Here is a 72,089-nt window from a genome sequence, read left to right on the forward strand (position 1 = left end):
GTGGAGTGCCTCAAGGTTCAATATTAGGACCTAAATTATTCATTTTATATATAAATGATATAAGCACAGTTTCAAATATCCTGAAATGCGTTATTTTTGCCGATGATACTAATATATTTTGTTCGGGGGAGAATATACAAAAGCTACTAGAAGATTTGTCAGTTGAGTTGGGGAAGCTGAAATTGTGGTTTGATAAAAATAAACTATCACTAAATATAAGTAAAACCAAATTTATTCTGTTTGGCAAGAGGTTGGTACCCTCAGATATAATGATTGAAGTAAGTATTGATAATGTAAAGCTTGAAAGAGTCTATGATGTTTCTTTTTTAGGAGTAATAATAGACCACAATCTTAACTGGAAGCCCCACATGAAATATATTAGATCAAAGTTGGCTAAAAGTATCGGCATTCTAGGAAAAACTAGATACATATTAAACCTAAAAACATTATACATACTTTATAATTCATTAATTTTACCGTATCTGACGTACTGTGTGGAGATTTGGGGAAATACTTTTAAAACCAATCTTCAACCCATTTATGTAATGCAAAAAAAAGCAATAAGAATCGTAAATAATGTAGGATTTTATCATCACACAAATGTTTTGTTCTGAAAATTAAACGCACTAAAATTGACTGACCTAGTTGAATTTAAAACGGCACAGATAATATACAAAGCAAAGAATAATTCACTCCCTTGCAACATACAAAAACTGTTTAAGGATAGAGATGGGCAATATGAGTTAAGGGGGGAACATAATCTCAAACAACCAACGGTTAAAACAACACTTAAAAGTATGTGTATTTCAGTTACAGGGGTTAAGTTGTGGAATAGCTTGCCAGATAATCTGAAACAAAGTAAAAACATCATACAGTTCAAAAATAGTTTAAAACACATCATGATTAGTAAATACCAACAAGATTAAAGGATAAGACGCAAGAGAGAGAATTATGGAATTATGCAGGTAATATTTACTGATCTTTTTGTCCTTGTTTTAATCAGGACTATTTACTATTTATTTTTCCTTCTTTTTCTTTTCTTACTCGTTCTTTGTTGTTACATATATTTTTCTTTCGTGTTTGCTTCTTTTTTGGGTGGAAATGCTAGAAAGCATTTGCTATAGAAAGTTTAAATAATAATAATGTGAAGGTTAAAGGGTAGGCATTTATAAGCTCAGAGCTTCAGCCTACTCCTTTTCGATCCAAATGATTACACGATATGCTATGAATGAGTGTACTATATTGAGCATGTGATCGAAATAAATAAATTGAATTGAAGGCTAACTTTGAGTTTTCTATTTGGATATTTTTAACACTTAAAGTGGCAAAAAAAGGAATTCACTGGTTTTCGGAATTTGATGTCAAATATGATCATCGTATTGTATCATTGTACTAAACAGAATGAGCTTAAGCTGATGACACCCACAAAATTATTATTAGAATTTGTTGTCTCATTGAATAAACCAACTGAATTTGTACTGTGATGAAGAATATAATAAGTGAATCAGTAATTTGCTCAGTTAATGATGTGTGGTTTGAAGCGTAGAACTGCCACCATCTTTAAAACTAAATTAGAGCCATAACATGTTATTATGTGAAATGTTAATGTTCTAACAATATATTTTTTTACATTTGTACAATAACTTTACACGTTATTGCAATATATCTTTCATGTTTGAATAATATATCAGTATGTAATTACAATATATTCAAACATGTTCATGTATATTTGTTCAAACATGAAAAGGTTTTCGTTATGACTTGATAAACATGTACAGTATATTTTGATAACCTGAAAAATCATATTGTTCAAACAATAAAAATAAAACAATATTATAAAAACATATTGTACAAACTTGAAAAAGATATTGTTTATAAAATTCATTTTCACTTTATATCGTGATAATGACTATTTTTCATTCACTGAGGTGGCAGCTCTACGTTTCTGTAGTTAAGAGCTACTCTGATAAAAGACACTTGATAATAATACGTTTGCTCTCCAGAGGAAGCATCCACTGATATAAACCATTCCTTGCTGAAGGAAGGTGTCTGAAGACGGATGAGCGTGACTACATCTGCATAAAGGTGGAAAGGCATAGAGAGTTATCTCTGGGTGTTTAGGCATCCCTCAGTCCACAGTTAGACAAATTATCTATTAAAGGAGACATTTTAGTTCCAGGGCAACTCTTCCTAGAAATGGGCGGCCTGCCAGGATGACTTCAAAGACAACACAGAATCCTTAATGAGGAAAAAAAGAACCCATCGGTAACAGCTGAAGGCTTGAAGATGTCACTGGAGCTGACAAACGTCTCTGCTCAGGAGCCACCCAAACGTAAGTCATTGAATAGACAGGTTGACGAAGCAGAATGCTGCTGTATGGCTCAAAATAGGAACAGCTAACCAACATGAAACATTATCCTAATAATGAAATACAGTATGGTGGGGGGAGCATTAGAATGTGGACTTTGGTCGCTGCGTCAGGGAAAACAAAATTTATTTTTTTAAGCCTCAAGTACAAAACTATCCTTCAAGAAAATGTCAGGGTGGATGATGTCCGCCAGCTGAAGCTTTTGGTTTACAGATAAAGAAGAGTAACGAAACTGAAGATCAAAGTAAGAATGCTAAAGAAATAAAAATGGAAAACATCAGAGATGATACAAACGCATCTGAGCTGAAGCAGTTCTGCAAAGAGAAATTCTGAAAAGCTTGAATCAAGGGAACAGGACTTCCTTTTCAAATTTAGTTGCAGTGGAAGAAATTTGCAAAACTTGGCTTAACAAACGGGCTATGATTGACAACCCATATTACAGACAATTGATCTGAGAACAATACTTTTCAGCGTGCCCAACTTTTGCATCCAGCTCTTATCCCTATTTCCATATAAAACTGCTCAAAACAAAAATACTACATTTGTGCTTGAAATGTTGGAAATAACCTTTCAACAAGGATTTACCTTCTGCTCAGCTCATTTTTCACAACAGAACATTTGACTTGGGGGTCCCCAATTATTTGCATGCATTCTGCAGCACCTGCTGAAAGACAAACGCCAGTGGGTGGAGAGGAAAAGAGAGGCTCTGGAAAAATAATAGCATTTTGTATATGTGTAAAATAAATAAATAAATCAAATACAAGCAGCAGCATCCCCAAATCCCTGCTTCAGTTGGTCTACTTTTGCTGGGAGGTTGATCGATGGAGAAGAAATTCAATGTTTTTACAGATTTATTACAGTGCATCGTAACCAGTAGCATTAAGTACAAAAAAAAAAAAAAAAAATCAGTTAATCCAAGTGGGGGCAATCTGAAAGTTGAATGTTCAGCAGTTTATGTGAAGTAAAGGTTAATACCTCCATTTGGCAAAGCGAAAGAAACGCCTTTGCACAGCCTGTGCAGTACCAAAGGGAACAAAATGTTACTTCTATCTGAGAAAATATTACACTTTGACTGTATATCTCTTTAGATTCATCTAGTGAAAATCTAAACACTCTAGAAAGCTACATTTCACACTTTAATGTACCAAGAGTGATGCTCCTCTTACGTAACAGTTTTTAGACTGCTTTTTGAAGAGGAATGTTGAGATTGACTTTTCATATTCGCCATTTTGTGACATCAATAGCAAACCAAACTTAACAAACAAAAATAAACTAAGAAAACCCCTAGTAATGCTCTTTAGTCAATGCTTTAATGTCACAGTTTTGTTATTTAGTTACTGTTTTATTTTGAAACCTGTGTCTTTGTTTGTTGTTGGTCATCGTAAATTAAACAAAGTCTGCCTGCATTGGGCAGTTAAACAGAACCGCACCTAAATTAAATGACAAAACGACAAAAGACAAGCAGCTCCTTGTCTTTCAGAACTGTGGCATGGAACTCCGAACAGGTCTGCTCAAAGTTCAGTGATGAGGAGCTTACTTCGTGAGCTCCACTGAGCATAGCACGATATTTTAAGCCTTTATTTGTTATAATTTTGATTATTTAATTCTTTATCGATTTCATAAAATATTCAAATTTTTTGAGATTTTTTATTTGGGGTTTTCATTAGCTGTGAGCCATAGTCATCAAAATTATAACAAATAAAGGCTTGAAATATCTCACTTTGCATGTAGTGGGAAATAATATATTTGTTTAACCTTTAGTTGAATTTACTGAAACAAATTAAGTTTAGCAATATATTCTAATTTTCCGACCTTCACTTGTATATTATGACCAATAAATAAGAGCATAATATATGTCCCATATCACACCATATCAAGCTCAGGGGATGTTTCAGGTATGAAGAACTGTCCAACAGATGCCTCGCTCCTCTGGGATGTTATATTACGTTTGTGGAGGTTCCTGCAGCTTGCTGTCTGACACACCTCTGGGAGACCTCTGTTTCCTCTTTTAGGACGAGGTGGGGTGTCTGGAGCCTCCGGAGACATATTGACTTGACTTTTTTTTTTAAAGCTGCGCGTGGTGGCAGTGAGAGGTAAAGGCTGGTTTATGGTTCCGCGTTAGACCAACGCAGAGCCTACGCCGTAGGGTACGTGGCAACGCACACCGTACGGTTGCGTTGCGGTTGCGGAACCATAATTTAGGCTTAACTAGGCAACGGAGCGCAAAGGGGCGGGCCGTCTGCAGGGCACGCAGAGAGCCGACAACACATGTTGCTGTCTTTAATATATCCTGTCCTTTATTTTGTTCATTATGGTTAGTTCGTTGTTCATGTGTGTGCGAGTGTGTGCGCGTGTGTGACAGACGTGCATGGGACAATTGTGAAATACGGAATAAACTGTGTTCCGTATTGGTTCAATACGGAATATTTTATTTATAAATACAGGTTAAATGGTCAGTGAATGGGGGTAGGACTAAATAAGACTTTACACTTCTTCCTACTCCTTGTTTGGCACATGTAAATCAAGATGGCAAGTTTTAAAAGGATGAAATTCTGTTTTGTTATTTTGTTTTGTTAAACTTCTCATGAAGTGTTTTCTTTTTTTTTTTACATGCACAAAAATAAAAAATAAATCATTTGTGAATATTCAATTAAAGCAATCTTTACTAGAAAACAACATCCTAAGTGAGGTCCAATCAGGCCAATCAGTCGGAGCACAGTACCATAACTGCAGCCATGCTAGTGACTAATGACATAATCAATACACTTGACAAGAAACAACATTGTGCAGCAGTTTATTGATTTGGCAAAAGCCTTTGACTCTGTAGATCATGAAGTATTACTGTATAGACTGGGCAGGATTGGTCTTGGACAGGAAGTGGTTAACTGGTTCAGAAATTATCTGTCAGAGAGAACACAATGGCACAGTGGCAGATAATTAAAATCAAAGTTCTTAGAAATTAACAAAGGTGTTCCCCAAGGGTCCATTTTAGCACCAGTTTTATTTTCTGCCTTTATAAATGATCTAGAAAATGGAATCCATACAGCCAAACTGCATCTTTATACGGACGATACACTCTTATACTCGTGTGCATCCTCCCCTACACAGGTGATGGAGGATCTCCAAGCTGCTTTTAAATGCTCACAGACCTCCTTTCTTGATCTAAAACCTGTCCTAAATGATAAGAAAACCAAACTTATGACATTCACAAGGGCTCGTTCAACACCAATGGACTATATGCATATTGTTACCTTAAAGCAGCTACAATACCAGATCCACTAGATGGCTACTTTTAAAAACTCCCAGAGCTCTTATCACTGAATTAGGTAAGACTGCATTTTCTCCCTTTGCTCCATTGCCATGGAATGGTTTACAAGGCCTCACCCACTTAAGCACCCTGGTTTCGCTTGGCAAATTTAAATCTTTGTTACGAAACAATTTACTTGAATAATGTAGTTGTTGTCTGTAGAATGGATATACTGTTTAATGTTGGTTTTTGAGTGATGTATGTTGTATTGTGTATTTTATTGCTGCTGTTGTCTTGGCCAGGTGTCCCTTGCAAAAGAGATCTCGTATCTCAATGGGACTTCTTGGTTAAACAAAGGTTAAATAAAGAAAAATATTGTACAAATTAGAATCTTTAAAAAAAAAAAATCCTCTCATCACTTTCTGCCTTTTTCTTGGGGTAATTTAGTCAATTGTGGTACATAGTGTGATATTACCGTATATTATAACATAACATTTGATTAACATACAGTCGTCACTGAAATCTAACTATAGCGTGTCTGATCAGATGATTTTAACTCAATATTCAAAGTAATTGTTAAATAAAATGCTTCGATGTCAGGGTGTATTTTCAGAATTAGTGCAGGTCCAGAGGTTTGAATAATACGTAAAGTCTTGTTTGAAAACAGAGATGGTTTTAGAAGTAATGGCAATAAAAATAAAAATGTAACTGAGAAAGATGATTGCTGTATGGGTGAAATGTTTTTCTTTTCTTGGTTACAGATTCTGGGTTTTGGTTCTCCTATCTTGGATTTTGAGCTTGAAAAATGCATTGACTTGTGCTTGAATTGCATTTTGTTTGGCTAAAAATGATCTTCATAGGCTTAAAACTGAGCATGTGTATACTTCATCATGTTTGAAATGTGAGTGCAACATCAGTTGACGGCTGTCACCATTAGCCATTAATGCAAATGGGCAGAAATGAAAATAAAAGCTTAACAGCAACAGGCTGATTGGCATTCACTGGCACTCCTCAATTTAGCCATGACAAGAGTGTTGAAAGCAAGCAGGAGAAGCGCATGATGTATAATAGAAGTGGCTTCTGTTTTGTTTTTGTTTTTGGGGGGATTGTTAGTGTGTGCCCACATCAGCTTGGCTGTCACTGAGCATTTGCATCAGGTCAGCTTGACAGCCTAAAACAAATACGAGCAGTCAAGCAGACGGGGAGATCGGTGTGTGGAGCTGTGCCTGTGGTGTGAACGCAGCATATGTGATGCTTTCTTCGTAGCAGCATTTCTGTGCAGAAGCTTTACATAGAGGCCTAAACGCACGTCCTGCTTTATAATCACTGTTCAGCGGACACAGTTAAGCCAAATTAGATTGTTTTGCTATTCATTCTCTTGCACCATCACTTAGAGGTGTAATCTTATTAGAATGACTATGCATGGCCAGTAGGAAACAGTTCGACAATTCAAATGCTTATTTGTTGTTGTGTGCTTAGTTTATGAGACAAAAGTAGGACAATTAAGCCTGTAAGGGCAGCTTATTCTGACTGTGCAGGAAGTGTGGTGTTCGTGCTACTCAGCCATGTCAAATCTGATCATTTTAAATTGATAAATTACAGTTGTTTTTTATGTTGATTAGAAAATTATGACCTGTTGTTGATTTGCCTGCGTGAAAGCCTTCCCTGCGAACCAATTATTTTATATTACAGCTGCTTATTTTGACAGAAAATACAGAGCACAGTTAAAACACTGGAGGCTAGTTTTGCAGATTCTGGAGACATGCCAGGACTCCCCAGCTGTGCCAAGACCTTTAAGCTCAGGGGGAAATCAAGCAAGGTTGGGAGGGCTCAAAAGAGAGAGGGAAAAAAAAGTGGTGAATGGAGGATCAGAAGGGGGACATTGAAATGATCCTCTTTCCTATATTAAATTATGTAAAATTAACAATGCAGTTCTCACCCTTAAGAATGCTGCTCTGCTGAATATCATTACAGTGCATATGATTAAAATTCACAGAATTATTACAATATACATTTTATTTTAGATCCTAGCTTTACCTGAAATGGCTGAATGGCTGAAATAACAGATTTAATTGTCCTCTGTATCCACTTATGTGCTGCTAATAATTTACTTTGCACTGGATCCAGATTTAAGTCAAAGAAGTTAGGCCTGACTGAAAATTAATCTATCTCCATTAACTGATCATAACTGGCATAACTGTGAAGTTGCACCAGTATAAATACTGGCTCTTCATACTACAATACTTAAAAGAACTAATACCTACAGCAGAAAATTATTGAGTGCAAAGTAAGCTCTGAAAGACAAAAAAGGAATATCAAATCAGCTGTAAAGGCTTAATGCATTAACAACCAGATATAAGACATTCATTCAGTCTTTGAGGCACTTTAGATGAAACGTGTGAACCTCTTGCAAAATGGTTACCACTCAGGCTAAATTTAGTTTTAGAGTAATTCAAGGCTGCAGAATTCAAGGGAAAGCACCTATGCTGCAAAAAACTAATCTCCAAGTAAGTAAAAAATCTTTGTTTCAAGAAAATTAAAGACTACTTTGCCAATGGGGTAAGAAATAAGTTCTTGATAAGAATTCTTAAAACTAACAAATATATTTTTGCTTAAAATTAGACAATTTTGACTAAATGTATTAATATTAGACACATTTTTTAATGGCTTTCTTTGCAGTGTAGTCTGTAGTCTCTCACCAAGTTTGCTAATATTGTCAATAATCCCCACAATTTAGTGAAAGCACTAAAATACAAGTGTAGCACATAGGCTGTATTACAGACACCACGTAGTTTTGAAGTCAGGTTTGCTTGGGCTCTGGGGCCTCATGTACAAAGGGTGCGTACACACAAAAACATGGCGTACGCCCTTTTCCACGCAAACATTCAGATGTATCAAGAGTGAAATGGCCGTGGAAATGTGCGGTGCTCGACGCCAACTTCATGGCTGGCGTACGCACGTTTCCACAGCTATTGGTCCGTTGGCGACACTTAGTGGTGATGCTGGGAAACTGTTAATAATGTGAAAACAATTAGCCCTCAGAGTGATGTGCACATCAGAGACACACTGATGAACAATTAACACATTTACCTGTCTGCAATTACACGAGTGGATATAAAAGCAAAGTGGTGCAGAAAATACCATTAACAACAATGGCAGCTTTGGCAGTGTTAGAAGATATCACAAATGGAGCAGTAAGAAGAGAAAGAATATTTAGCCGGTTTTCCTAATGTAATCGGAGCTATCGACTGCACACACATTGCTATAAAAGCACCATCACTGGATGAATATGTGTACGTTAACAGGAAGCATTTTCATTCCATTAATGTACAGATTATATGATTAATTTATGTTATTTGTGAAGTTATTTCTTGGAAAAAGGGGCAGATCAGATAAGATTCTTCTTCTTTCTGCTTGTTTTTGGTTCACGAGTTAAGAACATTTGTATTTGTATTGAATTCTTTTATTTTTTTGAATGAAATAAAGAATATTTAAAAAAAATAAAAAATATGTCACAGGTGTCAAACTGAATCCCAGAAGGGCCGGTGTCCTGCATGTTTTAGATGTTTCACTGCTTTAACACACCTGATCCTAATTAATGATCGTCACCAGCTTGTCATCAAAGTCTGGATAGTTCTGTTGATGACACAGCTCCTTGTATCATGGTGCAATTAAACAGGGAAACTGGCCCTCGAGGGCCTATTTAAATACATTTGCATATTTAAATGGAGCCGTGGACAGGGAGGAGTCTGGTACTCCTACATGTGTGCTCAATTCCACGTTGATTGGGATGTACAAAGGAAATGTGCTTGGATTCATGCCTACGCACAGTTTCATACATCTGGATTTTTTTGTGCGTAGGACGTTTTCTGGATTTAAGCGTAAGCCATGTTTCAGTAGGAAATCCACGCAAGTCTTTGTACATTTAAAAATCATGTTCATTTCAAATACTTATGTCACTGACAACAGCACTCAAGCCAGGATATTCCAGTTTAAAAAGAGGAGTTGCAGCCCTCAACTGATGTTTATGTTGTCATTTTTTGTTTTGGCCTGAAGCTCCACCCTCCACCTATCTCCCAATCACCAAGTCAGTATTGTTTCTGAAGCTCCACCCTCCACCTATCTCCCAATCACCAAGTCAGTATTGTTTCGGCATCCGGGTTGCCAGCTCGGCTCTAATTATGGCAGCCATGGCAGCCTACGTTCCTGCTGCATTCTGCAGCCTACCTGGCAACCTCTGGTCGGGGGGAGGAGGGGGAGGGTACACGCCGCTCAACAATATTTTGAAAGTGACTGCAGTACCAGTTTTGGCCATTTCTTACAGACGGCTCCTTTAAGTCTGCGATATCAGTTATTACCTCAGTAATTCAGCTCGGAATATCACATTTGGACCAAGTGCAGCAACAGATGCATCGTCAAATCGTTACATTAGTCTGACATCAATTCAGCCTCTGAAACCAACGGTCCTTAATCCTGTGTGTTTTCGATTTTTCTCTTGTCCTTAACAGCTGATTGGAAATCAATGATTCAACATCAGCCTTTAATCAAACTCTGCAGAAATATTTTGATTGCCCGTTCATGTGAGTCAGATGTGTTAGAACATAGAAACATCAAAAACAGGCTTCTAAGTAAAAGTTTGCGAGCCTGAAGAAGGAGAGGGGAGGAAAGAAAGCAACAGAAAAAAGGTTAATGAGGAGCACTAAACGGAGGTAAGGTTCTGTTGCAGTTACTTTCACTGTAGTGTAGGGATGTCAGGGATCCAGCCCGCAAGCAGGCTTCATCCGGCCCCGGGTGGAAAGGGAAAAATAATAAAGTAAAAAAAATAAAAAATAAAAATAAAAAAAATCAAATCTCCTGAAAAGAGGGCAGCTGGACTAACCATCTCAACACACTATTCTGGACAATGGATTGCCTTTCATAACTACCAATAGAAAATGTAGCTTATTGTTGTGTTGATCTGCCGAGAGGTGCGTCTGCGAGCGGGTGCACGTGCATGTGTATGCGCGTGTCCGAGCGAGGCGCTGCAGCTCAGCGCAACAGGTGAGCGCAATTGGACTAATAACAGCTCGAGCCAGAGACAATGAGATGACACAAGTTGTTCATGGAGTGCTGACAGAAAGGCAAGATTATACAAGAATCACGGGAGAAAACGCGTAAAAAACCGATAGCCTCTTTGGTGTTTTTTACTCTTTCCCACGTGTTTTATGCGCAGTGATTCCTGTATAATCTTGCCTTTCTGTCAGCACTCGTGTCATCTCATGACTACGTTTACATGCAGTCAAAATTCGGGTTATTGCTAATATTCCGGTTACTGAAACATTCAGAATATTCCGTTTACATGCGTAAGCAAACAGGGTTATCCCTGTATACATGCGGCGCCTCGCTCGGACACGCGCATACACATGCACGTGCACCCGCTCGCAGACGCACCTCTCGGCAGATCAACACAACACTTATAATTAATGAGTGACTCAGATTCAAACACCATCTATAATTGTTTGATGGGAAAAAAGTTTTCTTTAGGAGACTATTTTTGTTAAAAGGAGCTTGAGGCCGGATTGTGGCAAGATTTATGAAAAAAATCCGTATACATTTTAAGTTTTCTAGTAATAATGTCAGATGAAGCGTTCCAAACCCAAAAGAATGAGCCCTCTAGTGTATCTCTCCTTTGCCTTGAACAGGCTGTGTGCTGCAAAATGTGCTGCAATTCGGTCCCGAATTTCCCGCGCTGTCCTGCGGATGTGACGTCACATGACGCTGCATGTGCGTTCTCCCCGTTCTCCCGTGCCGGCTTCACTGTTGGCTGCAGTACCCCCTACGGCCGCCGTGGTGAAGGGTGGCGCTAGAGAGTCTCATTTCTTAAAAGGAGCCTCAAGCTCCTTTAACTGTAAGTGACTCATTTAAATTTTAAAAAGTGTTTTATGAATAATAAAAAAAAAATGTTTTCTTTGGTAGATTATTATTTTTTTATAGTAGAGTAGTAGAGTAGAGTAGTATGATTAGGGAAAAAAAAATTATTTGGTAGGGTATTTTTTTTCTCTACTACATTTGTAATTTTACATTGTGTTACCGGTGTTTTCATGTACCAACATGCAATTATGTTGACTTGAGTTATATTGATATTTGATTGATGTTAAAAAAAATATATCCGGCCCCCTTAAGGTCTCATTTGAAGGAATGCAGCCCTCTACCTAATGAGTCTGACATCCCTGCTGTAGTGAATTCTTACAGATCCATTACCCCTGGGTCTTACCAGACACCAACTTCACAATCCACCAAGGCCAGATCAGAAAGGGAGCACTTCCAAGTTCCACTTCATTTTTATTTATGAGAATATGAGTTGCAGAGACTCCGCGGCTCATGAAGATAGAGGATGGGACTTCACACAAGATGACCATACTTACAAATCCACAAACAAATACACTGACTATGTTTCCATGCATCAATAACCCCTTTCTAACCGGAATATTAGCAATAACCCGGTTTCGCATGGCCATGTAAACACCAATAACCCCTTTGAATAACTGGAATTTGCTCATATTCTGGTTGTTAAAAACCCGAAAATGACCCCTGGGTTACTCCTTTTCGGGATATCCCGATCAAAAGGAACAGGAATTTGTTTTCTGCGCATGTTCTTTTCGCAAGGAATCCTGGTCTTTTGAGTCCAGGAAGTTCTTATAAACACGGAGAAACGCAAGACCAGGAGGAGACTAATCACTTCATAAATGTAATGAATGATATGAACATTTTGTAATTTGTAGACGGTAGAAAGTACCGGCATAGCGAGATTTACAAAAAGGTGAGCGAAAAGTTGCGCGAAGCAGGATTTGTACGAACGCCAGACCAGATCAAGCACCGCTGGAAGACGCTGAAAAAGGCGAATTACAGGGCGAAGAAACAAAACGACTTCTACTGGGCTGTTCATTATCCTCCGTGCTGCTGTTATTGTTGTTGTTTTGGATTTGGAGACAGGAAGAAGAAGCAGAATAACCCTGTTTGCTCACGCATGTAAACAGATTATTCCCAATGTTTCAGTGACCGGAATATTGACCTTAACCCGAATTTTGACTGCATGTAAACGTAGTCATTGACTTCTAGTTCCCTCCTGTCTTCACAGACTATCTCAATTAATATAAATTTAAATAGGCTAACCTGTATCGCAAGGAAATGAACAGTCTCGCTGCTACAGCTGCATCCAGATCAGTGCTCAGTGAATACACTAGAAACCGACAACAAATGTGAGAACTGAGTGTATTCAGCAGCTTAAACGACAAGCATCAGGTCTGACAAGTCAAAGAGCAATTCCCAACTGCAGACCAGTTCAAAAGGCAAAGGTAGTTTAAAACCAGCATTCGTCGCAAATATAAAATAAGGATATATCTAAAATTTAAAGATATACATTTGGAATCTGGTGTCTCAAAAGCGGCAGCGCTGTCAAGCTGAGAATCATGAGCTAAATCAGGAAACGCTCCATTTTCTTTCAGGTTAAGAAGGTCAGCTCAAGAAGGAACAGAAAGTTTGCACAATGGCATGGAGGAAAAAACTAATAAAAGTATGACAAGCAAAAGCCTTAACGCAAAGACAAGCTTGACAAGAAAGGGCTCGCCGGTCACAAGCAGCACAAGGGAGAGAGCAGCTAAACGCTGAGAGTTGTAAAAGGGTTGCTGAAGTTATTCTAAAATAAGTCTGCCATATCCTTCACAAATGTGAATGATGTGTCATAACATAGTTAAGCATAGAATGTCTGTTTTAACATATGTGATACATGAATTACTGAGAACCATGATTAAAATGAAGGGGCAAAAAAGTTTTAAATTATAAAAAATATATACAACAAAAACATATGCCGTAAACTTACCTAATGTACATATGATAGGAAAAATGATTATTTAGACATCTTAAACTGAACTGGATTGTATTTTTCATTTCAATATAAGAAAAACAGTCCAAACACTTGTTTAGGAGTGTTATTTCATATATTAAGCATTAAAGGGTTAATAAGAAGAGCCATCAACTAAACCAATGCTAAATCTTAAAATCTCTTACTTTCCATCCCCTCCAGTCCCAGTCCATCCTGTCAGAAAGAAGCTACTATTACCTTATTAGCCGCCGTCTCAACAGCAGACAATTGGAACAATTGATTTAGGATGTATTACACATTTATTCACTTTTACAATTAAAAAAATATACTATTTTTTGTCAAGCAATGCCCCTGGACATTACATTTGATTTAACCAATCAGTATATAGCTTCTTTATTTTCAGAACAAACATCTTAAAGAGATAGAAGCGAAGTATTTCAGTCAGATGAGGTGTTCTAGTTGTATACAATATGACAAAAATAATTAATTCATGAACAATAAAACATGCAAATCCATAGAAGTTAACCCCCACAGTTATATGAATAACTAAAGAATAGGAATAATACAGGCACTTTAAACTGTTGATGCATGTATCAGACACTTTCCTTATTTTGACTGATTTAAGTAAATGAAACCAATGACAGCATATTTTAAAATATACAGTATAAATATATTTTTGTGTTCATTCAATATATTATTGTAATATGCTCATATGAACTATTTGTTGCAGGTAAATTAAATGCCGACAGGAAAAATGTTTTAAGTGAATATACCCTGAATTTATGTATCCAGACAGTAATTTTAAATTAGAAGCAAACTGGAGGGCATGATTTCAAACAAACAGGAAAAAATGCTTACATGATGTAAAAGAAAATGTGCTTGTGGCTATAAAGCAAATGCAGCAGTGCCTCTCATGCACAGCGTGCAGCTGGTCAGGCAGCATTTATAAATGACATTCCACTCTGAAAAATGTATAATGCTCCATATTTGTGGTTGTTCCGGTTTATTCCACACACCGTTGCTGTTAATAGCATAAGGTTTCAGCAATAAACAGACAGTAGCTTTGAACAAGAAAACAATAAGCAGCAGAATAAAAATACAGATCTATTTTTGCAGAAACCTTGTGTTTTTCAAATACTGAAGATTGGCATATAATATGTATATTTATGACAAGAATGTCAAAGTGACATTCCTGTAAAGAGAACCACTTCTTTGTGTTATAATGCTTTAGATATTTATTTTGCAGACATAAAACTGAGGCTAGAATACAAAGAAGAAGGAGATTCTTTCCAGCTTTGAGTGCATAAGAAGATACTTGGATGATAGTTTAAGATGGCGATTGGTCAGTTGTAGGTGGTAATATCAGAGAAATAGGGAAAGCTGGCCACAGTCAAAGGTCACAAATGGTCTTCCTGGTCAAATAATCCATCCATCCACTTCTGCTCACCAGGGTCTTGGTCATTGGGGGAAGTATATGCAAGGAACCCAGGTATCCCTCCTCCCGGCTATCTCTTCCAGCCCCCTTAGGAGGATACCAAAATGTTCTCCGGTCAGCCAAGAAATCTCTCTCCAGCCTCTCCTGTGTTTGCCTCTGGGCCTCCTTCTAGAATCTAGATGAACACGTCTTAAACACCTCCCCAGGGTCCTGGAAGCATCAGAACCAGCTGCCCCAACTACTTCAGATGGCTCCTCTCAATGTGGAAGTCAGTCTATGCACTGACTATTTTCACATTGTGGAAATTATTGACAAAGAATGGTATGACCAGTGACATTTCCACATAAAACTTCCAAACGATGTGCAAACGGTAACACATTTGCATTCCATCATGCATCGCCTTACATAAGCGTGGATGTGACCACCTAAAGTTTAAACCAACCCTCGTTAGAATGCTCAATAATACACAAGCAGGCTATATAAGATATTTCTACAACTTCACTGATCAACAACAATGAAACCAGATCACAGCGCTACAGTGGCTGTTTGGGCAGAAGATAGGAAGAGTCTTAACAAAATGTATGAGGGATAGTTATTTCATCCAATCTTTATGGTTTATAGAATAAAATGCATTGCATAAAAGGGGTATGGTGTAGGAAGACTGGTCAGGTAGACAGCTTGTAAATTAGACTTTTTTCAAAATAGTTCAAACTCTAGGTATTTTTGTTTTTTCATATTTCAAATTGTGCAGCTGCTTTAATACCATTTAGTGCATTTTTGCCAAAGTGTAAATACAAGTAGTGATGTAGCTGTGAATGCTGCCAGTATTTCAAGGCATGAAGTTGAAAATACTTTCTCCCATACATTATGGTTACATTTATGTGCCTAATAATACTGAAGAACTGTGGGTAGCTTTTGATTTTTAACTTGAGACGCCTAATCCTAAACTACCTGACTTTAAACTGAAAGTGTAATTTCCTATACCTTCAATTTAAGACCAAAAAATAAATAAATAACTACCGGTAGTCTTAGTAATAATTCTTTTGGTTTCACTCCTTGTTATGCATCACATCCAGTTTTTTAGGATCCGACAAATAAGTAATAAAACCATTTAGTTAGGATTAGGAAAATAGATTGTTTTATGCTGAAATATATTTTTTAACATAAATAACATTATATTGCGGCCCACTAGTTTGTGGACTGCCGAGCTGACAAATATAAGACATCACATGCAAATGTACATGAATGCTACAATCTGCATATTTTTGAAAAGCAGTTAATTTCTTTTGCATTTTGCTCATAGTAAGTTAAATACCTATGCATTTTTCCAATGGTTTCACTGTTTCACTTTAATACAGGGTTTTGGTCAAATTTTTTAACAAGGTATGCAATTGTACCAATGCAGAATATCTTTTTTTTATTAAATTGAGGGTCAGATATTGTTATGATCTATAATAAATGAATCAATCTTGAATAAACTCCTGTTTTGGGAAAGTAAAAATCAACATATCCCATTGCCATGGATTGCATGTATACTCCATATCCATCATTATTTGCTTTCCACTGAAGAAAAATCTATTTCAATCAGGTACAGTCTCTGATGATAAAGCAGTTGATAGGCCACTAATATGCCTGTAGGTGATGCTGTTGGTGGGAAATAATAATAAGCATACGTCACAACGTGTCAGACAGAGTTCCTTGGAGAAGGCTTAACATATTAACTGGCAGCCAACTTAACAAAAAAGGCCTTGTGACTTTATTAGAAAAACATCACAAGTAAATCACTTCAGAATGCAGAACACTGAATTATTTCACAATTTACTGATACCATTTTTTTTTACATTTCTAACAGTTGCAGTTTATTTTCCCCAAAGGTAAATTGAATTGTTGCAGAAATGTTTTATTTAAAAAAAAAAGGTGAAATCAATAATTAAATTTGAGTGACTAATATAGCTTCTGCATTGAAAAAGCACAACCTTGCCCTCAGTCACATTCATTCAGATCCATGTGCGTAGCTACATTGTGATGGTGAGCACATGTCAGGAGTTATCAGGACCTGCTGGAGGTGATGTTTATGGCGAGTGACGTTGGAGACCCACGCTTCGCTGGTCACTCTGAACCCGTCTCCCACCTCGCTGTCCCTGCATGCATGTTCACTGACGCCTGCTCTGCATTCTCATTGTGTCTGGATGTCAGCAGACCTGCCAGCATGCAATTTCACACATAAAAATTACCTTTAGCTGTTGTAGACAGACAAACAAATGGGAGTGTCATGTTGCTCAATTGAGCAGTTGATGGGAAAACTGAAATGCGTTACTGTTAAATGATAAAATGAACATATGTCTTCGATTTCCAGTTTTAAACTGCTCGTGCAAACGCTGCATGAAGTGTGACTTCAGCTGTTTTATGCTGCAGCATTCCTCAGATGATCACTTCACATAAGTCTTTAGTCCTTCTAATTATGCAGTCAGCAGCTATACTAGATGTTGCTTTTTTCAGTTTTGTTTTAAATTATTGTAATTGTTTTGAGGTTTGTAGACAAATTGAGCTAATGGTGATTTCTTTTCTGCATAATGAACTAACAATTAAGTAAATGAGATACAGCCCAACTTCAATTAGCTAATGCTATACTACATGTAAGCGTCGCAAATATTTCCGTAACTGTGTATGGGCTGGGAAAATGGAAAAGATAAAGTATAAAACAAAGAATGAGAAGCCAAATGACAAGGTGCTTGTCGCTTAAATTAAGGTAATTCTTCATGTGTTTAACACAGTCAAATACTAAATTAGTCACAATTTTATTATCACACTAATGACGTAATGAATAGGTTATTAAGTGGATCACAAATTATTGCGTAATTAGCGGCATAGCCTAATGAGCCACATATTGATAGTCTGTGGTGTCATGGCTAGCTGTCCCTTTAGCTACTAATACAGCAGCATTGGTGAACGACTTCTGAACTATAAATAAAGACCTGCCAGATCAGAATCATATTCAAAAGACTTATGTGACTTGTTCTGAGTTAGCCTGGAAGGATTTGGTGGGAAAGGCAAGGAAAAAAGCTTGTAGCAGCGATCTTCACTCCCGGTTGGCTGTTTTACAGTCTGTGGTGGTATATGCTAGCTGTTACTTAATGCTCTTTTCATAAAGCACTTTTAGTGAACTTAACATTTGAGCTGTGAATAAAGACTTAACCGGGTTTAATCTTAATCTTGTGCTGTTATATTGTACCAATTGACTGCTGTAAGTGGCTCTGAGTTGACCTGGAGGGGTCCAAAGATTAAACTTCGCTAAGCAGCAACCGCCTTTGCCTAGGGCTGAACAAAGCTACATGGTTTAATTAGAGAACGGCCTCCAGCTGATATCTTTGTAAACAGCCAAAACAGCCCAGTGACAACTTGAGCAATGAGAATGGATGGAAAGATTTTATTTAAAAAAAATTGTGAGGTACCACTAGTTAGCATCATAGCTTGTATGAGTATAAGCTTATACATGGTAAAATAGCTAACTTGTTGTGACTGAGGCCAGGTTGACACATTCCAACCAAGTGCAAACGTTCTTACTTCCAGGTCGAGGCAAACGAAAATGAAAAGTTACAGTTCATTGACTGACCACCGGGGGCCGGCTCCATCCATCCATTTTCTATATCCACTTTATCCCTCGCAGGGTCACAGGGGTTGCTGGAGCCTATCCCAGCTCATCACAGGCAGGGGTTTACCCTGGACAGGTGACCAGTCCATTGCAAAGCAACATATACAGACAAACAACCATGCACACAGAAGTGAGTCAGTCTCCTTTGACCCCATGTCAAAATGTCTTTACTCATAAACACATTTACAGCCTTGTAGCACCCTATAATGTAATAATTTCCTGAAAATGTAATAACGCCTGAAAATGTAATCAAATTTGCACTAACTCAATCGAAAATTTAATAAAATCCAATAATATAATAACTTCACCAATAATGTAATAAAATATCGTGACGGATATTGTAATAACATTTTTACCGATAATGTAATACCTTATTACATTATTGGGGATTTATTACATGGTACTCAAAGTCTGCAATTTAACCCAATAGTCATTCTGGTGTTTCAAATCCAGTGTATATAACATTCTTAGATTCTTAAAACACAAAATGTATAACTCTGGACTGAAAATGAACATATATATATATATATATATATATATATATATATATATATAAATATAAAAATCCCAATAATGTAATAAGGTATTACATTGTCGGTAAAAATATTATTACAATATCAGTCAGGATATTTTATTACATTATTGGTGAAGTTATGACATTATTGGATTTTATTACATTTTCAATTGAATTAAGTGCAAATTTTATTACATTTTCAGGCGTTATTACATTTTCAGGAAATTATTACATTACAGGGTGCTACAAGCCTGGTTCAAAAAAAACTATTTTGGTCCTCCTAAAAGATAAACCAATACATTTTCTGTATAATTAGGGGCATGGATTTTGATTGACAGCTGGCTTACCTGATAGCTAGCTATCATCAATTCTTCATCAGTCATCACTTTTCAAATCCAGTTAAATGCAGAAATAATTTTCGATTTCGCCACTGAAACAATATTTCATATGGGATGTTCCCCTTTAAACATTCACCAGCAACTCTGGAGCCTCTCTGACCTAGATCGGATGAAGGAGTTGGGAGCTATGAGCCCCTTTTACATTGGCCTGCATTTAACACTTGAATCTAGCATGTCGCCTGTCCCTTTCACATTAACTGTGGGGGGTTGAGCTGTCCCCGGGAATAACTCCCTTTGAGGGTGAATTTAAACGTGCGTCATGACTAATGTAAACAGAACTGATGTGGGGTTGCGGGTCGTGGGTGGGATTTGTTGATGTCAAGATGAGGATGTCCGTAAGCTCCTCAATATCAGAGCTGTGAACGTCATAAATCAGCTTATTATAGAGCCCTACTCTGCAACTGGCTACTAAAATGACAGACCGCAGCTTTGCAAGACACAAAACTTGATTTAAAAACTGAAGAGCCTCAGAAAGAAATTATTTGCGTTCAACAAACACAACAGTAGGAGTGGCTGGTCATATTTGTGCAACACGATTTGGGCCAAATCGAACAGCAAATACCGTTGTTATTCAACATGGATCCACCACCTGCTCCGTCTCCTGCATCATCCAGCTCTTCTAATGTTGGTGAAGCCAGAGAGGTCGACCAAACAGACAGTGGGATGTCATGTTACGTAGTTCCACTCTATAATGCATTCCGGGTCATGTTGCCTCCCCTCACCTCAGCTTCTAGCACCAGAGATGCAATAACAAGCCCAGCATTAAACACGCATTCACCATCCGGGGATAATTGCAAGGTCTAACCTAAAAACACCGGTGGCTAACGTTGACTGACACAAAGTGGGTTGTCTTCTAGCTGCTAGTTGCTTCTAATTTGTTTGTCCAGTTATTAAGGCTATGGCTCCAGACAGTTGCAGGTCTTGATAAGTTGGCCCATTTGCCCACTGGTTTAAATCATTTTTATCTACCTTTACACTTGCAATTATTGTAGAACAAAAGTACCTAACTACCTACTAGGGCTGTGCGATTAATCGATTTTAAATCTAAATCGGATTTATTAATCACAATCGATGTTAAAAAAAGGAAAATCGGAAAATTGATTTTATGCATCACAGACAGAGCCCGTCTAGTCATCTTTGTTTGGTCAAGAAAATTGTAAATCTTGTCACTTTACTAAACTCAAGGAGGATTTACAGTATCTTTCAGTTGCACTTCATTCCCAATAGGGAAATTTGTTTGCTATTTTTCTTTAAAAATAAAGATAAAATATTTGAAACAATTTATTCCATTGCCTTTTTTAGTTTTACCAAAAAAATCGAAATCGAAAATCGGGTTTTCAGAGAAAAAAAAAAAATCGGGATTTTATTTTTTTCCAAAATCACCCAGCCCTACTACCTACCTACATGTACATGTTCCTACCTACCTATGGTTGCGCAGACGCTAGGGATAACTATAAAAAAGCTTTACTTTTCAAAATGAGACCTTACTAGTGTAGCTGAAACCCTAGTCTGGGTTGTTGTAGAGATATGTCAATTTATTTACAATTTATGTTCCGATTACCATAATGCTTTAAATTTACAGACGACTGGTTTGACCAAGGAAGCTTGCAGCTTTGACCTTCTGTGTTGTTTCACATATTGCTTAAAATGATACCAAAAATCCCTATTGTATTTATAACAGAGTACACTGTACCAATTTTATAAAGAAAGAAAATGACTAAAATTATCACAGACAGTAAAAATTAATCAAAAGAAAAGCTAAATATTGCAAAATTACCAGAAAGATACTCAAAATCTCCATAATTACCCTTTTGTATTCTTCTTGCATAATGTTTTCTTCCAAATTATGCATACTTTTATAAATATTACCACCACATCTACATGGTTTGAGGCTTTTCAGACAGCGTTTCCGTCATCTGTGGGATGAGTGGGGGCCACAGTTTTGTTACGCATCCGTGAAAGCAAATTGTACACGGAATTACATTTTAAATATCTCTTTCAACTGAATTTACATTTAAAATTTACCATACGTGTTGTATTTAGAGACTTGAATAAATACTCAAATGTTACATATTGCACCTTGATGCCAAACACATGGACTGCTGCTCCTGGTGACTGAATGAATGCAATTTTGTTGGCAATTTTCTAAAATGTCACGAAGCTTTTTTAAAAAAAAAAAAGGAATAGTGGGTTACTTTAAATATCTGAGGCACAAAAAGCACGATAAAAGGTTTTCAGGGTTTGCCTTGTTACTAGTGCATGTGTTGTCTTCGGTATAGTACGAAAAACAACATCCAAGCTTTTGACACAACTGTAAACACACCGCTGAGACAAGACTTTTAAGGCAAAAGTGTCAGTATAAAGGTAAAAGGAAACAGCTGAATAATAAATTCAACATTGCAGTTATACAATTTTTAAATGTGATCAATGTATTATTTAAACCACACATCTAATGTAATAGAAGAGGTTTAAGGCACATGAAGTCCGAGACACCACCAAGAACCTTCTCAGTTGAAATGCAATATAAGACAAAAATACAAATCTTCGTTATTTGAGCTTATGACATATATCTTGTGAATCTATTTAGTAGTTCTAACAAAGTAAAGTGATTGGTCTCAGATAGAAAAAAAAAAAGTGTTGCACCAAATAGTTCTGCTGATATATAAAGCTGGTGAAAAGAATGCAGTGTTGCAGAAAGCAAATCTTATGGCCGGGAGATGAACAATAAACAATGGCATAGCAATTACTTTGCTTTCCCCCCCTTCCACCTCCACTTTTAGTTTTATTTCAAGACTGCCACTGCGAAAATATTCATACAGCATGCTAAGAATACATGCATTACTCTGCAGTGATTCATAACGGTGGCGCATTTTTAATCCTTTGTGGTGAATTAACAAAAAAAGTGCATTAGCCGGCATTCATTATGCAAGGCAATGACTCATAAGTAATGTGCAAAATTACCAGGTCTTTGCCATCCATTATGGTGACTGATTTTCACACTGGTGGAATGGAAAATAGTGAAATGGAGGGGAATATGGAAAAAGATGAGACTAAACTAGAACTGTATTTAGCAGCCACACAAACACTTAACATATGCACATACACTTTGGAGCCACCTTTCTTTGTAATATTTGTAATATTTTCTTTTCATCAAAGATATGTCAAATCATGTCACTATCATGCACGAACAGGTCTTCCATGTTGTGTGATCTGATAGTGTGTGTGTGTGTGTGTGTGTGTGCAGAATGCGGCTGATTGAGCGCTCAGATTTGTTCACTGTCAGTTATCTGCAGACTCAAACCGCTGCTCCAACCTGCTGGAGGCAACGTGAGTTATTTAAAAAAAAAATAAAAAATCAGAGCCACACCAATGCGCCAAATGAAGCTAGGGCTAAATGAGATCGAGATGGAGTAGAGGGGGAATTGAGGGACTGGAAGATAGAATGGCAGAATGAGGAAGAAAGCGTCCAGGCAAGGTCGGAAAGGACAAGAAAGGACAAGAGCAAATGGGGTGAAAGATGCTGAGAGATGACTGGAGGGGTAGTGGGCCAAATAAAAGGGCTAATTTTCTCGTTCTTGCAATAATACATGACTTTTTTTAAGTTATAAACATACCACACACTGATCCAGGCAACTGCAAGAGGTTAAAACTGTGTTGGACTTGTTAAATAATGTCTGGTTACGTAAAGGGAATCATGATTCACCTGCTCAAGTATGGGCTTCTTGAAGGAGCGCCCAGTTTCTTTGGGAAAGACTTCAATCAACACCAAAAATGAAGGGGTTAAAAAGGTCTTGGGCCTATATACCTGAAGAAAAGACTTGATGGCAAAAGCGGAGGAGCTGTTCTGCAAATATGTGTTAGCAAAAGTTTCTCTTACTATACTACTGTCATTTAGCAGATGCTTTTATCCAAAGCGACTTACATATGAGAGTAAAACGCAAGCACAAAATCACATAGGAAGATACAGCTGGATAAGTGCTGGTCAGACTGCTGAGAGTCCAGTTGGACGCAGGTGCTGTCACGCCAGTGCTAGAATATATATGTTTTGTTTTTATAAGAAAGCTACGTCTAAGAGGACACCATCTTGTCGTAAGTGCATGCATCTTACTAGATGCCGAAGTGCTCCATAAAGAGCTAAGTCTTTAGCTGCTCTTAAAAGTGGGTACAGACCTTGCAGATCAGACAGAGCATGGTCTTAAAGCATGGTTTTCCATCTGACGAGTACCCCTGGCCCAGTTGAACGGAAGCAGCCCCAAACCATAATGCCACCCCTACCATGTTTTGCTGTTGTTATGGTCTTCCTTTGATTATGCTCTGCATTGGCTTTGTAGTCACATGATATGACTCAACACAATCTGCCAGAAATTCCTGTATTTCCTTCCGTGGTGACCTCTTGGTAGTCATGTCTTCATCAAAGTTGGGGAACCTGTAGGATGTACTGACTTAGCAAACTACCACTATATGCCACAAGGAGGGGGAATGCACCACATTCCCTGTTTGCCAACCACCAATAAATTAAAAAAAAGAAGATGGCAAATATTAGAATCATAGAGATGGTTTATTTGTTTCCATTGACAATTTGCACACACTACAACAATGGCAGTAAAGGAGACAAGATGACTTGTACTTGTAAGGTCCTAATCAAAGTCATCTCTAGCCCACAGCATTTCCAATCAGCTGCTCTGCGTCAACACCATCCCCCTCCCAATAATTTGTCAGGGCTGCTGAGTACCAAACCTAACTGTTTTTAGCCCCATACTGTACATACAGGTTAAAATTTCACATTGCGGGGCTATTCCTCGTTATATTAATAATATTCATCACCATGAGTGTTGTTATTTTACTTTTGATAACAGAACTACAAAGAACCAGTCACAAAGTAATAGTTTGGAATCTAGGACTAGGTCATTAAAAGTGTCATACTTTCAAAACTTCAGATCTAGTTTTCGATAGATAATAGTAGAAGTTATGCAGTGTTGGGACACAGTCCTATGTGAACAGAAATTCCTGTATTTCCTTCTGTGGAAATTTCCTTCATTTCAACTTTAAGGCCCAGCTCTGAGGCTTCGGTCTGAGACCAGCTGGTGGAGAAACCTCCCGTAGTTTTGAAAAGCACGTGACTCAGTCACCACGTGACTTTGTCAACCATCTTTCCTTTTGCCTCAACACGTATATGAACAGCCATTGTGACGTTCGCCATTTTGTTGTGGTCCACGTCACGTTGTTCTGACACCCACACACACACGTAGATGATCTGAAGTTTGTGTTTAATGTATAGTTAGTTGTTGTTTATGTGTAGTTTAGGCATCGGAATTTATCCTAAGTGTTGTTTTATCATCTTTTAACACTTGTGTAAATAAATTCTGATTAATTTGAATGAGAGAAGTTGTTTGTGCTTATTTTATACATATTTGTCACAGCTGCTGGTTGCAAGCGGTCTGTGCTCTGACTCCTTCCTTCATTGTTATTCTGTGGAATAACTGTTTCCTCGCGACTGATTCAGCTGTTTAGTTATTATTTTCCTGATAAGTCATGTGGTGCCCCGTTTTGATTAATTCATTTTGATAACTCAATTTGATAAGTAATCTACTTTATTAATAATTGTCAAAAGACAATTATTAATAACTCTTTAAAAACTGAACCAGCACCCCCTTTGTGGCACAACAGCAGTTCTATAAATTCAGAGCTACGACTTGCTATGTGGCATTTCAGCGGCAACATGAATTGAAAGTGAACATGAAAGTTTTATCACTATGGAGTTCCAGTTGGAGCCATTGGCATTTTTTTGGGTTGTTTTTGTTATTTTTCCGCATACGCATTTTGACATGATCTTTTCCCCATGCATGTTTCACAGGACATTCTACCAATACAAATGTCAAAGTCCTCTGAGTAACTTTATTTTCATACCAACCACTTTAAGCGCTGATTAGATTGCTCCTGCTCCGATACTGCTTAAATTAGTCTTCAGTGTACTTGACATGTATTTTCAAAATCGGCTTTACTCTACATAATATTGTTTGTACTCTGCAACTACAGCACCATCTAATTAGGGAGTCATTAACAGAACAAGCTAATACAGTGTGATTAATGAGGAAAGCTGTTCAACAGTCCCCTCCTCAGTGGGCCAGGTGAAGAAATAGGACAAAAACTTCAAAATGTCAGAAAATGTAAAAGCACCTTTTATCTTCAAGTTCATTTTAAGATGACCTTTGCTTATCCGTTAAAAAATAGAAATAGATAAATTGTTGGGACAGCATGTTATGGTTTGCATTATGACATGGTCAGAGTGAACAAAATTAAAATTAGTGACCCGTAACTCTGAATGCCTATAATCAAAATTGCATTTGGTGTGACATCATAGAAAGGGCAAATGCAATTTCCTCCAAGTGAGACACATCTCTGGCATATCTGTGGAGAACATTTTCTAACCATTTTTGTGCCATGAACTGTTGGATAACACAGTTTGTTGTCTATGATTTTTATTCCACCCGTGATTGTTATTACAGGCTTTTCAAGATTAAAATGTGTAAGGTTAATGAATTGTAATGAACGCTTTTTGTTTTAATTGACAGCCAGCAAGGCAGTGCAGTTATGCCATGTTCAGTAGTAGTTTAGGGCAAAACAAGGATAAAAAGAAAGTGGTTTCAAATGTGGCAGAGGATAAAAAACTAACAATATTCCAATTGAAGGTCAGGGGATTATAAAATAGCTACTAGTCATGTTTCCATTACCATTAGAATGGCAAAGATAAACCTGTAGTGGAAACACGTAAAATCTGAATACAAAAACTGTCAAATGCCACTTAAACCTTGTTACGCTTTCATGAGGTGTTTTTTTTACTTTTTTTTTTTCTTCAAGTCTGATTGAATGATCATGCCCCGCATTCATCTTCTGTGGGGAAGTCACAATACTTTGTCCAAAACTATGTCCCCCCACCTTTTTCAAAGACAAGATCTTATTTTTTTTTGTTTTGAAGCGAAGCCTCAGAGTGAGATTCTTATAGAGAAGCTCATCACAAAAAAATAAGTCTTTCGGGATGACAATTATGATAATTACACTTATTTGCAAATCCGTGTTGAATGGAAACACCAGCCCCTCAGAGAAATACCTTGTCACACTTTCAGAAATTTTAAGTTTGTTTTGGGAAAAAGTGTAATGAAAATCCACCTAGTATCCCAGTATATAGTATATAGTCCTTAAAGGGAGCCTTGAAATTATTACAAAACTTAGACGGAAGTTTCTGAAGTCAGCACAAACAATAACAGAGCTCAGGCCAAGCTGAACAGACATTCGCTTAGTCAGTGTGTTCTGGTTGTGCCGAGAACACATACAGGAATAGTGTAAATTAATTTGGGCTTTTATTAATCCCAGAGAAGAGTTATATATAAAGACCTCTTTTATTCATCTGGGAATTGAGAAGATCAGATATTACTCATTGGATTTTCACTTCAGTTGAAGGTGTACAAACGGTTGCTCTCTTATAAGGCAAGGCAAGTTTATTTATATAGCACAATTCAACACAAGGTAATTCAAAGTGCTTTACATCAACATTAAAAGTGGCAAGACATAATTAGACAGTAAATAACTATTAAAATGAAATTAAATTATGAGAAAAGAAGGTAAAATAATAAAAAGCACAAGTTGCTGAAAACTAAGGGCAGCAGGTACACATCTCATTCGTGGTTTTCAGAAAGTATTTAATTTAAGAGTACGCTGAAATAACAAATAAAATGAAATAAAATGATAAAAAAAGGAGGTAAAATAATAAAAAGCACAAGTTGTTAAAAAAAATAAGGGCAGTAGAGTACAGCAGGTAAGTATTTAATTTATGAGTACGCTTCAGTAAACAGTAATGTTTTTAGTCCTGATTTAAAGGAGTTTGTTCCACCAGTGAGGAGCAGAATAATCTCATGAAATAACTCTTATAATAATAGTTGGTGGTTTTATTTATAGTCTAATTTAATCAAAGTGTCTGATGATGATGACATAAAGTACCTTTTTGTCATAATTAAACTTTTGTTGTGTTAGGATAACACCATTTCCCCAAGTCCAGTGAATTGAAAACCATTGAAGATACTGGGTTGTAACTGATCTCTTCTGATTGATAGTAAGGGGAATTAAGGCTTGAGCAGAAAGGACACACAAATAACAAACAGCAGTGACTGGCCAGGATAGGTATTTTAACAAGAAACCACTGAAAGGCTTTGCTTAAATGGCACCCGTGAGACTTCCCTGCTGGAAGTTAAAATACAATTGTGGAGTCCACTATGCAGTATTTGTCCAAAGGGTGTGATGTTAACAAGAGGTTTTGGTTTTTTGATAATTCATAAGTCAAATGGTCTCTTCAGTCAAATTTAGACTTGAAAATCCACTTAAATGTCAAAAATCTGTAACCAAATAAGGCAATACCAAAAGTTCAACAAAAATTGTTAAAAAGTGTAAAAAATAAAAAAATTCTCAAGCTGCTTTGCTTTTACCTGCGAGCAAAAAATGTGTTTGAATTCATGTAATATTCACACTTTTTACAGCTATTTTTTTTATTCAGTGTATCTCTGTGGAGTTGTACCTCCAATACTAACTCAGAAGTTGGAAAGAAAACAGAAAGAAATGGAGTGACTAAACACCAACTTTGACTTTCTTTTACTGCAAACAGTATATACCAAAGATATTTCATGTTTTCTCCCTTCAAATTCATTTAAATTGCCAATATACATCCATTCCTGCATTTCAAGGCCGTAGCATTGCCATTTCTTCTCAAAACACATAAAGGGCACTGAAGATACCAGGCAAAACATCTTATTCTAGAAAACACATAATTGCCACATTTTTAGTTTCAAAATTCTGCTGAATCATTGTGGAGTAGTTACAACAGGAAGCAGACTAGTCTAGTACCTGGACCTTACTTCTTCAGCTTTACTATGTGGGGGTTGGGATTCACTGGCGGTTCTAGGATATTTCTGAAACAGGGGCCATTATGGGGCCAAATGGAACCTTCAGGGGCCAACAGTATTACCACCATTTTCATCCAGAAATAGCGCTGCTTCACTCAACATCAATTGGCGATAATGCAATAAGCACATTATCCAGCAGGTGGCGGTAAAACATGTTGACTGACTGAAAAAACAGGAAACATGCATCAAGATGACTTGCCAAAAGGCTGTGACTCCAGTGTTATATCTATGGCTGGAGTGTCCATCATACACCAGGTTACATCCCTGAATACTTGATTCCCTGCCATTGAGCATCTTCTGGACTATGAAACAGCACTCTGGTCTGTGGAATTAGTGTGAAATTACTGTGGACTTTGTGCCACAAGGCTGGGACTCATTCTTGAACCAATTTGATTCCCATGATAGTCTGACTACATTTATTTACCCATCATAGCCTTATTGTAAACCATTTTTCTAGTTGCATTCAACCAGTTGCAATGATTGCTGGTTTAGACTAATTTGCCAAGCTTTTTCCCCTGAGCCCTTCCAGGTAAACCCAAACCCAGTTGCTGCAATGTCTTTTTTTTTTTTTTTTTTTTTTATCGTGGTATTTATGGATTTATATATTGTTACCACGTTAAGAAATCAAAAATTACATTCTCTGTAAATCTGTAATGAACGTGGAATTCACTATGGAAACCCAAACCCTTATATGACCTACTGTAGGCTGCAAAGGTAATTATTTCTGCTGCAGAGTTCAACACTTTAACATATTGGGTTCAAAGAAGACCGACTAACTTTTGGATTCCATCCTCCACCGCACAGTTGAGGAAATTCAATTTTCTCCACTTCATGGATTGTGTCAGATTAGTCTTTTTTCTTTTTCTGCATATATATTATGGTACCAAGTTTGGTAAAACTTAAAGCATATACAGTGGGGAGAACAAGTATTTGATACACTGCCGATTTTACCCATTCATCCATCCACCCATTTTATATACCTGCCTTATCCTTTGGAGGGTCACGGGGGTCTGCCGGAGCCCACCCCAGCCAACTACAGCACATTTGACAGTGCCCCCCCCCCATCCAAAGACCCTAAGTGTCCTTTTTGAGTGTATATCTGTTGAGTGTAGAGATGTCTAACATGTCAGATTAGTGTCTTAATAAAACTGCATAACATCAGAGCCTGTTCTTTGGACTTGTGGCAGATAACACTTTGGTTTGTGCCTGTTTTCTACTGTCCTAGTAAACAAAGAACAGATCGGGAATATTGATTCATTTCAAAGAAATCAGTAACCATCTGGACAAGGTTAACACTGAAGTTTTAAATGGCTTTCATGATTGCAATTCTGCATCCAAGTGTTTGACAAAGGCAGAAGATCCTAGCGATCTTCTAAGAAATAACTTTTGCTGATTTTTTGTTGTACCGAATCTTGAAAAGTACCAGTTTGAACAGATATCATTCATTATTATCAGATATCGTTCACAGATATTCACATTATCAGATATCGTTCATTATTGTATCATTGTATTTTTATGCATTCAATTTATATACCCGTTTCATCCTAGGTACGAATTTGTTCTTACTTGTAGTTGTAATAATAAATCTAATGTATGTACACCACACTAAACAGTCTCTCAAATACAGTTTTCCAAAGTATAGCAGAAAACTGTGTTACTTGAATATCTACACAATGTGAAGCAGCTTCAACAAGATTTGGCTTTCTTTACTTTAATACTCAAAAACCAGTCCAGAAGGAGTAAATATTTAATAATGTTGGTGCAATAAAATTATGCAAGATGACCTTCATGCTCCGATTTCTTTTTGCACAAAAGGTTATCTGAATCCAGGTCAGAAAAGCATGATATCACCAGCAACCAAAAACGAAAAAGACTCCTGAAAATGTTATAATAATGACACTATGGCACGATTTATTAAAGGAAATCTTGAGAGCACTGATTAATGCCTTTGGCTGATTTATTTTTACCTCAATGTTTTCTGTTTTCTTCAACATTTAAGGTATGAAGTGCCCCATAACCCCATTTATCATGTCAACATAACCCCAACCCAAAAAGTTACCATGGCTGGTTTTTGTCAACAGAAAGGGTGTGAGACTGGAGAGCAAGAAAACACTTTCCTAAAAACTACCAAATATCTATTAAAATGGATTTCAAACAGATACTTTAACATTAAAAATGTATTGGTGTCACTTTAAGATAAGAGATAAGATAATCCTTTATTTCTCCCTCAATGGGGAAACTTACTTTGTTCAGCAGCGGTACACTTAAAGCGGCACTATGTAACTTTTCCACCTTAATATCATATTTCCAGAGTCATTGTGATGGTACATCAACTTCCAACAGGTTTAATGACACCTCTGTCATGGTCTGGGGGGTCTGTATCGCCTTCACTGGCACTATGTAACTTTGAGGAGCATGGTAGGAACCCTGCCACACTAAAAAACTACACATTTTTACGGCTTTGACTGCTTTACGGCATACGTCACTTCCCCCTCCTTCCCGATTCGTAGTCGAGACGAAAATGGGCGGGGCTTGGAGCGCAGCTCCGCAGAAGCTGGTAACCCGTTGCTGTGTTGTGGCTGCAGCAGCTCCACACAACAGACGTGGGGAAAAGATCGCTAATAGTTTAACTTTTCACCGCTTTCCTGCTCAGAGGCAGAACCACGGAGGCCGGCCAATTATCTGAGATAACAAATTAAAAGAGTAAAAGAGTCGTCGGCTCCGTTGGATCGCGGCTGTAACGACCAAACATAACGTTCCTCAGTAAACAAACAAACACGCACACAGACGGGCGTCGGATCAAAACACGGGTTTATTAAACCACAAACAAACACTCACAGACCGGGGTCGGATCATTCAAACGGGTTTTATTCCCCACTTCTCCAGCTAAACGCAGTTGTTGGCCAGCTCTCTGCGGTGCGATTAATTTTGTTGAGGAAAAAATATTAACTATTTGATTTGTAGCTGCAGAGGAAAAAAATAATCTAACGAGGAAAAAAAAAAATATTGCTCACGCCTCGGAGCCTCTTCAAAGCAGTCAAAAAAAAGAAAAGAAAAGTAAGAGTAATACAAAACATGTACTGTATGTTGTACTATTATACAAATTTATTGAAACACATGGCGAGTCAAACATTTACCAAAGCAGCTGCCAAACACTCCTAAACAAGGTAGCCTAAGATGTGGGTTGTGCAGAGCTGCGGCAGTAAATCCTTCTAAAGAGTGGCGCTCTGACGAGGAGCTCCATTCTTTAGTAGGGATTTCATATGGATCCAGACCGTTAATAATCATTATTTTCTCCATATACCGCTCCCTGGCTTCCTTGTTTAAGCTATCCCGGTAAATTCCAGTTCCTTTCCAGCAGTTTAACATCTTTTTTTTTGCGTTCCGTCTGTTCACTTGGTGAAACAGAAAAGCGTCCCGTCTTCTCTCAAAACAAATGCACGCGACGGGACAGGAGTTTTCCGGCAGTACGCGCTGGTGCTCATAGGAAATGTAGTGTTCTTTCTGGTAAAACACTACCGCTTTTGTCCAAAAGATGCCGCCAAACTCAGAAAAGCTGAAAGTTACGTTGTGCTGCTTTAACACACACACACACACACACACACACACACACACACACACACACACACACACACACACACACACACACACACACACACACACACACACACACACACACACACACACACACACACACACACACACACACACACACACACACACACACACACAGGGGAGGGGTAAAAAAAAAAAAAAAAGTAAAAAATATATATAATAGTATATAATATAATTAAAGCCACAGGGCACTTAATAATAACACTTTGGAAACATTTTTCAGCTTTCAAAAGATTTTTTGCTATGGAATCAGCAATTCTGAGAATACAGCTGAGAAATTTAGAACATTATTTGGTCTATACTTTTGATACCAGTCTGGCATTTGTGATGTTGAGAACTTTTCTGCAGTTTTGGAACAGATTTGTATTGGTATGTGCTCAAGCAGAAATGATGGGCTGCTGTTGTATAAGGGCTCACTTCCTGGAAATCTTTCTCTAGAAAACTTTGTCGGTGTTTTCCCCTAACTTTTTTTTTTTCTTTCCGAGTAGGCAAGACACTATATCATTGTAAGGCAAGACTTCAATCAATTGAAGCAAGCAACTGCTCTGCCCTGACACCCTGTATACTATAGATGAAAAAAACCACCTCCTCCTTCTGGGATGGAATACTCAGAAAGTTATTCACTCCTTTGTCAAATCCCTTTTAGAACAACTGTGATGCACCTTTGTATGTCCTGAAATGACACATTGGGTCTGATCTTAGCAATATTCCGGTGCTGAAAGCAGCCTGAATGGATGTGTTCCGTAATGCGCTGATTGAAATGCAAAGAAGAATCCAAACACGCAGCAAGTTTCCTGGATACTGGTGAGAAGAAAGGGGGGCTCAGAGATTGGGACAGATAATTAAAATTTCTGTTTTGTAAGAACTCAGCTGGAAGAAAACATCAACCGTACTGTTATTTGTGAGCTGAGATTGGTCAAAGTCACTTTCTAAAATATTGTTTATTCACAGCACCAAATTGCAAATGTAACAAGCACCGAGGGGCTCATTTCATTGTGCTTTTGCTTCTCAAGGACAACTAAAACGTAATGATATTGTTCATTAAGTACTTCACTTCTTTTTTTGATCTCTTATATTGAATAAACAGCGTGAAAAAGTATGCATAATGTCTCAGTGAAAGTATTCTTGGTGTGCAAACTTCCCATCCAGCACATAACATGCAGGACACATTCTTGAGTTAAACCCAGGAGGGAAGTTAATGAAAGCTTATGAGTTAGAAAATGAGGGCAAGCGTGCCAAGGACGGCGTTTAGCCACGTTGTTTTACATCGTTTAAACTTAATTTAATTGACGACGGCAAACACACTGTTCTCTGTGTTTTTAACAAGGTATCTGCAATGCAAATACAAACAGTAAGATTGCAAATTTGGAAATACCTCCAGTCTTGAATAAATTAATTCATGACTTTTTCTTTTGATGGTTATCTACACCATTCAGATATGGAAAGACCAATGCTGTAGGGTTATACTAGCACCCCGGTAACCCATGCCTGGTTGAGGGACACGGTGGTCCTTGACTTATCCTATCCACATGAGTCATTATGAATTGCTCTTGGTCTGGCCCGCCCCCCAGGGCCAGTATCCCTTGGGTGACTCTAACATGAGCATTTGTCCCTGACAACTTGGCTCCAGGAATCATTTGGATACACAAAATCATCAAGTACCATAAAGGTTGGCAATTCAAGGAGTCATGCTTTTGAAAGATAGCTTCCTCGGAGGAGAGAGAAGTCACTGCTCAGGCTTCCGCAGAGGTTAATGGATGGAATTATTATGCACGTTTTTTTTTTCCAATTTAACTTAGAAAAGTACAATTTATCTGAGAGCATTTATTTAGGTGTTTGAATGGACTACCAAAGAACTAGAGAAATATGTTAGCCTGGAGGAAATTGAATGTGTTTTTTGAACATTGGAAATTAAAAAGGAAAGAAATGGACTGGGGATATTTATCTCTATTGTGGGATTAAATCCTTGATGGTTTTTCCTGTATACACCACACATTACAAAAATATAACTTAAAGGAGAATGAGGCTCCTTTTAAGAAATAAGACTCTATAGCGCCACCCTTCACCACGACGGCCATCGGGGGTACTGCAGCCAACAGCGAGGGAGAACGGGGAGAACGCGCATGCAGCGTCATGTGACGTCACATCCGCAGCCCAGCGCGGGAAATTCGGCCCCACAATTGCAGCACATTTTGCAGCCCACAGCCTGTTCAAGGCAACGGAGAGATACACTAGAGGGCTCATTCTTTTGGGTTTGGAACGCTTCATCTGACATTATTACTAGAAAACTTAAAACGTATACAAATTTTTTTCATAAATCCTGCCTCAATCCGGCCTCAAGCTCCTTTAAATCTTACTTTTGTTATTTCACCCCTTCATTTTACTTGTTTTTTATTTTACTAAAGCATGCTCCTGGCATTACATTTAAAACTCAGGAATTATGTACACATATGACTAAAAGGTCTTAGATGTCTTTTTTACAAAGTGTAGTCATTTTCTGCCTTTCAGGTCCACTGCTGCATTAACATAATTAAAACATGTTGATGTTTTGATTAATAGTCTATGAGCTAGATAATTTTACTATTTATTACAGTACGTGACCACCTACGGATAGAGTGCACCAAACTCAGGATCTAGTGGCTTTCAGGGTCACACACCCAACAGATGACTATAATTGCTCAACAGGTCTGCTGTGATCTAATTAGAAGTGTTAACTTCATTTATCGCTGTTAACTGAAGTACTTTGCTCTGTGCAGTCAGAAACGTGTTCAAGCTTAAGTGAACACCTGAACTGCAACTAGATATGAATCATATATGCAAAGTAATGCCATTCCTATATTATTTGTAACACTGATACGGAACAATGCAGACTTAATCTGTTGTATTTATGGCTTTTTCTGAGATTCCCTCCCTATTTATTCTAAAATATGAACACATCCATTATGCATATGACCATTTTAATAGTGCCTAAATAGGATTTCATAATTACAGAGCAACTCGCAAAGCGTGACATTTGAATTTGTAATCTTGCCAGAATGTTGCACAATCTCATCTTGTTTCAAGACAAATAAGTGCACTTCAGAGACATTTGTTACGTTGCACATAAATAGAAGCAACAAATATGATGCCTAAACAATTTGCAGAATGATATTTCCCCTCTGCTCCACAAGCCGAGATAGTGTTTAACCATGCATTGCAAATGCAAGCAAGGCTTGTTTTTACTAATGAAACGCTGAAGTGAAACATTGCAAAGCCGAGCCGTCTGTGCCTCCCAGACGAAGGAAGACTGAGTGGCTGAGTGAAGCACTGAATAACTCATATTATTTCCGACACAAATGTCAGGTGTTGTTTTTCCCTCTCTCTCACTGCAACAGGTAGAAGCATCTTGTAAAAGCAAGTGAAACATAAATGTTCTTATTTTCTGCCTTGTCATATAATTGCCTTCTTCCTTGTAAAATAATCATCTTGCTACGCCGCACTTGGATCTAGAGTCAACTCCATAATTGGTATTCAGTGCTGATATTTGGCTGCGACTGTTCGGGGGAAGTTAATGACATCGACTTAATCCACTGGCAAAGTCACATCATGTCGAACTTTGGTTCATACACTATTTGAATGTTTCGAAGAATATCACATATGCTCATTCATGTATTTCATTATATCTCGAAAACTTTAAGCAAATGGATTTCAGAACAAATTTTTTTTTTTCTTTTTAAACACATTAGGATTGCAATCCATTAGATTTGTGTCTGTTTCGTGTAAAAACCTAATAAAAAAAAGGTCGTAGTTCGTCATTCAAATTTTGTAAATGTGTTCAACTATATTGAACAGTATTTAAAATGATGCAAATTTTTTTTTTAAATCATGTGGGCAATACTAAGTACCCCCCCATGATTTAATCACTTGTACTTTTCCAGCGACATTATCAGTCTGTCATGATGATGTGGAGGAATTTTGTCCCACTTGTCTTTACAACCTTGATTTTAAGTTCATTGAGGTTTTTGTATATTTGCATATATATGTTATTATAATTGGATGTGGGGGTCGAAGGATAGGCAAAATGAATATTTCAGGGCTGATGTCATTAATTACTAATGAAGGAGACCAATAACCGATAGAAAGTCAAAACCAGGAAAAGCCCTAAAGCATCTGTTTAATTAAAGAAAAACTCATCTTTAAAGACCAATGGTTCATTCACAGCTCAAATACATGTGCACTGGAAATAATTTCACAAAAATATGATGGCCATTGCATTGTTCAGGAGACATCCTCACCAGATGCTGAGCCATTTGGCTTCTCTGGATGCGGAGGGGCAGTGGCTCTACTCTGAGCGTCTCCCATTTAACTGAGTTTCTCAAGCCTATTGCTAAAGGAGAGCACAAACACATATGGAGGAAGCTTGCTTATATTTGCAGTCTTTTTGACACCAACCACCGCTTGTAACCATTGGTGAAAGTGGGACTGGAGACCGACTAGTAAATTGAGAGCATCACCTTTTAACTCAGCTCCATCTTCACCAATGAGACCAATGCAGCAATCTGCCTGTCAAACCCCTAGATACTTGAAATCCTCCACTTTGGGCAGGATCTGATCCTTGACCCAAAGAGGGCACTGCACCCATTTCCAGCACAAGAGTAGCACATTTACTACTACTACTACTACTAGTACTACTACTACTACTACTACTACTACTACTGTCATTTAGCAGACGCTTTTATCCAAAGCGACATATCTGAGATGCACACACCATTTCATGGAGCAATTAGGGTTAAGGACCTTGCTCAGGGGCCCAAGGTGGTTCATCGTGGTTGCATTCTGGGGCTTGAACCTGGGTCCACCAGACCCAAGGCCACCTCTGTAGCCACTACACTACATGTAAAAAAAATGACGTATAAAAAAAAAAAAAAAAAAAAAATTATGTATCACAGGAAACAGTTTTGTAATCCTCTGGAGCAACACGTCACATAGCTTTGTTTGCTTTCATTTCAAACAGTTATCATTAGTGTCCAATGATAGACTCCTGTTGCCATGGATATGAACCATCTAACCAGATTTGGCCATTTTACAATTGAAATAAATCTGGGAATGCAGTCTTTAGAAACCACTTCATTCAAAGTGTTTATGCTTCTGGAAATATTCAACATTCATTACCTGCCCAGAATAGTTACAGCTATGAAGAACAAGAAAAAATACCTTAATAATCATCATATTGAAGTGCAATACATTAGCTTACACATGATAGTTCATATGATCGAGTGTTGGGATTCCGGCAGCTTCATTCACTACGTGTTATCTGCCATTATTTGAGACAGTGACTCCATTGACCTTTTCATAACAGATGGAAATTCTGATGTTGCCGGGGATGATGCACACCAACCATTAATCTGCTGCAGAGAGAAAGTAAAAGAAAAAAAAAAACACTGTTTTAACTTGTGCAACCTTTCAAGAACTTTAGCATGTGCACCTCCAGAGATATGCTTCAAAGCACATTGTATCCACTATGTGCTTTGTACAACTTACTTGAGAGTACTGATCCTTTGCCATTTCCTGGAATAGGTCATCAAGTGTAAAATACCAAATGCATCATGTCCTTTGGAGTATTTTACCTTTCATATTTGAAGTCTAGTCAGCCTTGGTTCAGTGTGATGACACAACCAGAGGGAGTGCTAAAATCAATGGAAATCTAATTTAGATGAACTGACAGGTAAAACTTCCCTTCCAGTCGGCATTGTAGAGAGCATATCATGCACTGCTGCATGTCAATGAAGCTCTACATTCAATATCTGATGAGTGATGATAAGTCAACTGGATGCAAGGGGAAGAGATGAAAGGTTGCTGTTATCATATCCATTTTGCTAGATTCTCTAATAAATCATTACACAATGTTGTTTTCATTACACAATTAGAGCCTTTTTAAATTACTCACCACACTAAGTCTCAATTGTTATCACATGCTGTGCATTGGTAATGAGGGATTGTGATTATTAGACCTTAACTGAAAATATTAACAGTTTGTCTTGTCAGTGTGCTTGATAAAGCTGCATTATTCATAATAATGTAGGCAACTTAGACTGCAATTGATTATTTGCTTTAGAAGAGTTCAAGAAAATACAGTTGTGCAAGTACATTTTATATAAAGCTACTGTGTGACATAGACCCATGTGCTCTTACAATATGAGATGCATGGCAACCTTCATGGCACCTTTAACCCCACCCATACACATTATTGTAATCTTTTTCAGTTGACAAGGTGTTGTGTGACGAACAGGAATAACATCACAACCCTTCCAATTGGCAAATGACCTACCCTTTGAGCCGTGTCCACCACCTCAGTGAACCACGAGTGTTTCCCACGCATCATTCCTATCATCACTGGTGATGTAGCTACAGGCACCCCAAGGAACAGACTTCATCTCCATGTCCTTGGTGGACTAGAGAAGAGGTTGCCTATTCTTTTATCCCTGGCTGTCTCTCTGTATCTGTAGTTCTTATCCTTGAGGCACTGCACCAACTGCAGGTGGGTTTAAGAAGTTATCGGGAAAAAAATGGCCTTGGTGGTAGCTATGGACATAGTATTGACCAGGATAAAGACTGGGAGACTTAGGTTTTTTTGTTTAGGCATGACAGTAACACCATAATCTTCAACATAGCCTTTCCCTGATAGAGCATTGTGTCATAAGTAGGGTTGCAAAATTCCGGGAATTTTCAAAGTTGGAAACTTTCCATGGGAATTAACGGGAATATATGGGAATTAACGGGAATATATGGGAATTAACGGGAATAAATAAGAAATTTACAGAATTGAAGGTTGGCCCTTAACAGGGAACTTAAATATAGTTGGGGGAAATATATTGTAGCATAGTCTTGGCTAAAACAACCAGATTTAATGCAAGTACACTCCTCAATCACATGCACACAGCACATTGCTTACTGCAGGGCTATTGAGGCCACGCCCCCTACAGGCACTGTGCATTCCTCCATCACATGCACAGGTGATTTCTTGAAGCCTGGAGGCCACACATTTGAGCTCAAAGCACAAGACTATTGAAGCCACAAATTTGAGCCCACGGACTATATAAAGTCAAGTAAGTTTTGATAATATTATGGGGTAAATATATTTGATCTATAATGGTATTAATGTTTAACTTGCAAATATTAAATAAAAATGTATTAACACAGTAGCTAGCTTGGTAGTAAGTTAGGTGCTAATGTTTGGATATGATAGTTTGTTTAAATTACCTCCAATTTCCAGTTAATTCCCATAAATTCCCATAAATTCCCATAAATTCCCAATAATCCCATAAATTCCCATAATTCCCATGGAATATTCCCAATTTGGAATATTTCCAAAATTCCCCAGCTTAACTTCCCATGGAAAGTTTCCGGAAATTTACCGGAAATTTTCCACCCCTTTGCAACCCTAGTCATAAGTAAAGCTACATGTCATAAGTAAAGCCATCTTCAGAAGCTCTGGCAATCACTTTGAATCGGAATTCGTACTGCCTCAGATTACCGGCTCTCTTGCCTTGTGTAGGCAACCATGATCTCATCCACAGACTGATTTGGGTTTTGTGGCTCCTTCCTGAAGGTAAAACTCAGAAAATTGAACTGTGGCCAGATCTTAAAGAAGTAGTGTACAGTGCCAGGAATCCTTGTCCTTGAAGTGAACACGCTTTTTCCTCAGCCTGAACCTTGTGGATGATGTAAGGTTTGCAACATGAGGGAGCCTTATGCCCATTGCCCACTAATCAGTTGGAGGCAGCTCAGTAACCCACATGAAGATCAGGGAAGATCCCCACGTAGATCTTCCTTGTTCCTTTTGTTCTGCTCTGCTCTTCTAGCTCTGTTTTTTCCTCTTTTAAGTTTGTGTTAGCTTTATAAGATTAAGCTTCTTTTAGCATGGCACTTCTTTGAATTGGGAGGTTAAGTTTGTTCCCTCAAATCATTTGATTGTTGTTCCTATGCTAGTTATTTTTTCCTGTGCTGACTGATGGAAAAAAAAAAGATTTATGAGTATTTTGATTCAGCTTGTCAGATAATCTAAGCTTTCGTGATGGCTTTGACTGATACAAAAAAGTAATTGTGTTCCAAAAATCACTTACAAAATGATTGCTGCTTTGATATGTTTACCTGGATTTGATTAAGCAAAAATGTCAATTAACTTATCCTTTATCTCTGACATCTCTCATAGGGAAACAGCTTTGTCTATGCCAAGAACAAACAATTGCCTGTTTTCCTTTTCTTTTTTTTTTTTATAATCGATGCAATAAATATTCCCTGCTCTCTTGTCAAATAGGCTCCATGCTACTGGAGAGGAATAAGAGATAATTAGAGTCCTTCAGTCTCTGTAGCGGTTCATCTCTTTTTTACCTCCATAACCTCTAGTGACAGTACTATTTAGATTGAAACATTGAACACAGCCAAGACCAAATTATAGCAACAGCACTAGAAACCAATAACCAATTTCAACTTGTAACGCGGCGGCTTTGTTCTGAAACTCATCAAATGGTAATTAAGCTTTTCCCACTGGGGCTTGCAGTTTAGTTTGAGCAGGTTTGACAACACAACGTGCAAAGTACTCCACGTGGAAAATGTATGTAGAGAAAGGAAAGTGCCTTTACAAAGAATGCGTTTGTATTCCTCATCTTTGCCAGTATTGCTTCTTTCTCCCAGACCCTCTCAGTAAAAGTCATTTAACTTTTCCCTTGGAAAAGGCTCACTCAACTGTAACATTAAGTTCCCCAAGTTTCTATTACTCCACCTTAGAAGAACTTCAAGTAAATAGACGTGATACGATTCGGTGACAGACAGTGTCAGAGATTTGCAAAGATCCCCAATCTCTAGATATCAGGCTGTGGCAGGGAGAGAGACTTGATAAATGAAAATAAGTAGAACAAAAGTGTGAAAAGCACTTCAGTGAGTGGCTCTTCCTCGGAATCCTTTTGACATGTCGACAGCTGATACTCAGACACTAATGGGGGTTTGACATCGGGCTGATGGGTACCCAGCCTTGCAATACTGAGGTAAAACACTGTCCCATGTGAATGCTGTGGATGTGGCAGGTAGCAAAGGCTGGCAGGAAAGAGGCCGGGAGTGAAAAAACTCACCTGGGGATTCAATTATATTTTTGTCTAGCGTGTAGATTTCTCAAAAGCAGCAACTATCTTTTACAATATAGTGATACGTTTCCCGTAATACATTTAGAAAATACATTTCAAGGTATCAATCTGGTCCATAGGAAAAAGCATTTTCGGAAATGTGTAACTCTGATTTTCTATTTCCCTTTTAACAAGAGCTATTTTTGAAATTCTCATTTTAAAATGATATAGCTATTTGAAGGCAAGTATCTCTCAGCAACTGCAAAGTGTATTTGAATGAATTTGATATCAAAATTAGGGTAGTTACATGAGATTTGCTGGAAATGTGTGAAATTAAATATATCTACATTACAAGAAGATAAAACACAGCAAGAATAAAATAAATCTATTTGACAAAATGTCACACTTCTAGAGTGCATATATGTTTAAATTCATGTAATGAAAACCTAAACTCTCAGCAAAAATCATTGTGGCTTTTAGATAGAGACTTATGATTATATGAATTGAGTACAGTTTTCCACTGGAATATAATCAATGATGACAAAACACCAAAGGTAATATTGAATTCAGAGATGTTTAACTGTAGAAAGTGAAGTTGTTTTTTTCTTTTTCTTCAGCTGCCAGCTTTTTGTCGCAGATATGTCGCTGCAGTCTGTGGAGCTTTTGCTTTTAACCAATAAGAGGCCAATATTTGTAGCAGGTAGCTATGATTAAACATGGCTTGAATGATATGTAGTAGTAAACCTTTATTTTACCAGGCAAGAATTGCTAAGAATACATTCTTATTTAAGGCAATGGCCTGGTAGGAGGTGAAAGACCTCCTAAGGGGAAGGGAGAAGGGGAGTAACATTAAGATATATACAATAAAAGCACATACAACAACAGTGACACAAAAGAAAAAGGAATAAAGACATAATGCAGTGACACACCACAGAATGACAGTTAGTTTGACGTACAGTGACATACAACAAGTTAAGTAAGGACAGAGACACTAAAAGTAAAATATTTACTTTACATGCTATATCTGTGCCATATGCCTCACTACTGGGAAACAGGTAAAAGCCAGGATTTAATTACTTTGAATGGTACACAGAAAGTCATAGAAATATAAAAATGGCACACAATAGATAGTAGAAAGAAGCTTTCAAGGTAAAACTCGCCAGTTATTCTCCTTTAGTACTCAATACTCGGACAATAACCCTATCATTTTTAAGAAAACATGTCAAACTTTAAGACAATTTCTTACCCCACAACAGGATTTTCTGCTGATAAATACTGCATCTCAGTCATTGTTTTTTATTTATTTATCTACTACCAGTAGATTTTGGTGTAGAAGTATTTGAAATTGCTTCCCACTTCAAGACATCATGCAAAGCCCCTATCCAGTGACCAGTCATCAGTCCAAAAAGAAGCCAGCCTATTGCAGTTGTCATACTGGTCTTTAATAACATCAAAGTAGTCTGATGTTATCCCGAGAAAAATCTGTCTGATCCTCTCGGATCAGACATTTGAGCAGCTTATGATGAAAACCCCAGAAACCAAAAAAAAAAAGAAGAAAAGTCTGTTTGTTGATGTGACACAGTTTTCAGTCTTTTTTAAGCTTTCACACAGTAGCTTAACCAGCATCTGGACTCCTGTTTCATAATGCCACAAAGCATTGTAAATAAGTTTTTACAGTCTGGATGTCCAACTTTGCTTTCAACTTACCCACTGGGTATCTCATCTTTAGCTTCATGTTTTAAACTTTGAACTAGCTATGAGTTCAGTTCTTTCATCTCACAGTGTTTTCTCCGTATGCAGAGACACAATTAGGCAGACGAGAACTAATTTATACTCAGTGGTGACAAATGGTTAGCGAATCGTAAAATGATATAATTACCTTTCAAAAAATATGCCGGACCTCATTTAATTGACATTAATTAGTCAAACTGTTTGAAGCCACAGTAGAAAACTGTCCAAGTGTGAATGGTCATACAAGTTCGACTTATAATTAAGCCACCTTTTCAGATATTATGTTTAAGCTTAGCATGTTGACAGAAATGTTATCTAGGGAGTTGTTCCAAATTTCAATATGCACAATGAATATATTCAATGTATATTCACCCGTGTGCTTCCTGATTTTTGAATGTAGCCCTCCTTTAAAATCCCCATTAAAACCTATAAATCAGGCTTTTTTGTCATTCATTTCAATAAAGATCCATAAATTCATGCAGCTAATCAAGTTGTAAGATACAAAAAAGATTTCCTACAGAATGAGACAAAAAAGAACAATGTAACATTTATTTATCAGGCGCAAGTCATTAAAATTACAGTAATCCCTCGTTTTTTGCAGGGGTTACGTTCCAAAAAGAACCCGTGATAGGTGAAATCCGTGAAGTAGTAACCTTTATTTTTTTTTACAATTATTATACAAGACTTCAAATTGCAGAAATCAGCACCGCCCCACCGCGACCCGAGTCATTGGATTTGAACGGGAAAATCGGTGCAGAACGTTTTGTCAACATTATGGATTTTGGAGAAAATTTGCAAACTTAAATTTGGCAAGCTGTTTTACGTACATGTACATATGCAGTACATATTAAACTGTAACGTTATTGACACACAGGAAGCGAAGAACCGGAGAGACTGTTTAGCCAATCAGAATGCAGAACCTAATGCACAATGCAAATCCGTGAAACAGCGAGACATGAAAGGTGAACTGCGTTGTAGCGACGGATTACTGTACACCTAGTCTGTGAAAGGCCTACTGAGTACTTAGACTTTTAGAAGTAATAGTCTCTAGTCATATGTTGTTATCTAACTAACTATCTAAATTATAGTGTGATGAGTTATAATTAAATAGCTGTTCTGTAAGGGTTGAGATTTTGGACCCAAGAGCAGCACCAACTGGACCAGATTGGTAATGACTTTTATCGTCAGCAGAAGCAGGTGTGCTTACCTGCTTGAAGTGGTGAAGCTGTTCCAGTGATGATCAGGGCAGAGACGAGGCAGGTAGGTCGGGAGCAAGCAGGGTCGAAACCGGGCGATCAGACGAAGGGTGAACGCTGGGGTGCATGAGAACAAAGAACGATCTGGCAGTGAGTGTGGAGGAGAGTGGAGCTTTTTTTTTTTTTTTTAATATTCTTATCCCCGATTTTTTCCCATTTTTACCACCCCGTGCTCTTACCTAAGTCAGTCCTGGGCATTGCCATCCTCTACCACCCCGCTTCTTTTCACCAGACAGGGTGGGGTTTCTCTGGCCAGACGTAGCGCCTGGAAGGATCACGTTATTCCGGCCGGATCCTCCCCACCCCATCTGGCGCCCCGGTTGGCCTGTATAGCATGTATAGCCGAGGACTGTTACATGTTTTTGTGAAGGTAGCTCACATTGCTACCCAAGGGAACACGGGGAAACTCCACACAGAAAGGCCCTTTCGCGAACCCCACCCAGGGTGTGGACGCTGAAGTCATGGGGGAACTAACACACACTTCAGCATCCCCGGCGGGAATTCAACCAAGGACCTTCTTGCTCGTAGACGGCTGCACTACCTGCTGCACCACCGTGCCCCTGAGAGTGGAGCTTTTATCCTGGCTTGATTGCTGAAGAGCTGCAGCTGAGAGAGCAGGTGAAGGGAGTGAGTGACGAGGTGGGTGTGGCTGGCAGATGGGGTGAGCAGGAGAGAGGTGAGTGGAAAATTACCGAAGGTCGGAGGACCAACCATGACAGTTATTGAAATGATCTTTTCCTGTCCTGATTTATTCAAACATTTTCTGTTCTAAATTCTTTCTTGAATTTCATAGCATCATACCCAGTAACCTCTTTCAGTCCTTCTGTTCGGTAACACTGAGGTGATTCCAGGCTACCTGAGAAATATACAGTAGTTGCTCCAGCATGTCCTGGCTCTGCCTTGGGTCCTCCTCCTGGTTAGCATCCAGGAGGCTTCCTAACCAGACGCCCTAACTGATTCAACCGCATCAATCCACCGTCGATCTGTTGCTTTATTCGTCTTGCGATCCTGAAGCCCGGGATACTTCAACTCCTCCAGCACCTTACGCCCAACTATTTGCTTTGACTCTTTCAGGTCCCAATGTATGATTGATGCTCGGAAACTTTAATTATTTACGCCCAGAGTAATTCTACCAATAAGATGGAACTGACCCACAATTCAGCTCACAACACTTTGGAAGTGTCACACAATCGTTGTCCTTTGACACAGATAGATTGAACCAATCTATGTGTGTGAGCGAGGGGAGCTGGCAGCTGTGACATAAGTGGTGAGCAATTTTTACCCATAAGGAGGAGGGTGTTACCACGGTAACAATGCACCAATGCTAACTTTAAAAAAAAAATGGAAGGCTAGTGGGTCATCTGCAGTCAAACGCTGCAATTGTCATTTTCACTGAACACAACATGCTGTATTAAATTAAACAGTGCACAAGAATTCAGTGCAGACAGTAGGCTCCATCGAAGTCAACAGAAAGTCTCCAGATATACCCAGATAGAAGAAACATTTACACTACATTTGAGCCATTTTGGGGTTTTATTGGACACTTGAGTGTTGTGAGGGCCAAGCGTGGCCCAGAGGTTATGAGATGGTCCTGATTTTGTTAATATTATGTATTGTATGGGTCAGATATGGATCCTAAGGCTGTCTGGTGGATATGTGGCTGAGAGAGAGCATGCATATTTTATGTTCTTTATATAATCTGAGCACACAAAATGTTCAAAAATCTGCCTTTCAGCACATGTGCATTTCTCACCCTAATTCATCTGTTTTTTGATACATCTGAAAGCTCCACATGCGCTCTAAATGGCGCAGAGGCATTAAGATCTGACAGATGGTACAGTAAAGCGTTTTGGCTCCACCATTAAAAAGGGTTTGCATTGTGTCTGGCATTCCTTTCTGCTGTATATTGTATGTGATAATTTGATGCTCTGACTCTCAACCAAAGACCCATGAAATTGGCCATGCTGTAAATTCCCGGTACTGCACACGGCATCCAGTGTGTGCCCACGTTACAGAGCAAAAGGGCAAACAGCGGTTACTCGGCCATGTCGTCCTCCATTTTACTTTTGAAGCATTACGTCCATCTCCAAGACTTCTAAAGGATTAGCATTCCTGACATGCTATATAGCAGTTTCCACATTTCACAGTTTCCCAGTACTAATGGGACTAATTTTGGTGTCTGTGATTACTCCTCTTTTGGCATCCATTACTACGATGCACAACTCTCATCCTGAGCCAAGACATCCCTTCTTTGCACCCAGCTCTCCCATTATGGGGCCACCAAAATCCATTCCCAGCACACTGCTAAATCATACGCTGCAGGTTTCCCAATAAACACTGCCCCATCATGAAGGCAAACCACCATCAATCAGTTTATATATCTGCAGCTGAAAATACCTTTTTCTTTTTTTTTTTCCAGTTTTTATTTCCACATTCGCTTACTCTGTACACAAATGATGTGTGTAAATACCACAGAGGGAGTTAACAAATTGACGATTGGGGATATTCAAGTGTCCCGGTACACTGTTAATGCAGAGGTCATTAAAGTGTGCAACGAGCCCCTCCTTAAATCTATCAAGCTAAGGTTTAGTCAAATTAACGCAGTAGGATGGCACTAAAAAGCCTTTAAAGTGCAAGTTGAATTTAGCCATGAACTGCAGAGAAGTCAGGTTGGAACTACCTTGAGAACCGAAATAAAAACACAATGAATCATATTAATGTAAATCCAACTTGGAGGAAGTGAAGTAAATAGCCTTTGTGTTAAGAGTCCCCTTTTTATGTATAGCAAAACAAAACTATTCCACACCAGCCATCTTGCTTTCCTTCCAAAACTTCATCTGAGTTAGTTATTTATGAGCATTGTGCCGTTGAACTGTTTCAGATTTACTCCAATCAATGTCCCGTCACAGAAAGGTCTCACTAGAGCTGTTGTGCTGAGAATAATTTCTCTTTCTGCTTTACATAAATGTCACGGCTTTTTAGTGGGAGCTGGTGGAGACCTTGAAACAATTTAGGCAATTTTAGATTACTTTGTTTGCTTCTAGCTTTATGAGTGTGTGTTTGTAGTCGTGCACGGCCCAAATGGATGGAAATGGAAAGTAAATGTGTCACACTTTAAACCTTACCTCTTTTTTAATTTTTTTTTGCTGTGAAATGGGTCTTTGAGGAAATTGCACCAAGGTTTAAATGATGACAGCCCGTGTTGCCTTCAGAACAATTCCTGATTGTTTTGTTGAACCCAGGTGGGAATATTATGTGTTTTTTCTTTGTATACATGTTTAATAAAGTGTCTTACATCAAGCAAACCACTCAAACAACTAAGGAAAATAGAGGGGGAAAGGGTTTATGGCTATTATGAAGTGTAAAGACTGAACTATAAATGGGAAAGGTGTTCTTCTGAGTCCAGATTTGCTCAGTTTCAGGATAATAGGCGCATCAGAGTAAGAAGACTGGTGGATAGTATGAAAGTAATGCTACCATCCTGCTTTGCTCCTACCATGCCAATCTGCGGTGGCAGTGTCATGACCTGGGGTTGCATCAGTTGGCAAGGTCTCTAATCAGCAAAAAATTTTAAATAAAATGACTACCTGGACATACCAAAAGACCAAGTTTATCCATCTTTTGTTTTTCTTACGAGGAAGGCTGCAACTAGCAAACTATTTTGGTAGCTGTCAAATTAATTTACTAATTAATTTTAGCACTTGTCACTGCTTATTTCTATTATACCCTCCAAAGTGCCTTGCCATATTACTTCTGTAAAATAGCAGTTGTTAATAACATCTCACACATGAAACTCAGCACACAGATTGTGGGAAATACAAGCAGAAGATGGCCGATATAGCCCGTCCTGTAAGCACTGGGTGAAGATCATACATCTCCCACACTTCCCCTGTTGTATGTGTTGTTGTAGTTCGTCTTTAGAAAACTAAATGCGAGCTACACTGCCCCCTGAACTTCCTTAAGTGCCTTACACAAACAAATGAACATTCTGGGGGCTAGAACTCTTTTGTCTGTGATGATGAGGTTTTATATAATGTGTCATAACTACAGCCTTGGACTAGCTGGAAGAGGCAAAACACTGCAGGACAACTGGCCTGCTAACCTTCCTGCTATTACAACAATAAGTTATATATTTTTCTTACATTCAATGGCTTTTGGTTTGGATCCTTGTTTATATCAGTCTGCGTTATTGAAATTCTTCACTTGATTAATGGTTTGTTGTTTATGTTCATACAGGTAGCCAACAGATATGATAATGCTGCCAGTTATGAGAGTTAGCATGCTAGTTCATATTTTTACACTGAGCCGATTGGTGATTTGAACATTTCTTTGCCAAAATCTTTGGATGCAACAACTTCAGTAGTATTAGGTTCTCGTTCTTATGCCATATCTGAGTTAGTTAGAAATCAGGCCAAAGCTGACTTTTGTTTCACACGACTGTTACAGATACGTGGTATTATGTTAAAGTTTCTCCACATGTTATCAATGTCCAGCCTGTTCAACCGACACACAACCTCCATCTACATCTCTATCCTCCCCCTGCTGTGTTAAAATTCCGCTCAGTCTGTCTGAGATACTGACTGTGATTTGCTGAGAAAATAGCCACTCTTTTTTTCTTTCAACTTTCTTTTCTGCTTTGATTGCAGTTTCACCCGTGTTGCTGAGGAAGAGCATCAGAATTCTGCAGATGATTTGAGGATTACCACATAAGGCTTGCTGATTAATAATTAATAATACTGATGTGTCTTTCCAACTTGTGTGACTGTGTTTATGTTCAGTGTCGAGATGGATGAGCAGTGGATGAAGTTGTGTCATGAAGATGAGGTCTATGCTACAGGATAGTAAAAGTAATGACAACCTAAAAGAGCCTTGGCTCATACCTCCAGTTGCTCATGCAAAAGTAACAAAGTATAGTGGAGCTACATGTTGTTAGTGAATGGATTTCCACCTGTCTGGGCAAGAAAAGAAATTACAGCAGCAACATATTGATTTTTGCTAATGCTGTGACATCCTGATTTCAGGCTGGTAAACTGAAGAACCAGATTGAACCCTGCCCTGAATGAAAGACACTGTTAATCATTTCTTGTGATTCTTGTTGGATAGTATTATTATTATGTATAGTATATCTTATTATTAGTATAGGTATCGGATAGGTGAATGGATGAATGAATGGGATGCCTGGGTCTGGGGGGCCCTCCGTTGTCGGGCCTGCGCGGGTGTCGCCCTGTTGGGGGGTTCCCTCTCTCCGGGGCCCGTCTCCGGTCCCCCCGCTGCCTCCGCGGCGGGGCGCCCCTCTGGTCTTGGAGGGCCACTTTCGTGGGGGCGGGTGCACCTGCCCGCATCGGCGGCCGGGGCGGCTCTGTCTCTCCGGGCTGGCTGGCCCCCTGCCGGGTGGGGGTCGTTGGCCTGAAGGGTGAGGGCCTCCTGGCCACGTGTCCGGCCCGGACCGGGTGGCCGGGGATTGCCTGGGTCGCGGTCCGCCGCCGCGGGATCCCTGGCTGCTTCTTCCCACGCCGTGGGGGCCCCCTCGGCCGGTGGCCTGGGTTCCGGGTTCTTCCGTGTCGGCCTCTGGTCTCGCGGGTGGCGGGGTTGCTCCCCCCCTCCCCCACTAGGGATGGGTATCGTTTGCATTTTCATCGAATCCGATTCCTATTTCGAATCCTCATTTCGATTCCGATTCTTTTCGAATACCGATTCCGATACCAGGGATTAAAGCAAAAAAAATATTTTTGACTGAAAAAATTTTTTCAGGCCAGTTCATATCCCCCCGTCATCTATGCACTGCACTTATTGTGAAAACCAGGTTTTTTCTTGCTTTAACATATATAAAGTGGTCTCCCCTCAGCCTGCCTGTGCTGATTACAAATAATATAATATATTACAAATAATAGCAGTGACCAAAACACCTGCAGGAATACTGCAGGAATGACATAGCAGCAGTTAAATGCAGCCTTCTGTAAGCTTTAAATATCCACTGGGCTGGACATCAAATACATCAAAACACAACAATAAAAAACACTTTTCTGAACTTATCAATATGACTCTGTCCTTCACAGGATAAGTAAAATGGATCACTGCAAAAACTCACAATCTTAACAAGAATATTTGTCTTATTTCTAGTTAAAATGTCTCATTGTAGTTAAAAAAAATCCCATTACACTTAAAACAAGACAAAAAACAACAATTTTCACCTGTTTCAAGTAGATTTTCACTTGAAATAAGTAGAAAAAACAAGATTTTTTTGCTTGTAATAAGAAGATAAATCTTGTCCCACCGGCAGATTTTCCTACTTATTTCAAGTGAAAATTTACTTAAGTTATTTTTCTGTTGATGACTCTAAATGTTGAAATAGCAGTAAAACCACATTCATTGATGAAATTACTAATGGATGGAAAAGGGGGATGGAAGTTTTACAGGGGGGATGATTTGGACCGTTTTTATTTCAGGAGGGATGATTTGGACCGTTTTTATTTCAGGGGGGATGCCACCCCCCCTCATCCCCCCTCTACTCGAGTACTGCCTGTAGCTATATTCTACATCTGGGCTGATGTGGACGTACAGATAGCAGCAGAGGATATTTCAGTTGCTATATGGCTGTCTGTCTGTACAGTCGTGCAAGTTCAATGCTATTAAAGCACTTTAAATCAAAGCATTTAGTTTTTTTTATATAAAATAAATACATTTCTATGCAGTTTAGAAGTTTTGGGGATGTCCCTTTTTGGCGCCTGCACTGCTGAAATCAGGCGTTCATTATTTATATTTCTGAAAGGTGGTAACCCTAGAGGCGACCTGCCGGGGGCCCGCGGGAACGGGTCCCCGACGGGCGTCGCAGCTGGGGAGTTCCGCGAGAAGGGCCCGGCGCGCGTCCAGAGTTGCCGCCGCCGGCCGCCGTAAAAAAAATCACTGGGTTTGTATGTGTATATTTATGTATGTGTATGCATATGTATGCATATGTATATATATATTAAATATAGTAATAATGCACATATATATACCTTTGGTTTCTACCTTCATGGTATCAATCATTAATATGTGTGCAGACAAGGTAAAAAAAAAAAAAAAAAATCATTTCTTGTGATCCAACCAAGCCTCTTTGGAGGAGTGATTCAAAGTTTGTTTGTGGCAACTGCTAGAAAACACAAGCAGATGCTTTTTATGTACAACCTTCATTTTTGTTCTATTAGTTTAATGTGGAGGTTACACAAATATTGATCTACCTGGTCTCTTCATATATTCTTTTGTTCTTCGGTACATTACTTGTTTTGTGTTCTTTTCAGGTTATATTGGGTTTCACTTAAACAAATCCACACGTACTGCTCTGTCAGCTCACCGATCAATTCACCAGGGACTGCCATGGAACTGGAGTCCCAGAGCAAAAAAAGTCCAAAGGTTTTGCAGCATTATCCTGACATATTTAGTATTTTGGGGATCCACTGGAGAAAACTTTGCAAAAGTGTTTACATCTCTTATTGCAAGACACCAATTACAGCTCTGAAAAGTAATGCACATTGTGATACAACCTTATCCCGTTAAAAAGACACTATTCAAAGCTATTCAAGATATGTAGTCGTGACCACAGAACTGCTGCCAATACAAAGGGCAGCTCAGATAAATGCATTCAAACATTGGCTTTGTCATATCAAACAATAAGCACTACTGGCCTCGCACCAACGTGCAGCACCAACCGCATGTGCAGCTCTGTACACAATACCGTCAAAAATGGCATTTAGTGCCTTGGTGTCCAGTGGGGAAAAGCCTGCTCGCCTCCAAGAGATTCTGAATCAATGAAAATGCCGTCACCATCAAAGCAGAGGCATTCCAGCTGCCAAGCGGGAAGAACACATTCGATAATCAAAAGGCAATATGCTCTCCAGCTTGTTCATCACTGAGAGATAATTGTTCTAAGGAGTGCTGATGTACAGGTTGCAAAACTGATTCGTGTTGTAATTACTTAAACAACCAGCACTCCATCGTGGATGCACATGCGTGCTTTCAAAAGACAGCCTTTGATGAGTTGCAAAATAAATACATAAATTATTAAAGGACATCTTGAAACATGTCCATGGTAACAGAGTGGAAGTCTAATGCCTCAGAAATCGTGTAAATTATTTTGACATCTTCGATTCTTTCAAAGACGGAGTGCTTTTTTGTTGTTAGTAGACAAAAGACCCAATTATCACAGCAATGAAGCAGCTGCAATGAAACATGTTTTGACAGTCCTGATTGAGACAACGAGAAGGACATAAACTACCAGGACGGGTGATCAAGGCAGCCAAACCTTTGGCTGCTTTTCTCAAAAATGAGCAAATACTGTAAATGTTCGTCGCCTTGCATCAAACAGCTGTTTTTTTTTTTTCGTTTTTTTTTTTTACATCCAGTGATATGGAAAAAAACAACAATCCACAAAAACACCAGTACTGACCTTTGCTTCTCATTATATGGCTCGACCGTGGAAAGATCTCGCCATGTTGTTAAGCCATACATCAAGAGATTAGAGTGGGAACAGTCACGGGGGATGTCATGCAATGCACAGAGAGTTTGTATTTGATGTTGGTTTTAAAGCTTAGTCTCTTTGAAGAGTTATTGGCGTTTGCGTTCCAGTTGCCCCCAATGGGTTGAAATACCAACAAATTCAATTTTCATTAGGGGAGGAGATAAAATGTTAATCATCAAAATACAGGGGAAAAAAATGTAATACGAAGCGGAGACACTGGAGGGTTTAAGTGAAAATGACTTTATTAACAAGTCTTTGCATATGTTCTCCAGTGCTGCACAGATTGACACTAAACTGTTCTAACAGTGGCCCCTCTGGGCAAAACTGTAAATGATCTGAAGAAGATATAGTTTGGTTTGATAGTCTTCTAGAAATTACAGAACAAAATCCTACTCCCTAAAGTGATGAACCGACTCTGTCCCTGATTTTGAGGCAGTTTCCCCAAATTTGTCTTTTTGTGCGAAGATGACAGCAGGTATGACCAATTACGGTACTTTTCAAATCCTTCTGTGTGTTTTTCCAATTAATTTGTCTCTCTTCTAAATCTTCGATTTGAAATGAATTTCAAATTTAGATGGGTAGATTGGGTATGTTTTCTCAAAGCTGGGGTTGTAATGTCACAGTGTCCTGCTGATATGGCTGGAAAGGTAAGTGGTACTGAAACAACTAATTAGCATAATTGGTAGCAAGTCAACGTTATAATTTAGTTTCAAAATAGGAAAATAGAGAGGCATTGTCTGTAATCAGTATAGATGGACAGAATTTCAGGAGCAATCTGTTTAAAATTGTCCACAACTTGTTAAATGAGTTCAGGATGTCTCCAAGTAGAACTGCAACGATTTTGAACATCTCAAATCAGTATTGGAAGCCTGTGATTTTTGGGTACTCAGGCAACACTACATTGAAATACACATGATTCTTGCAGGAATGTTTGCAGAAATCACTGTCTAAGAATATCAATCAGTGTGCAATCCACAGTCTCTTAAGAAGAAGTCGTATGTGAACATGGAAAATGCCACCGTCTTCTCTGGACCAAACTGATTCAAAATTAGGGATGTTAAAAATTAATCGATTTTCGATTAATTGCCGTTATGAAATTACCAGATTAAAATTAACGATTACAATTAATCTATTTATTTATTTATTTTTTTCGTTTAATTTCACCAGCTGGTATTACGCCCGGACCACATTTAATGCGACACAACTCGCTGCGCCGCGCACATAAAGTAAGAAAGAGACGGATATGTTTGGTTTTAGTAATATCATGCTCAGGCAATGAGTCTGCAATGGCCCAGACGGGAGACACATGTAGCTCAGTGCTTAACTTTTATTTTTAATCCACTCTATATTCTTCTGGTTGTTCTCAGACATGCTACCCTAAAGCCTGAATTATGGTTCCGCCTTAAATCGACGCAGAGCCGCCGCCGTAGCCTACGGCGGCGGCTCTGCGTTGTTGTAACGCGGAACCATAAATCAGCCTTCACCCGGTACATACATAGGTTTCTCTAAACATCTGTCCCCGCTACAGTTTTAACTAAAAGAAAATGTGCTCCAATACAGCAGGTCTCATAATTTTATTTTGAACACTGCCAAAACTCCTTATTTAAAACGTAACTAGAACTTAAAATTTGCTTGACACAAATGACACTATTATGGCTGCTGCTACTACTAATAGTCTTGAAGTGCACTTTATATTATATTCCTTGTGGTACAAAAATGTCTTTTTGTTACTTTTGTATCAAATAAATATTGGATTAAGGAATACATTAAAATGTCCTTTGTATTTTATATAAGCAAAAAAAATGATGTTTGTATCTCAGATGGGGGAAAAACGCCGCTTATCAACTAATCGATGATCCATCGATAAGGTTATCAACTATCAATTAATGAAATAATCGATAATTTGCATCCCTATTCAAAATGGAGAAGTCATGTGGGAAAAATGTCCCTTGGTCAAATGAATAGAATTTTGATATTTCATTCAATTCACTTTTGTTTATATAGAGCCAATTACACTACAAAATTGTCTCTAGGCACTTTTCAGAGACCCAAAACAAATTCCTTTTGGAAACCATGGACACCAACTTCTCTGGACTGAGAGGAAGAGAAGAATCATCACTGCTTGCATTTCTCAAATTGAAGGAAAACACCAATGCAGATTTGTATATATAAGTTTTAGAGCAAAATATGACCCGTCCACCGAACATTTTTTTCAGGCAAGCCCTTGATTCTTTCACGAAGACAATGCTAAACTGCACACGGAATTCATTATAAAAGCATGGCTTCATAGTAGAACAGCCCAGGTGCTGCAGTCCAGACCATTCACCTTCAGCCAGTGGACTTATTTTAGTTTTACCATCTGTGATTACAGCAAATAAGATGTGAATAGTGCAGAGCGACTGCTAGAGTCATGTTTGGGGCTCCTTAGGAAATTGACCCAAGCAGCTTGCAAAGCTTTTAAATTCACATTCTGGACTCAAAAATAAAAAAAAAAAAAAAAAAAGTAAATGCTGGAGGTTTAGCAGAATAACTATCCCATACTTGTCTGATGAATACAATTACCATATAATTGGTGCTACTGAGAGATGTGATTAAAATAAAACAAATAAAAAACCAAAAGTAACTAATTTGCAGTTTTATTGATCACCATGACTTTATACAGTAAGTCATGACTGCACCAGTAATAATCCCACTCTGACACTAATTAGAAATTGTACACCTTAAATGCAACAAAAAAAAGATCCCCCAGATATATTGTACTGTGTATGGTTAAATAAATGACATAATGTCGTGGCAGGACGGCTTTGCGTTGGCACCCTTGCTGTTTCAACATAACACTCTCAGTGAAATGAATGAGTGGGATCCTTTTTATGTATGCCAATGTAAAGAAGTGTCTACATACTTGGCGAGAATGAAAAACCTTTCATACACTGAAATCATTCCAAGTCTCCTCATCCAAGTGTCCTACAGTAACATAAATCTTTGGTTAAGCAACATTCAATTTATTCTTGGCAGCGGTTCCTACTTTTCTGCAAGGAACACAAAGAGCTGCAGCAGACAACAGCTTTAAATGAGAACAGACGACACACACGGATGTAAACTTAGTAGAAATGTACATCTTTATGCTTATCAAGGCCTGTTTGCATTAATTTCATGGTTTTGTGTCTACAAATGAAAGACCAGTGAAGGATTATAACACAATTAGGTTGTATTCAGAGTGACAAAGTTGAGTAAGATTTTCTAAGCAGTTAATTTCCTGTCTGCTCTGCTGCTGATAAAGCCTGAACGCGGTGATTGAATTTCATCAGATAAAAAGGCCAGTGGTCAGACAATGAATGCTCTGCGTTTGTGGTAAATTAAATGCATTTTGAATTGATCCATGCTTTGATTCATTCACAGCCTGACTGCACCCCCACCCATCCCCCAAATCTCCAATTACACAGCGACGGCACTAAAACAGACAATTTCCAGCACGTTGTTCTCTGGAACGGAGGAGTATTGTCAGATGTGATGCACGTTCTTCCAAGCAAAGTGAAATTGCCAGCTTTACGTCGAGCACGTGCATCGTTCTCAAGAAAGTACACCTCAGAACAAAAATTAAAAAGAAAAACTCAATCACCCTTCCTCTGAAAATAGCAACGAATGAGCCACCTGCTTCCTCGAGGCCTGCCCGGCATCAATCACGCTCACTGGGAGGTACAAAGGGGCCTTTTTAAAGTCTTCTGAACTTTTTGCATCAGGCACATGGCATTAGTTTTTGTTTTTTTTTTTACACCACCCCGTCACAATAGCGCTTCCTCTGCTTTGGTAAACATATTTCTTTGCTTTTCCTTTGAATGCCAGTGTGAGGTCTTCTAGAGTCTGCTTCCACATGTTGAAATATGGGAAGTAAAGAAAGTATGTCACAAATTGATGATGGTTATATTTTCCTCTTTGGAAAAAGAAGTTCAAACCCAGTAATGAAATATTAATTGAGTTTATTACCGACTCTTGCTTTCATTACCCACGTACTGTAACTGCTTCTTTCCTGCTAAATATAAATACAGCTTAATAACCATTTACTGAAATACGTATTTTATGCAGTACTGCAGCCTGGCCCGAAGCTTCCAAAAAGGCTGCATCAACATGAATCCCCGTTTTTGATTTCATTGCCTCCATTAGAAGAATGAGGCAATGGCCAAGCAAGATAGCCCTCGTTAGCCAGAGAGAGCAAAGACGAGCAGGAGTGGGGGGAGGTCGTGCTCATGACATGGCAGAGGGCCACGGTCGCTGACGGCTGACTAATGACTTTCACTGAGGGTGTCAGCCTCAGATTTATGTCCCGCACCCCCCATCTACTCCTTTGCTCGAATCCACTCAGTATCTTAAAGCAAGAGTTATTCATGAACTATACGGGGAACGTACACCCTCGGAGATTTAGAGCTGAAGCTGAAGCTGGAGCTGGAGCGGAATACGATCACACAATCCAGTAAATAAAATGCAGGGCAAATGACGAGCTCTGATGATGATCATCATGAGCCATCAAGACCACAAATATGAACAAATTTTACTTCTAGACTGAAGGCAGCATTGATTTATGTCCTTTCCCAGCTTGGGAGGACTATAGTAGGTGGTGCAGACTGTTCTCATCTTTAAATGATGTGAACATAGACATGGTGTTTCCTGGACAAGTGTTATCTAAAGAAATAAACTGCTTCTCCCTGTAAGAGATTCATATCAGGCTCAGCAGTTTAAAGTTGACAGGGAGATGTTGTTTCATTGCATATGATTAATAGTGTTTAAATAGCACTTTCATCAAAAGCCAGCAGATAGGAGTGATTCTCTGAGGCTGCACTTAACATATAGCTGTGCCTTGAGAAAATGTTAACATACAAACTATAACAATATCTCATGTCACTGGAGCACTCTTTTTTTGTAATAAATAGCAACAGTGCCAAACATTTAAAGTTTGCTGTTCATAGGCAAGATATGCTGATGTGAGCCATGCTTCAAACAAAGGAGATCTGAGGATGTACAATCGAGAAGAGTCCGCATGAGGCTGGAAAGGGATTTAAAGCCCCTCCCCCCTTTTCCACCAAACCAGTTCCAGGGCTGGTTCTGGGCCAGTGCTGAGTTTGGAACCGGGCTTTTTGTTTCCATGGACATGAAGAACTGGCTCCGGGCCAGAAAAAACGGTTCGAAGGTAGCACCAACTCTTTGCTGGGCTAGAAAAAAGAACTGCTTATGTAAGCGAAGGAGCGGAGTTGTTAAGACCAACGGCAATAGCAACACTGTGAGACGGCAACATTTTCAAATAAGCAACGAATTGAATATGGCAAAGCAGCAGTGGTCAGTAGAGGAGACAACCTGTCTTTTAGCGATATGATCCACGGAGGGTGCTACGTGGAACGAATCCTTATTAGAGCAAATACATTGTTGTTGCTTCAACTTTCACAACAATGCATAGGCAGCGATGTAACTGAGGTTTACAGTGGCGTAATGCCGTAGCTGCCCTTAGCACCCGAGCTATGAAAAAGCAAACCGGTTCTCAGCTGGTTCGCAAGTTGAACGAGTTGTGAACCAGCACCAGCACTGGCCCGGAACCAGCCCTGGAACCGGTTTGGTGGAAAAGAGGTATATGAGTCCAAAGTTGGACAAACTGTCTATTAAGGGAGACTACTAAATACAATGGTGAGTGTTTCTGTAAGTGAGCATCCCAGTGAATTCAAAAAGATAGTGATGCAGAACCCCCAATGAGGTCAAGAAGAACCCACAAGTAATGGTTTAAACACTTGAAGCTTAGAAGGTGAAGTTAGCTGATTCAATATGCTTTGTTATGCTTTGCTAAAGCAGAGTTGGAGCATTTGAAATTGGGAGTTCATGAGAGCTATGCAAGAGTGCTATTTGTTCACATTCTGAAAGACACAGTTCAATATTTCAATAAAACTTGGCAACCTCTTATATCGTACCTTGCAAATGTAAACCCAACACAGCAGCACGTCTCTTAGCATACACAGTACAGCTCCTAAGATAGTAGATAGGGTCTTCGTGGGGGGAGGGAGGGGAGACAGGACAGGTGAGGGAGGGTCGCATACCAGGGATGGGTTTCCCAGTCAATCTTTTGTTTGTCTCTTCTTTTCTGTCCTTTTATTTTATGTTTCACGATAAATGCTTGACACTATATATAATTCATTGCATCTGTTATGTTTTTATTTTATTCTATATCCTTCTATAGCCATTTTCTAAAACACTACTTTTGTATGTAGACAAAAAGAGCCTGGAATGTATGAAGAATATAGGTCTATATGTCTAAATGCTCAATAAAAAGACCACACTAAACCTGCTCCCATCAGCAATAAATAAATTAATAATAAAATCTTTAAAAAAAAAAAAAAGGGGTGATATTTGTTGATTTCAGCTCACTGTTGAATACCACGTTCCCGTCCAGGCTGGTCTCTGAGCTGTATGACCTGGGTCTCGACTCATTCCTCTGCAGGTGGGTCTACAGCTTCCTGACCACAAGTGGGTCCCAACATCTCTTCCTTCCTCACTTTTAACACTGGATGCACCCCAGGGCTGTGTGCCCAGCCCCTTGTTATACAACTCTGAGGCCTCCTAATACCGCTGTCGTGAAACTGATTTCCCAAAACAAGAAAAAGCCTACAAGAGCAAGCTCTTCCACATGGAGGAATGGTGCTGAGAGAACCATCTCCTGTTGAACCATAACAAAACAAAATGACTCTGAGGTGGAAATAATGGGAAAGGCCTGGGAGTGACTTTCTTATATGACCCATCTCAGACTCAGCACATCAACACAATTGTGAAGACAGCCAGACACCATTTATACCTCCTCAGACACAATTAGGGGTTCTATTGACACTAAGACCATTAAGCTCTCAATCAATGTGCACAGAAACCTTTATAAGTGCAACACTGAGAGCATCCTGTGTGGGAATATCACCACCTGTTTGGGAAACTGCACAAAAGGCAGGGCTTAAGGCTTGGACTTTAAAAGTGTGGTTTCTTTTAGCAGACCATCATAACCACTCCTATAAACATTTAGTACATTTATACAAAAATGTTGCTGGTTCAGAAGATCCTCAAACAACTCAGCCTCCCTGGACACTCTTCTCTCCCCCTCCATGAGGCCCGCATTTCTGAGGACTAGGACTGTGAGGAAGTCATCTACTTGATCAACTCTGAGCCCAAAACTGCTTTTATCTGTTTGTTTTATTTTTTAAGGTATAGTCCTTTTATGAGATTAACTACTATGAACAAGGACCTAAAAAAGATTTTGCAAAGCTCCATCAAGTATAACTGACTACTGTTCCTGTTGAAATATAGGAAATGGATGGTACTTCTTCTAAAATAAAGAATGGAAAAAGTTTTGCCAATTTCAGTTTCAGTTAATGAAGCATACCAGAACATGCCATGCCGTGCCACTCAAGTCCTGGACAAACTGACCCAACCTGGGCATTGCTGACAACCTGGACATTGCTCAACAAGATACTGTCATAGCTGATTGGGTAACATATTGCATCACGTACTGTGTCACTTACTGTTGTTTGCAGTCTGTTGCTGTTTCAGTGTTGTGGGCTCTGATTCTTCCAGACATTTTTGTCTAAACTTAGATTGTTTTCTCATAAAGTAATACTATATCTGGTAAACTTCTGTCTTTAATTCAACACTTACACATTTCCTCTTCTGTACCTTTCATTGTCACCAATCACTGGTACATTTTATATCTGTTAGGCTCTTAGCATGGCCTCCTCTTCTCCCACCGTTTCTCCCCCTTGCTGCTCAGTGTGTGAAATGTTTAGCTATTCCTCTGGTTCATTTAGCGAAGACGGTACGTGTCTGAAGTGTAGTTTATTCATAGTACTAGAGGCGAAGCTCAGTGAGTTAGAGGTCCAGTTCCGCCAACTAGACCATAGTCCGGTAGAGTCGTAGGTTGCCATGCTAAAGTAGCAGCGGACCGGCCTAGAGTAGCTGCTGTTAGCCGCTTCCCTGCGGCCGGCCAGGCAGGGCGGCTAGGTGACGATTCGGAGGAAGCGTAGTCCTAAAAGGCGCATGGAACACCACCACTCACTTCATGTCTCTAACCGTTTTTCCCCACTCAGCGACACACCCACTGAGAAACCGACCCTGGTGATTGGCGACTCCATAGTCAGGCATGTGAGGCCGACTCCAGCGACCATAGTTAGTTGCATCTCAGGGGCCAGAGCGGGCGACATTGAAGCAAATTTGAAGCTGCTGGCAAAGAGTAACTGTATATTTGTTATCATACATGTCGGCACTAATGACACCTGTATATGCCAGTCGGAAGTCACTAAAATTAAGATTGTGTCAGTGTGTAACTACGCCAAAAACATGTCGGACTCCGTAGGTTTCTCTGGTCCCCTCCACAATCTGACCAATGATGATATGTTCAGCCGCATGTCATCCCTCCTAAAACTCCTGAGCTGGAAATCGGAAAAGCCAGTTTTGTCAGTGGTTGTGTACCAGCCCCCTGCTGGTGCTTATCTAGAGTTTTTGTCTGAATTTTCAGATATCTGGTTTATTGATCAGTACAAATAAATTCATCATAGTGGGTAACTTTAACATTCATATGGATGTTGAAAGTGATAATCTTAAATTAGCTTTTAAATGATCTTCTAGAATCGATGGGGTACATTGGCTACCCGTAAAATTCAGAATCCTATTCAAAATTTTATTACTTGCGTATAAAGCCTAAAAATGGCTTCGCCCCGCGATATTTGCAAGACCTAATAGTACTGTATGTTCCTAACAGAGCTCTCCGTTCTCAGAGTGCCGGTTTACTCGTAGTTCCTAGAGTATCCAAATATAGTTTTGGAGGGCGGGTTTTCTGCTATCAGGAACCGTTACTATGGAACCAACTTCCAATCTGGGTTAATGAGGCTGACACCACCTCCACCTTTAAAACTAAACGTAAAATGTTTCTGTTTAGTAAAGCTTATAGTTAGTGTTTAGTAAACCTCTAGTTAGTGTAAACTCTAGTGTGTTAGGGCCAGTAGTTATAGCTGCAGCTATAGAACAAGACTATAATAATTGGTCTCAAACATAGCTTTGTTGTAGATATGCTGCTATAGGCCTACGCTGCAGGGGGACACCGACATGATCCACTGAGCGGTGCCCATCACCCCTCCTTCTGTAATCTTGTGTTGATGACGAAACCAATGTTTTGACCTTTTTCGATAAAATAAGTGTAATAAATCAGAAATGAAACAACACTTTCCCAGCATAGTCTCACCATAGCTCTGGATGGAGTTCTGGCAGCTCAGTTGTCTCCTACTAGTCTCAGAGTTGAATGGTGCATTTACCTGTATAGTAGCACTGAGTCATTTACAACATGACACGATGTTAAAATTCGCAATAGCTTATTGTACATAGTTGGGCACATTAGAAAACACACCATGAAATGTAAAAGTAAGAGGTTTAAGTGAAGGTGGAATAATCACTTGATTTCTATACAGTATCAGAGTAAGCAGCTCATGTTGTTCGGTAGATGAATGCAGAAGTGCCTGTGAGCATAAATAGAAAGAATTTCACACGTCACACATGGTGGATCCTTTTAATCCAAATAGCTTTGCTGCACCCTGAGCACACAGCAGTGCCGAGAGTGTGAATGAGTTGGGAGGGAGTTACTGAGAAAAGACTGAGGGAGGGTGTTGGCAAAGACATGATGAGTCAATTATGTGAGCTGTGTGTGGATATGTCTGCATGCACGAAGTATGTGATGCACTGAGCCTTCCCTTGCTGATGGCCCCTGTTATCCATGCAGGTTAAATGCCAAAATGGTAATCAAAGGGGAATGGTCTCATCGCCAGGCTAATCCAGACTGGCACCAAGAAGCAGGCAATCTAAATGTTTTCACTTAGCAATCATCAATTGCATCAACGGCTTCACAAAGAAACACGCATTCATCCACATTTGGGCTGATGTAATCCTTCATACAAGAAGATTTAGCATGATAAACTCCAGGAACACATACCCGGGTAGATTTGTGAGCATTTCCATATAATGATTATCTAACACTTAAAGATCTTTGGGAGTCGGAAGCTTGAGAGTCTGGGCAGTTTGTGTCTGTTTGGCAAGCAAGGTAGGGGAGCTGTGATTACAGTGTGAAAGCCATTCCTCCATCAACCCCCCCAGATGGCTAATTGAAACAGGTTTCATGTCACCAACATTTCAAAGAGACAGGATAACATAACTGTCTCTTCCTCTGAAGCAAAACAGATTACAGTGATTTTGCAAGCACAGTGCCAAGGAACAGTAAGATCCAGCAAACTTCTACTCTTGATCGATTTGGGTGATTGACACCTACATGGAATCTTTGCTGCCAATAAAACTGACCTCCAGGAAATTAACCAAACAGAATGACAAAAATACTGTTTTTTCAAGTCAAATCAAATGTATTTATATACAATGCTTAAAAACAACAAAAGCTAAACCAAATCGATTTCCAGGCAAATATTTTTTTTTTTTTTTTTTTTAATCAAAACATAACTAATGCACATAAAAAACAAATAGAGAAAAAAAAACCTGCTACTTATTTGTTGTTGGAAAAAAACGGGTGGAAAGATATATTGCTGCAGTAAAAATTTCTGTTGCTTTACATTTAGCAACTCCAGCTCGAAGATAGCATTAATTTTTTTTCCATATCTGATCTACATTTATCCTATCGCAGAGTGATGCGGAAAAACTAATTCATGCGTTTGTATCTTCTAGACTAGATTACTGTATTATGTTATTAGCAGGATGTCCAAGTAATTTGCTGAATAGGTTCCAGCTGATCCAAAAGTGCTGACAGGAATCAGCAAGAGAGACCACGTCTCTCTTGTGTTAGCGTCATTCCATGGGCTACCCGTAAAATCCAGAATCCAATTCAAAATTGTATTACTTGCGCATAAAGCCCAAAACAGCGCATCTCTGCGATATTTGCAAGACCTGATAGTACCGTATGTTCCTAACAGAACTCTCCGTTCTCAGAGTGCAGGTTTACTCGTACCTAGAGTATCCAGATGTAGATTTGGAGGACATGTCTTCTGCTTTCAGGAACCGTTACAATGGAACCAACTTCCAATTATGGGTTAAGGAGGCTGACACCACCTCCATTTTTAAAACCAAACTTAAAACATTTCTGTTTAGTAAAGCCTATACTAACTTTAAACTCTAGTGTGTTAGGCCCTAGTAGTCATAGCTGCAGCACCAGACTATAATAGTTTGTCTCAAACATAACTTTGTTGTAGATTTGCTGCTATAGACCTACTGTATGCTTCAGGGGGACACCAACATGATCCACTGAGTGGTGCCCATCACCCCTCCTTCTCTTCCCATTCTCATGTATTAATTAAAAGTACTTCATAAGAATCATTGTCCTCCATTGTTCTTGTAGTTTGTTGTGCTGGTCTGCCCCTTCTTTTTCTCTTCTGTGGGTGTTTGCAGGCCAGAGCTTCAGAAGCTGCATGCTGATCCTGTTGCTGCTTCCACCTGCCTGCGGTCCCCCACCCCCCTCTGGGTATCCCGCTGCTGCTTCCACCTGCCTGCGGTCCCCCACCCCCCTCTGGGCATTCCACTGCTGCTTCCAACTGCCTGCGGTACCTGCGATTGTTTATGTAATAATTGCGCTGGGGTTTATGTTCTGGGTCTCTGGAAAGCGTCTAGAGACAACATCTGTTGTATTAGACGCTATACAAATAAAATTGATTTGAATTGATCCGCAGTCCCACTCTCTGATCATCCCACTGCTTGTTTCCACCTGTCTGTGTGGATTTCTGGTAGATGCCTGCTGACATCCTGACCTGCAGTCCCCCCCTCTGACCCCCTCAGTGTCTGCTGTCTACATCTGTTTATATAGTCATCCCTGTAGTGCTAACGTTAGCCATTGTGTCTGTGTCTCTCCTTTCTCTGTTCTTCATTCTCTCTGTCTGTTTTCTCTTTTCCTGCTCTGCCCAGCTGGGATCCCAGGAGGAGGGTCCCCCCTTATGATCCAGGTCCTGCTCAAGGTTTCTTCCCTCCTAAAAGAGGAGTTTTTCCTTTTCACTGTTTGGCTCAAGGTTTTTCTTCCACTAGGGACTCAATAGAGTCCCACTAACTGTCCCACTGGACCAGTTCTAAGGAGTTGGGAGCAAGAATTTAAAAAAAAAACAGAGACCGTAACGTTTCTTTATGTAGAAAAGGCTGGCAATTTACTGATTATAAACACACATATAAACACAGGACAGAAAGCCAAAAATTCCCTGCAGGTTCTCAACAATGAGGCAAGTGGGGGGAGTGGCAGCCTAGTGATTACAGAGGAGGGCTGGAGTCTGGAGGACCCAGGTTCAAGCCCCTTGCAACCAAAAGTCAACCACCTTGGGCCCCTGAGCAAGGCCCTTAACCCTTACTGCTCCCCGGGCGCCGTGCCATTGCATGGCAGACCAGTCTTACTAGTTCAACTAGAAAATTGGTTAAATGCAGAGAAAGAATTTCCCCATTGTGGGACTACTAAGGGAAGCTTTCTTTTCTTCTTCTTTCATCGTATAAAAAAAAGAAAAAAAAAGTATTTCACTCTCTTGTTCTTTTGTTTACCTAGTTTATTTTAGATAAGCTAATCTAATTTAATTAGACCAGTCTTTTTTCTTAGGTTGTACCTATTTTAGGTTTCCTGTTTATGTTCCTAAGTTAACTTTGTTTTCCCCATTCTTTTACAGGTAAAAACAATCACAGAAAAATCAAAGTGGACCACAGTTAATTAAATGACATTTGGAGATATAAACTCAATAAAGAAATAAAAGTATGACACTTTAATTTTAAGTTCGAGTCCGAATATGCAGAAAATCCCCTCACAATGCGATGAAGAAGATGAATTGAAGGTCTGGGTCTGGACATGCACATGGCACACCAATCCTCGCTCCAACTGAGCTTCCAAACGTGCAAAAAAACCTGACCTGTGTATGAGGCCATAAACACAAAACTCTTTTTGAATCTGCAAATTACACAAATACCTCAATCTCTGAGTTGTATCGTTACTGCTACAGTGTTTTTTCCATCTCAAAATGGCAGTGGAGCGGCCTCTTTTATCTCACGGCTCCGGCTCCCGTACCAATTATTGCACAAACTTTAAATAAACACAGCTTACACATACTAGGGATGCTGAGATCCGACCCGCGGATCGAAAATATGCGGCGATCCAGCCAAAAAACACGGATCAGATCGCAGTGCTGGGGAAAACTGCGATACTAGCACTCCATTCAAAAAGTCCGCTCCAGCTTTTCCATCCACACGAGGAAGAAATGCAGAGTTCCTGCAGAGCTCGTTGGCAAACAAACAACAGCACTCCGGCGGCTCCCTCAAACAACCAACATTGTTACAAACATTTGAAAAGCGTGAACAATTCCAACGAGACAGCAAGAAGGGAAAAGCAATTACAGAAAATATTGCGCAGTTTATTATGCTTGATGACCAGCCCCTGTCAGTAGTGAGTAATGTGGAATTTCAACGCTTAATTCAACACCTCGAGCCTCGCTACGTTATGCCTAGTTCTGTTCTCACCACACAGCAGCACAGGTTGCCACTGGCAGTAGAATTGATCTGACATTGGAAGTCATGACTTTTATTTATGGTAACAGATGTCAAACAAAGCCTACTTTTAGTAAATTGGTTTTTAAATTTGATTGATTTTTTTTTATATTGACTTTTTCATGTTGAGATGTTATTTATTTTATTTAATGCTACTGCCTATTTTATGTTAAAAAAATGGAATATCTAATAAAGGGCTCAAGTTTTGTCATAACCTACTGTTGTGGACTATTCATCTCAGGAAGTATGTTATTCTCATTCTGAGTAATGTCACTTTATCAAGCCTTTTCTATTATTCCACACTACAAAATAAGTACTAAAAAAAGTGAACCTATTGGTCAGAACAGAGAGATAGAAATATGCGCTGGTATCGGATCGGTATCGGATCGGTACTAGGGCTGTGGTATCGGATCGCAAGTGAAAAAGTTGGATCACAGCATCCCTACTCTTATATCATGCACAGTCTTCAAAAGTCAAAGTTATTAACTGGGTAACAGCTAATGACGGAGTATTTCTTTGTAAACGGCTACATTTTAGTTTTAGCTCTCCGCAAGGTAAGTCATGGTTTTCTGCTATTTTATCACCTTATTTTGGGGGTTAATTAATCACTGCTCGCTTTCTCTGGCTTCTCCTCTGCTCTCCCTCGGGTCTCTGCCGCGGCGTCACTCGGGTGCCGCGGCGTCACTCGGGTGCCGCGCCGTCACTCGGGTGCCGCGCCGTCACTCGGGTGCCGCGCCGTCACTCGGGTGCCGCGCCGTCACTCGGGTGCCGCGCCGTCACTCGGGTGCCGCGCCGTCACTCGGGTGCCGCGCCGTCACTCGGGTGCCGCGCCGTCACTCGGGTGCCGCGCCGTCACTCGGGTGCCGCGCCGTCACTCGGGTGCCGCGCCGTCACTCGGGTGCCGCGCCGTCACTCGGGTGCCGCGGCGTCACTCGGGTGCCGCGGCGTCACTCGGGTGCCGCGGCGTCACTCGGGTGCCGCGGCTTTGTTGCTGGTCCCTTAAAGGGGCAGCAATGTCAATTTCGGTCAGAAGACTTTATTTTCATCTTGAACATTAAATGATTATAGGATTAACATTTTTAATTAACTTTGATGATTCATTTATATTAAATTAGTCACTTTTAACTTTCAAGCTTATTTATGCAGCTTTTATTCAACTATTTAGTCTTATTTATATCATATTTTAACATGGGTTACATTTACATAATAAAAATATGAAAAGTGAAGGAGAAAAAAATAAATAAATAAAATAAAAAAGATAAATAATTTAAAAAGGAAATAAACAAAGAACCTCATCCCTGGAAGCTACAGCATTGGAAAGTGGTGTAATTATAGTGTAACACAAATAACAATGGACACTTATAAATGGAAACTTCAACATTAAGTAGATGCATAAATCCACTCTTAAGATTCAATTATTTACAAATGGTTATAGAGATGATAGATGGATTTTGAATTGTCACAGAGGCGTTAAATAACAAATCAAGTGGGGTTTTGCACTAGAATATTATTTATAATGCAGAAACACAAAACAGAATACTGAATTTAGTTATGTTGCAGAAAGTCATGTTTTCCCCCTCTCCCATTTAGCCTACTGTCTATAAGATAAGATAAGATAAGAAATCCTTTAATAGTCCAATTTCCATCACCTTCATCTTCTATCACCTTCCATCCATCCAAGTGTCTTGATGGATGAATGTCTATCATCTGTTAACCCTTAACTCAGTTAGTTTTTGTCACAGAATGGCGATCTTTGCTTTAAATCAATAACAGGCAAGTGTTAGCATACAACTGGTTACTACCTTCCCTTTTCGGCAGCATGCTACATTTTAATCTTTTAATCTGTGTTCACTTAGGCACATAGTGTAGGAATTGGTTTCTGTTGTGGTGGAAATTGACTTTAAAGGTTTCAAACTGCTGTTTCAAACTGTTTGTAAGGTTAAAAACAGCTTGAATGATCCCTGTCTCATCTGCCTCCAGATCTGGAGGCGTATGTTAGCAATTGGATATTTTGAATGTGTGAGCACACAGTTAAGACAAAGCTTAATTTGCTGAAACTGTGACTAACTCACCCCGACTTCATTATTTTATTTTGGTAAGGCAAAAACAAAACATCAGATTCACTTTTGCTTTACAGAAACCTGGCACAAAGTTTGTTGCTATTTACTAATTAGGCACAACAGTACGTTAGCATCTGAAAGCTGTTAACATTATGAGTTGTTTTTATTTTGCCTGACCTTGTTATTTCATATTTATAGTGGCAAGAAAAAGTAATGTTAACCTGTTGTATTTACTGTTTTTTTTCTGCATTAATTTGGATTTTTGCCTAATGAATAATCCCCCAAAGGGAGAGGCAGACAATCTTGCTTAGGAGTCAGCCAGTTGCTCTAGTGCATCACCACATGATTTTGTAAGGATATAAGTTACAGATACTGTCACTAAACAATACTAGCACATTCATCCTCACTTTATAGGTGTTTTAAGACGGCTGGCCTTCTTGGATAGAATTCAGTTTATTTTTTATTCGTCTATTTTTGACAACACTTTCAAGAAAAAGTATTTTACCATACACATTGTTTGCATATTTTAAAAATGCAATAAAAATGTAAATTGAAAGGCTTAAACTTCACACACCTAACGCCATGATTTGATCATTTCTCAGAGCAGAGCTACAGTAACAAACCAGCAAAGAAACTTTACATCTATTGACCACCTTAACTTAAACGAAAACAAAAAATTATCCAAAGTCTGGCTGGTGTCTGGTGCTCAGATGAAAATAAATATCCATTAAAGTATTTAAATATACTGCAATATACTGTATACATTACAATACTACAGTATTTTTATACTTTAAAATTAAAATCAAATTCAGCTCACAATACCATTGTAAATTCAATGTATATGTAAGAAATAAACAAAAAAAAAAAACACCAGGGCTCCAGACTAACTTTTTCCACTAGGAGCACCGGTGCTCCTTACTGAAAATTTTAGGAGCACCAGCACAAAATTTAGGAGCATCTATATCGACACAACATATTCATAATTTTGTCTATATTAACTGCATTACTGAGAAATTTTGCAATAAACACAGACAAGTAATAGCAATCTACTGCTTTTTCATATCAGCAATAACATCAATGAACTGCGCACATGCTGTGTCGTTGCAGTAAGTGGGATTTATTTGAACTTTGTTTTTTTAACAATTTTATCAGGCTCCTGAATTTTGTGAATGGCAACTCCTTGGCGTATTCCATTCACTTGAGAAAAAAAAAAATCTGCTCTGTTTTTCTCAATTGACGAGATAATTATCTCAGAATTCTGAGAAAAGTTTTAATGAAAAAAAAAATCTTTTCTGTTTTTCTGAATTAAGCAGATGCCTCCCAACATTCAAAAAGCTGTCATTCACTTGAGAGCTGGATTTCATGGAAGCAAACATGCCCCAACTGTCCAGTTTAATCCAGTTTTATTTTGCTTTTAGTTTGAAACATTGAGATACTCTTGTCTTTAAGTTATATAGCTGGTATTGTTATTAGGTTGTCGTCTTTGCGCAGGCACCTCAGGACTTTGCTGTTGTTCAGATGGAAAGTGATTTTTTTTTTCATTAAAACTTCTATTCTACAGCCTTATCACAGCATATCATTCCGCGTCAGGGAAGCAACAATGTATCCATTACAACAACTAACTGTTACATATTTTTGACGGTTACAACAGGTAGCAAAAAGTAGCGGGTGTTAAACTCTATTTTTTATTTTCGTGAACAATTAATCTGGCATGTTCACGGTAAACCTGGATCTTTGGGGAGGAGCTAACGATGGATGAATGGATTGACGAGTGCCTGTCTCAGGGAAAAAAGGAGCTACATCTGGAGAGATGGGACTACTTTTTTCCACAGTGGGGCTATTTTTACTGGATAATATGTATTTCTGATTAATTAAAAACCACATAAAATATTGTGTATTTTTCTTTCGTTTTTACATTATTGGTAACCGTTTTATAAAAGCAATACATCACTTCGCATCGGGCCCGAGAACGCCCCTCAGCGCGGGGGAGCGCGGGCCCGTATGGCTCAAGGGGTTGAGCAGCGACTTTTGTAAACCTTCCCCTGGACAGAGAAGTGTATAGATTCCAGTCGCGGCATATTTTTCCCCCACTTCCGACGTGTTTGTCTTTCACTGCACCTATCAAATAAAGTTGCAAGAGCCGCATGACACCGGGCAAAGAGCCGCATGCGGCGCAACGCGCAACCCCCACCAACCCCGCCCCCCGCCTCGCAGCGCGCATCCAGACACACACACACGCACGCACGCACGCACGCACGCACGCACGCACGCACGCACACGCTTCCGCGCCTCCACAAAATTATGAAAAAAAAATCATGGAGAGGGGTGGATTTGCAAGTCGCGCTGGTGCTCCTAGTTAAAATACTATGTCGCACGGCCTCCAGAAAAGGTCGCAAAATGCGACCAATTGGTCGCAGTCTGGAGCCCTGAACACACTTAAAAGGAACCCTGGTTATTAAGACTTTAGTCCTTAATTAGCCACAATTGTTCTCTTATACTAAAATATGTTGTTAGAAATACATAAAATAATCTAATTGCTTTAAAAATCTACAATGTTTATCACATATTTTGACCTGCGGGAGGCGCCATGTTTTACCTGCGCAATGGATTCTGGGGGCGATGACGTAGAGCGGTGGCTCTGGGAAGATAAGCCACGTTAGTTTAACTGGAACAGGTATCTAAAACATAGATGAGCAGCACTCTCCCGGCCGTGGAGGCTGACGAGGGAGCCCATAAGACGTCTCGGTTCAGGCAAACTGGATGAAAGTGCTCGTGTGCTGTGGGAGATCTGCAAAAATGATCAAAGTCGTGCGCATCTTACCAGAGCATTAGGCTACGGCGTCTACGGCGTAGCCTACGCTGTAGAGCACCGCCATCCACTCTCCGCTCTCGCCGGGATGCATAGCCCACCCCTGCCGCCCACCTAAAACCGGCCTCGTGCTGGGTCCACAGTTTGATGACAGACCAGAGGCTGAGGGGACTGGCCCGGGACGAAACGGGAGGCCCAGACTTCGCGTTAAATAGGCAAGAACATCTTTATTTAATTTAATGACGCCTGGGTTTTTTATTGTAGCATCGGCTATCTGCTAGTTGAAACGTGTAGTCGGTTAGTCTATCTGAGTTTTATGGTGTTTTTATAGTTCATGCTTTATGGTGCTGTACTTTTTTGTAGGTGCGCCGTCACCTGTTTAGCTGTGTTTCATCTGTTTCTGGGTGTCAAAACAGTGGACGGGGGCTAGCAGGTGCCACCGTCTGACGTCACTACCCATAATGCATTGCGGTGTAAACAACAATGGCGACCTACGAGTTAAATTATATTTTCAAATTTTATAAAAACAAAGACATCAAAAAGGTTTTTTTTATCACATTGTTATAATTGATACCAACATCTATCTTTTAAGGCCTACATGTCTTAATAGCCAGGGTTCCCTTTAACCAAAAACATTAGATATTTTAGTCTGATCCCACATTAGACAAGGGTGCACAGAGATCATTTCCTGCCATCATCTTCAAGATCCATACCCTCAGCGCTGTTCCCCTCTAGGACAATACTGAGTTTAGTGGAGGAGCTAAAACCTGCTTCCAAGCATGACTTTGATGAAATGCAGGCGTCAAGAGTGTCTGCAGTACCTTGTCTGACAGTTAATGCAAATAGCATGCATTGCCAACTAGCGTCAAACCATATGAATATGCATTTCTTTACCTCAGCCCATAATAACACTGTGTTTATCTTTTCCTCCCTTCCTTTTTATTTTTTTTAAGGTGAATAGGCCTGAGCTGATTAATGACGTTGTCAACGGTGGTAGTATAATAGCCTCAAAACGGTTTGTAGGTTTTAACATTTCCAAC

Source organism: Cololabis saira, chromosome 24, assembly GCF_033807715.1.
Source record: "Cololabis saira isolate AMF1-May2022 chromosome 24, fColSai1.1, whole genome shotgun sequence".
Taxonomy (NCBI): Eukaryota; Metazoa; Chordata; class Actinopteri; order Beloniformes; family Belonidae; genus Cololabis; species Cololabis saira.